The following is a 70,586-nucleotide window of genomic DNA, read 5'->3' as shown; positions in this document are numbered from 1 at the left end:
GTCGACGGGGAGAATTCCGGATCAGTCTGGGGAACGAATCTTCTCCCTCGCTGCAACGTTTATCGAGAGGCTTATTATTCCATCATCGGAAGATGTGACGAAACCTCCCTCCTTTAAAATGATCGAGCAGGACTATGATATATCCTCGGAGCGATCGTGGGTGTTCCGGCATAATACTTGTTGATTGAGTGTTTGATTCCAATACAGAAGGCTCCGTTGTGACGGAATGTCCCAACAATCGATGACAAGTTCGCGATCGAGAGGAAAACACGCCGGTCGTCGTCGGCGGCCATCAACCGGGTCAGAGTCGATGCTGTGAGGCCCCAGGAGTCGACAACGCGTCGGGAGTTGCATGAAGTTTTGCAGCGCTCAACTGAGGTTCGTGTGTGCTTTCATTAAATGCGAACACATACAGTTTATTTCGATCGTCCGTCGATTTTCCCTTGCGCGCCTCTGTTCGCAGCGGCCCGCCCGTGTGAGCTCTGTCGAGGTGACGAAGGCCAGGGGACGAACTTTTTCGGGGACCGCGTCGCGTTATGTTCTCGGAGTGACAAGTCATCGCTCACGCCGCGACTCGCAGAAGTGGAAAAAATTACCAGACCACGCGAATCTCGACCATTTTCGCCGAGTACAAACAGCGACGCCGACGTTCCACGAATCATCGACTGCGGTGCAGCGTCCTCGCACCCACGACACGAGATCCGGAGGGCCCCGGAAAAAACAGAAGTAAGTGATTCCGGGACGGAGGCCGTTTCCGCGAACCGCAATAATTATTAGATCTATAGAGAGGTATCTTGCATCAGCACGCGCTCGAGGGGGCACCGGCTATTTGATTGAGGGAGATGGATCTTGACCGACAAGGCGAGAAGTCGGACGGGCTCGTCACGAGTAATGGCGTGAGGTGGATCGCGCAGGCAGAGTGCGGACAGACCGGTCGTTCGGATCGCGGCACGACTGTCGAAAAGACCCATTAAGGAGGTAATTCTGTCCAAATATTTATTACCCATAGGCCGTGGATACATCCGTTGTATCGCACGCCTATACTCCCCTCTCTCGATGGCTATTTATTGAGCCATTTAGCGCCTATGCATTCTTCTACGGAACCCTTCCGCCTGGACCCGGCAGCAGCCACCTACTAAATTCTCCCCTTATATCGATCGTGTGTAGGTAATACACTCACAAAGGCTTCCATTCATCAGGACTCCCGGAGCGACAATCTTAGCCGATTTCGTCTACCGTCGCCACGTGCCTGAGCAAGTGTGTCGGAGAGAGAATTTCCCGCCGCAACCCGAATGGAACGCTATCAAGCGCTCGGACGACATTTCAAATATTTCAGCTCTCGCCTGGGGACCCCGGATGTTCGTCTGCGACGAGATTTGATTCGAAGGAGAAAAATCTGGCGAAAACGTATTTCCCTAAGTCCTCGTGCACTAGCGATAGCTCTCATCGATGCAGGTTAATCCCGAATTCCGGGCAGGCCCGAACGATGCGTGACCTCGAGAAATGTGCTCTGTCGCGTCCTTCGCTGTCATCCACGAGCTCAGAAAGCTAGTCGTCGAAGGCGACGAGAGGGAAGCGCGAAAGAACTAACGGAACCATTCCTGACTTGCGTTCCTGTCGCCGCGCAAGCGGAGTTAACCAAATTAGGGACAATTGATTTCCCATACGGCGCGAGCTGAGATTGAAGCTCAAGGCGGTATTCATCTGTTTGCGCATAGTGCTTCGCAGTCCAGCCGTCGCAGAAGACGCGAAGAAGAAGAATATGTATGTCTGGCAGTCTCGCCGCGAGAAGAGCCCGAGTTTTTCCTTGCTATTGAGTGGTGGTAACTTGATCGATGCTCATCGGTCCTGTTCTTCCGCTTCCCTCTCGTCCGGTCCTGTTCCTGTCTGCACGTCCCGTTCTCGCTCCCGCGGTCATCGTCGATGGCTCGATACCTTGTTTCAATGACCAGCTTCGACGACTTGTGATTTTGCGGGGGCCGTATCTTCTTGTCGACTTCGAGCCCTTCGAAAATTGAGCTTATCGGTACGGTTGATGTTCCCTCCCAGCTGATCTGATCAGAGCTCAAATCATTCGGAGTCCCAGCGATCGACAGAGCGGGAACGGCATTGGACTCAGCAAGCGGGTTTGCAGCTTGGCGGTTACTTTGCGGCGGCGGCGGCGGTGCTGGTGGTGATCGCGGTTGGATTCGCGAGATCTTTGCGGTCTTCTCTACCCTCTCTGATTCCTTATCTGACTTCGGGAGTTGGCTGCTCGGAGCGAGCTGAAACTAATTCGCTTTCGGCCTAGCTCGGTATTCATGCGCTTGCGATGTCTGCTTCCGCTGGCTGGCTGTTGAATATTATGATACATACATACATAAGTTCCCTCAGTCAGTCGGCCGTTGTTCGTCGGACCGTCTGCTTCGCTATCAGCAGTGGATTCATCAAATTCGTAATCAGAAGCAAAACATCGCGCCCAGCGCATACAAGCCGCGCTGGCACAAGCGACATGTGAATACACAGAGCGAGAAAAAACAAATGCGGAAACAAATTGAGTAATTAAGGGGGAAGTCGGCATGAGCCAAGGCCAGGAAGCGGAAGAATGCTCGACTAGGGCTTTCGAAAGGTCGAAGCGATCGACGGAGCCCTCGAGTGATCAAAAATAACGTCCGAAGGACCCGAGAACCTCCATGCCCACAGCCCAAGGACTCCGTTTTTTACAGGTCCTAAATCAGTCATTTCATCATTACCGAGCCAGACTCGCCGCGGACTCAAAAAATATCCCACTTTCCCCACTTCCCCCACTTTCCCACTCAGTCCCCTGCATTATTTGCCTATTCGATTGTCCGAGTGTCGGGAGATTACACCTGGTGCAGGTTACGGGGATTGAGGAACAAGGATTCGGTGAGCCCCCCGTGCTCCACTCCGAGTCGAAGGCGACTCGGATCGCTGTTACAGGTTCTGCTGCCGAACTTTGTGTCCCGCTGGAAATGGCCGAATAGAGACGATTAATCGGGGGCCTAATGTTACGCGGAGGGAGTGCCGTCGGAACAGCCCCTGACTGCAGATTGTGAGAGCGGCGAAGTGAGCTGGCTGAAAAGCCGGGCGAAAGTCCACCAGCCGACTGTTAATGGAAGTATAAATTTGACACGCCTCCCTCTCGCTTGTTAGTTTTCCGTTTACGTCGTCATCGTTCGACAAATGTAGGCGTGGCTCGAGTAGGTAACTCTTAGTTAAACGTCGTCTAAGGTCGTAATCAGAGTCCTCCGGGACTGAGAGAGAAGCGAAATTTTCTTCAGGGAGCCACCGCGGTCAGGCGGAATGTCCTAATGACGGCGGGTCATTCCTCTCCCCGGTTCCTCTTCAGGACTCTGGTTATTGCTTCCCGTCTCCGACTCGTTTTTCTTGCCATTCTGCTTCTTTCAGTCGATTGCTCGGTCTGGACCCTGCCACCGTCTTCTGTCCAGGAGGTGCCTCTCAGGATGGGCGGTGGCGGCTCGGCCGATGGCGGTGTCGAAGCCGGCAGTTGAGAGCGAGGAACGAGTGAGGCAGAAGACCGAAAAGAACTCTGAAGTAGATCGGCAGAGGACCGGGCGAGTGTAATGGTGCAGAAGACCGTATTTTTGGCCGTTTCGTCTTCTGGACTTCTGCTGAACTCATCGATCTGGTACCATTCTATGTTTCAGTCAGTCCCGCCAGCTGCTGCTGAGTTGCGGTAAAAAACGGAAATCGTACGAAATTTTCACCAGTCGCGAGCGCCGCGAGCAACCGCATGCTCACGCGGAACGCGAGGCCCAAACAGGCCAAACGTGTTCAGTCGGGATAAGCACATCATCTCGTCGACGCTTCGGTGTCGTCGACGTGTCCGAGCTCGTTCCGCTGATGACTGGGTACAACGAATGGCCATTTCGTAACCCTGTTTCTCTCACATATTTTTGCGAAGCAATATCCTGCTACATCTGTTCGCTGTATCTTCCGCGCCCTCCGCGTCCTCCTTCCACGTTTTGCGGCACTGGAGGACGTCAAGTGCCACCTTGCCGTTGTCTATTACTCCAATCTCTGCGCTCGGCGACACTTTATGGTCTTGTGCGGGACACACCTCCTCTTGCTGCTCCTCCCGCCTGACGGGGTGAAATTTGGTAAACAATTTGGTCAGAATGCCTAGAGGCTCGCTCGACCGTCCTCGGGTTCCACCCGGAAGAAAATCATCGGAATAATTTCCCCTTTCCTTTGCGCCGGCGCCGGGAACGATGACTGGAGATCGATTCCTATCCGAGACCTTTCTACTGGTATCCGCATTCGACTTTTCACGATGCACGTCAACGTCCCCTCGTGTTCGCTCTCTACGGGCGTCTGGTCAGTCCTCGGCCATTTCCCGACCCTGATTCAGGGAATCCCGGCTGCGGCAGACACGCAAGGGACGAATCCTGTGGCGAGTCCATTCTTCTTGACACGTCGACGTCGGACTCCAGCTCCGCTCGTGGGGTTTGCGCTCGAGAGGGTGGCTAAGCGGCTGACAAGGAGGATTGAAAGTCAGCTCTCGTTGGCTGCGTAGCTGGAGTGAGAAAAGAATGAGTGCCTTGAAATATCAAAGGCTATGAGAGTTTCCCGTCGTCTCTCCGCACGCCGAGAGCACACGAGCTGAGGCACTGCATTTATCCGTTTAATTACTTTGGAACAAGGACCGGCGAGACAAGAAGATCGAGGAGATTCATGTCGCCTTTCACAAATTCCTCGTCCACGTTGCCGGCGCGATGGCGAGCGCGGGCTCGGCCGCGGATGACTTCGGTGGACCCGGAGCTGTTTTGGTGGCTGCTGCTGAGTGGGAAACGAACGTGAGGAGCTGCATACTTTTGCCCATTCAGCAAGCGGGGCATTTTGCGAAATTCTTTGTCCTTCCCCGCGCCTGGCGCTCTCCGCCCAGGCGCGCAAACGAGCATCCCCACTCTGACAAACAGGCCCGAACTCAAACTTTGCAAATGGCTGATGGTTCGTTCGCTTTAACTCCTTCGTTTATCCCCCGGAATGGATCGCTCCGAAAGCGCAGGGACTCCCATTGCGAGATCCGTGGAGCTTTTTCTTCAGGGACACTTGGAGTGACCACACAGTGATGGGGGCTCGGGACGGGAATGCGCTCCGGCGACTTAGGTTGAATCTGAGTTTCGAAACCCGAGCAACCGCCGCGACGCCGAGCCCGAGCTCGAAGGACGGCCGGAAGAGGACTCTAATGTTCGACCATCCTCGGCTCCTCCCAGGAGTGATATAATTCGAATTTTGAACAGGATGAGTCGATTCATGGCCTTAGTCTGTATATCTATGTATTCTTTGATTCGGAGCATGAAACTCGAATCGCGCATTGGAATGTCCGGAAAGGCTCCGTGCCTCCACACGCAAAGCGCGCTGGGGTGCCATCAGTCCGCCCGAATCCGCCAAGAGCACCCCGTATACGGACGCAAAGAAGCTCGCCAACACTCATTTCATCGAAACGTACGTCGCCCGAAATAGAAGTAATGGCAGCTGCTTCGGGAATGCTTTGGCGGGGCAAGAAACGCACGGCCTTCGCGGAACGGGGCTCCCAATGTTGGGAGAAGCGAACTGGGGAAACACATTGGCAGGGCGACAGTGTCGTTCTACCGTCAAAACGTAAATTTCCACTTGAGCAGAGGCGCTCAAAGCTTTCGAGGGTAGCTGGAGTGGGTCGGGAGGAAGGGGCCGACCGAAAACTGAAGCAGTCGGGTACCGTAGGACCCAGACGACTCCCTCGACACCGGCTGAGCTCTCAAAGGATTTGATAAGTTTAGACATCACATTTCAGAGATCCGAGCAACGAGAGGTAACTGCTTCCACTTTCGGTTGGTGGACTCGTATTCCTCTGGATGTATCGAGACGATAGAATTTCGAACGACTTCATGAAGCGCCGTCGTGAATTTCCGATGGGAAAACGACCCTCCGATGGTTGCGTTCGTCCCGTCGTGTATCCTCCTCGTGCGGAGACAGGTTCGCTCGGGGAAAAATGCTAATGACTCCGGCGAGTCGAACAGACACGAATTGAAACAAAAACGGCTTCAATTTGAAAATGAGAATTATTGCTTCGCTGGCCGGTCAGCAGATAAAAATCGATGTCGACCTCAAGTGGAAGACGCAAATTCGGCGGCCGCTGCCGGAATCCATAAATCAAAGTGGACATTTGATCCTGAGTCTGCTCTCGAAGCAACGAACGAACGACCGGACGGACGGAATGTTCATCTAAAGCAGATCCAATGACGCGGAATTTCAGATGAATCCTCCGCCCTACCCTCCTCAGTCTCCGCGCTGCAGGGCCGACGTCAACATCGTCGTCGTTCCGGTCAATTTTTACCGATCCGGCGTTCTCCGCTGTTATTTGGAGGTCAAAAAATCCAGAAGCAAAGCTGACCGAAATCAATCGTCTCCAACATGTTGGCGTTCGGTGATAAATTCCCTCTCTCCACATCCCTTGTCGGCAAGCCTTGACATTTGAAGGATCGTTGCGCGACTTCTATTCTACTCCTCCCAGATCCCGCTTCTGGTTCTTCTGACCGGAATTTCCCCGAGGAAACTCGGGAAATTCTCGAATCTGCAAACTTTGCGAGAGAAATGAAGCAGTTGGAGAATTTCGCCGGAAAAGAACAAATTACTCGGACGGGTATTTTCATCCGGTCCTGAGGGAGCCGGAATTCCTCTTCCCCGAGACGGAACGAGGGATATTTTTCATTTGCTCCCGTCGAGCCTTTCGGCCTGGGTCTAGCAGCGGTTAGTCGGGATGAGCCGCGAGTCGTCGAGGCTGCCTGAAATTCTGTATTAAAAGTTGTAGTTGGTGTGAGCTGGGAGCGGCACATAATAAACACGACGTGGGCGGTAAATACTTAACGACTTTAACGAGTCACTGGGATAGTTCTGGCTTTCCGCGGACATTTTTTCCTCCTTCGGTTGCCGGGATGCCCTCGTTCTCACACTGCCCTCTTTGGCACGCGCCCGAGGGCCAGTTTTTGCTCACCGCGTCAAGGGGGAAACCGCGTGCGATCCATAGAATTTATTCCCTCCGCGCTATCTGCAATCCACGGCTCTGACAGAGGAACCAGAGGAAGAACACACGTTTCGGAAGCGCGTCAAACGAAGAAGAGGGGACGCTGACCGAGACGGCAGGTGACGGAATCGCTGTATTTCAGAGGCTCCGCGTAAGCTGTTGCAGCGTAGAACGATGAACTGGCCCACAGCTTTCGCGCTGAGGACGCCATTAAGACGAATCCTTGGAGCAAATCCAGGCTTTTCTTATCTCACAGCGCTCGTAGCTTGTGTCGTTCCAGCCCTTCATGAGGGCATCGCGATTATCACACTGTTCCTAGATGTTCCTGTGTCGGTTCTGCGTCTCGTCGTGAGGTGTGAAAGTAGTGTTGTTTCGCCTTAAGGCTGAGCCGGGCCTAGGTGACTGACAGGATTTCTTTGTGCCGAGTCAAGTCTGCGAACGAGTCTTAGTTCCCTCGCCGAACCAGACAAGTTGACGGAATGTCCACTTTGCAGGTTTTCCGAGCGGAGGACGAGAGCCACACAGATAGGAGTGCAACTCATCGGAACAAAGGGACTGATTTCCGAAAGATAAAAGGAAAGTCCGGAGATGGGTTCCCCGCCACAATCGCGGATGTAATGGACAAGAGAAAAACGTTCCTTATGGAAAGTTTCCCTCGGAGACCTCGAGGAATCGAGCGACTGCTTCAAACGAGCCGAGAAACGACTGAGGGACAGCCGGAGGGACGCGGAATGCAGAAAAGAGCCCGGACGCCTGTATCTACAATATTCGACACGGTATCATGAAGCGTCAGATTCAGATCGTTGACCGTTTTTCCCCCGGAAGCTTCTGCCTGGAAGTGCAGCATCGATGACAACATCGAGGCACTCCGTGTATTCGCCGTCGAATCACTCCGGAGAGAAGCGCGTCTCCCACGTTTAGGATGGTGCTGTCCGGAGCAGGAACAACTCAGAATGGATGCGGAGCCGAGGGGACGTCTCCAGTGGAGAATTAACCTGAAATAAAAACGTTCGCCTCTCCAGTTGACACGAGCCCCATAGGCTCAAGGTCGAGACACTCATTAGCTCCCGGGGACGCACGAATCCACCGGACTTTGGCATTCGCTTTGCGTCGGTGTTCCATTGAACGGGAGAAAACCCAAGGGATCGTCACCGATTTAACTGGAAATCGGAGTGCGCTCGAGAAGTTTAAACAGACTACGCACTTGTTGTGTTTACGCTCCTAGCGAGGGCCCCAGCTGAACATCGCCCACGTAGGCACTTGGCCGAGGACTATCCACGACGAGAAGGAGGAAACGGGGGGAACCTAGGGAGCGGCACGGGTTAGACGAACGCACAGAAATGGCTCTGACCTCCGAAAATTGTACACTGACGTCCAGCTGCTCGATGGTCGCCGGACCTTCGATTGAACACACAGTAGGCCAGTCTGGCCGCTGGACTAGACGGTTAGTCAAGGGTCAATCTGCCGGACTGCAGTCGCGGTTGTTAGCGGTGGCTTACGTGCAAGAACACGCAGGATGCCTGCTCTTAATCACCGCTCGGCGGTGTCCCACGCTCTGTCGTAATACGCTCCTCAGAGAACCGTCATCGTTATTCCCATCGATTGCTCGTCGACTCATTAGTCCACTTATATTCGTCGGGCTATGTTGAAAAATCACTCCGAAAAGACGAGCAATGTTGTCCTGCTTATCGTCATCGGTTGCTCCTCGTGGGAGTCGGGGAGACGAATGCTAAATCCCCGAAGTCATCTGATTCGATGAACGCAGGGTCCTGTCGATCCAAGGTCCGATGAGTTCGAGTACCACCGAGGCAGACTCTTCGACCATCAGCCGGCCGGCGGAGGCTCGGACGAAAATCCGCCGCGTCTCGACTTCGTATTCCGAAGAATACAATGCGCGCGATGCACCTACGCACGTTCCCTCGTCGCACGTGCAGTATATGTACGCGCACGTGGATCACCCCAATCTTTCTACCCGCATACATTCGCCTGGTATGCTTCCGATCCGTAACCGCATTCGCTCCGAATTGGCGTGACTCCTCCAACGGAAATTTTGACCCGGGGCTTTTCGGAATATCATGCTAGAGCTGAGGTAGACACAAGAAGGATGTCACGCTGACATTTTGAGTTTCGAATCTCAGATAACGCTCCGCGAGCCCTCTGCGTGATTCGCCTCCTGACGTACTTCAGTGAAGTCAGTCACAGCCTTCGACCTCCTCCGCGGAATTCCGTCTAGGATTCGTTTTCCTCGGGGCAAAGTTCCATCTCCTTATCTTACTCTCGATTGTCAACAGAACATCCGCTGCCCGTTCCTCGAGGGATCATCGACTCGACCGAAACCGATGGCTGTATCTCATTCCTGAAATTCTATCGAGCTTGCGACACTTTGGGCTAGACCACCACCAGCAGCAGGCAGCGAGACTTGGTATCGGAATCGCCCCGGTTTACGCAGCGTAGTGGTATTGCGTCAAATCGCGAAACAATCGAGTCTGAGACCTGGAGTGTTCAGTATGCATAAAATCTCGTAGAAGTTAGGACTCGGCAGGAAGTCCATGACACGCCCCTCGGAAGCTGAATGGAAGATCGATTCGGTCCCGCTCGTGATTCTTTTTTAGTGAGGCCTGAAACTCATTCCGGGCGTAGAAAGAGGCTCACATCTACGGGCTCCCGGCTCATGGTGGGGGTGGGTATATAGGGCGCTCAGTCAGAAAAAGGAGCGAATGCGGATCTCTCTTGTAATTCCTAAAGGCGCGGACAAATCCCCCCAAGTTCATCATTCAGCACAATGTCTAACCGCAGGCGGGGAGAGGAGGGGCATCTCGGAAGGCAGCACAAATGGCAGATATACGAGACACGTCGTGACCCTTGACACGTAGGGTCGAGAATTACGTGCACTGAGAAAAGGGGGGGGTCGTGTGACGGTGGGAAATCATGTCTGTGACTATCTGACTTGTTGTGAGATGTCGCTTGATTTCCACCCCCCGAGTCTCACGGCTTCTCTTTGTGGGGAGGGGGGGGGAGGGATATCAGCGAAGCTTGATGTCAATGTCAACAATGTTTGAACCTCGACGTCGCGCATCATATTTTATTCGACTGCGAAACACATGCTCTGAGATCTCTGAAGATGCTCTCAATCTGTGTTTGTAGCAAATCATTCGTCTATTCGGAAGCATCATCATTGAGAGGATGATAAATTACCCTTGTGTTTCCACGGTGTTTTGGATCCGGTGAATAGAATCGCTCGCATGCGCACGTGACCGCTTCCTGTGGCTGCTCCTTCTGCGAAATCACTCACCCAGCAGCACTACAAACGCAGAGACACAAGTTGTTTCCCGGCAGACGACTCACGAGTCGTTTTCATCTCCTTGCACTTCACCTCATCCCTCTGAGCGGTCCTCGATCGTTCCCCTCCTTTCCACAACAACGCTAGCATCAAAGACGACATCAACAATATCTATTCACGCCACATTGATTTTGTATCTCACAGACAAATTTGCTTCTTGTTCAGCGAGCCGCGCTCCCGCATGAGTCGCCCGAGAACGAATCTCGGGACCAGGCTACCCTGTTCGAGTCTGACGCTGGTCCTTGCCAGTTTCTATAGCCACGTTCCCTATTTCAACGTTTTTGCGGCTATACGGCTTATTTGCATTCGACACGGAGTCGTTGGTCGCGTGAATTTATCACGACATTACCCGCGCGCCGAGATTCGGTTCCCCGATGATTACTTACCGATTCCGCCGTATACCCGTACGGTCTCGTACGAGCGGCGACGAGCCCTCTGCGCATACGGACGGAGGGCCGAACGGCGACCTCGGCGATAGGCAATGTGCAACCGACTGTGGAATCTGCCGAATTCAGTGGGAGCAAACCAACCACCGCAGAACAGAGCTGTCAGCGATTCGACTCCGTTATTGGAGAAAAGAGGCATTTTTGCGTGGGCGTCTGTGCGACCCGAAAACCTCCCTCTGCTCCCATCCTCGCTCAGTCAGCCAGTCAGTCAGTCAGTCAGTCAGTCGGTCGGTCGGTCGGCCCGCCGGCCGGTCGGCCGGACTAACGAATGGACGGACACCAAAAGCGACTGGCTGTCTGAGTGACAGACGTACGGACACAAATCTGATAACGAAGCACGACGTTCGAATTGCAATATGAGTGGAGACCCTCAGATTCAGAGCGTCCGGTGCACCCGGAGGATATTATTTGAGCAAGTTCCCCGAACAGGAACGATAGGACCTCTCCGCGCGGGCCCTGACGAACGACTTGCAAGGCTTCGCACAGGAGAGACTCGCTTGCAGTTGGAGTCGATATCGGTTTCTAATAGCCTTGAGGAAGATCAACGCCGCCCTGCCCGCCGGCTGAACTGTTGGCCAGACGCGAAGTAGGGGTGGAGTCAAGACAAGCATCTAAATTTGTTACTACTTCGATTAACGATGCTTCATTCGACGTTTCGCGAAACATGAACGGACCCGGGGGTCTGATTGTAAGTGAGGATCCGACGCTCCTCCGCTCTCTGATTCGATGTTTGCGGGCGAGTCGATCATTCCCATCGTAGTCTTGCACTTATTATCACTCATATCGGCTTCTGTTATACATCCCATTCTTTGATCGCGATCGGAGATCTGTCTGCTGGTGTCCTACATCCGACGGATTTCGTGGGGATTTCTGGTTTTGAGGTGGATCAATCCGCGAGGTTAATTATTGAGGTCGAAGTCGGTTTCGGTGAGCTGATCTCTGGCAGCTCGTTCAATGAAGTTGATCAGACCTCTGGGCTCTGACTGGGGACTGGGAATGTTTCCGAGTTCACAGCTCGAACATGGCACTGCTGATTTTTACATTTTCCTTCAGATTCCGTGTGCTGCGGACCATGCCGATACCATCCAGAGTCGATGGTCCACTGTTATGCATCCGTTTCACTTTTCAAATCAATATTGTCGTCCTCACCGTCAACCAATTGCTCATCTAGATCATCGAGCCGAAGCAGCACTGATGACGGGATTGCCGATTTCTCAACTTTAGAGCTGGATATGTCGAGTTGGGCCAAATCCATCTTTCGGATTATCCCCTCAGATCTCATGCTTGTGCAGAATACATCATAATTAGGTATCTCGTACAACACGCGGACGATCCATCTGTCCATCGACGCATTCGCTCCAACTCTTCCCGGTTCCTAGTATTCAGGGTATTTCAGCTTTTTAGTGAGAATGTTCTATCGGCTGAAGACGATGCAGACACGTCAAGAAGCCGTGATTATAAGGAAAACATTTGAGGCTTGAGACATCGAAGTCGCGAATGAGACTTCATCGGGGTGCCTCGTCGGTCGGTGACCAGTGATTAGGCTGGATGATGTCGGTATAGATCGAAATAATATATATATATTATTTCCCGATCGGCCTCGATGGGAACCCCGAGAACTACTTCTCATTGCTCGAACACCCCGCTGATATTTCCATCGCGAAATCGGGAGGAGACCACCGTGGGGAACAACAAGCGTGGATAACGTAGAAAATGAGTGGTGATCGTATTGATCGTTCTATCTCTTTTTCTCTTTCCCGGCAAAAAAATCGCTGCGGTGTGCAAATAGTCGCGATTTCCTCGGCACGCGACGCAGTCAGCTCAATCGTTCGTTCGCTCACTCATTCGGAAAAGTGAAAATTGCGCTACACATTCGTTACGAGCCAGTCTCGGCCTCAATTGAGAGGACAGGTTTCGCTTCATTTGGAAACAGTTCACCAACTTTTGCCGGGAGCTGAAGGTTTCAAAACCAACGAGCCAGTAGAGTGAGTAGGCAATGTTCTCTGTGCGGTAGAGAATGTCAGAGGGAGGTCCCGACCGGGGTTCGGAGCGGGCTTCGGCGTTCTGGGGAAGGGGTAGGTTGCTTGACAATGAGCTCCTATTTGCTGTAATCAGGACGACAGAACGTCGTTGCCGACAACGATGTCAACGACACAGTACTCATTTGAAAGACTCAACTTTCGTTTGCCATTGTCTACGGAAAATCCTCTCAGGCTCCGAAAAAAGCGGAGGGGTGGAACTGGCCTCTTGTTGTCTCACAGTCCGCATGATGAAATCGAACGTCGCCTCGGTCGGCTCACGGACCCTATCTTCGGTTTATTCCCAATCGGATCTCTCGGTCGGAGTTTGAGTTCCTGGAGGAGGAGTACCGAGTGATTCAGTGAGAGAATGAGGAGGGAGGTTCTTGCAGGATACACTAACCCGCTGAACCCGGGGGAGCAGATATTAGAGATAGAGATGAGAGGTGTGCCGCCTCCTTCTCCTCCTCCTGACTCAGAGAGCTATTAGTCGAGTTTTCGGCTACTCGATAATGATCCCTTCGTGCGACCGATCCAGAAGGGGTTTAGCCTTCCGTCCTGTCGTTCCATCTTGCCCGTCAAAGACAAGTCCGTCATCGACATCGAGCTCGAAGCCGATCAGCGACGGAGCAATGCTCCCACGAATTTCCGAGGGAAATCCATGTGTCAAGCAGCAGCTAATCAGGATGACTTGGCTGAGGGAAGAAAAAATCGTCTCTCACGTCCACGGAGGGCGAAGAAAAACTCGAAAGTACAAGGAGCATCAGTTCCGATGTATACCCTCGGTCTCCGCGCCTCCAAAAAACTTATTCGGAATCGCAGAACGTGGAATCAAAAAATATTCAAAAACGAGAACGACCTCCAGTTTACTCGCAACTCGCTTCCACGGTTCGACAAAGACAAGAACGCGTCAGGCAAAACACACATTTTGGCTCGCCGACGTAGTTGTTGTTGTTACACGACCCCATCGTTATGAATGCTTTTTCAACGGCTTCTAATGTTGTCGTGTACGACTTTTACGGGGGCAAGGCTCACACTTTGACGTAATGAATGTCCGGAGCAGCGATTATAAACGTCGAGTCTATCCTCAACGAGATGGAACTTCTGTCCATTCCCACAACGCACGACGAATACACCGCCTGAAGTTCCCTCGTTCTCCACGGCTGGAACAACGCGTCGTGTGAACAACGTGCGTGGGGTTTCACGGAACATTAAGGAAAATGAGTCCCGTCTCGGACCGAGAGGAAGTCGAAGACTCCCCAAACTACGAACTCCGTCAGGGATCCCTCTCACGATGGGATAGCGTTGATATTAGCGAATCTAGACGGATGCTCATTTGAATTAAAAGCTTCTGACATGTTCTGTTCCTAACTCTCATGCGTGCATCCCGACGAGCCTCTTGTGTTTGTCAGAAGCCTGAGGATAACAGGCGAGTCGATCACGACCCAGGGGAGGTCGCAGAAACCCCCTTCCCCCGCTCCCAGGGGCTATCTGTTGTATTTCTGTAACGCCACCGTCGGCATCCATCGCCCTCGCGTCCTGCCGCCCCTCGGGGTGCGATATCGGACGTGATGAGGCTTGTGATGAGAGTTTGAACGACCAGAGTGCTGCATGGCAATGACCCGCTTCATAAATGCGCCCAACCACCTCCCCCGCCCACCCAAACGTCTGCCGCAAGGACGAATCCGAATGCCGCGCGCTGCTTGAATTTGTCAAATGTTCGCGAACAGTGAGGCCGTCGAGCATATCTTCGGCGCCATCTCCATGCTTTGGCGGGCATTAAGGGCAATTACAACGTGCTAAGCCATAGGCGCAGCGATCCCTGAGACAACAGACTCCGGTCCGGGCCGACGGGGAGGGCTGGGGGGACGTTCGAGGGGACGCGTCCCCGGTCGTGAGAGCGGACGGATAGACGAGTCAACGGGTTGTAGCATCGTACAGACAACAAGATACAACGCCACGACAAGCTAGGCCGACGATACAGATGAGAGGTGATTCATAGAAGAACGCTTCGGCTGAGCTCAGCCCAACTGAGCTCAACCCAAGTGGGCCGGGCAGGCTTGGCTAGCTGTTGTGTATCCTACGTGCTGCCATCAAACGGCAAGCTCATGCTAGTGCTACTGTCTCCCGGCTCGTCCTCCAAGTCGTCGTCGTCGACGACGCCGCCGCCGCTGTCGCCGCCGCCGCTGTCGCCGCCGCAATTAGGCTGGACCTTCTGCCGACGTCGCCGCTTTACTGCCCATAAACCAAGGTTGCATGAAGGTCATTCGATATGACCGCCCTCACCGAATATAGCGCCTCAATCCGCGAATGTCAGCGAACCCTATGGATCGCGCCATCGTATCGAAGACAGACCGACCAGGGCACGGAATGCGTAGCGTCTCTACAAATTCATCTCTCGCATGCCACAATTGCATCGTCCGGATAAAAATGGATTATATGTAGAACTCGAGGAGATGCCGTTCGGCGTCGGTCTGCGGCCTGATTTGCGGTGGGCTGATCTCCAACTGGGTTAGGCCGATGATGAGGGAATTCATTGCTCGAACCCGATCCTTCGTCATCCGTCGTCGCTTTCCGATGCTCAACTCGACCGATCTGCATCGATTCCATGATCCGTCACATCAGAGTACGTCTGCCATGCATTGCGTACGCAACGGTTGGTAGCTCCAAGCAGACGCACGAGGCCAGCTCGGACTGATCGATGCAGCGCATGCAAAGGTCGTCCCTATCCGTGGTGGAACTCGTGAATTTTTCGGATTCACACCTTCATCGGATCCACCCCCCGGGTCTGGGCTCGCGAAGGACTCATCGAAAGCAGGGGTTTGGATGACGGCGAGCCTTCCAGAGTCTCACGCGATCGAAGCCCATCTCTGGAGCGCATCGAGGGTCTCTCATACGTCAACACATCACGCTGGGACAACGAGATCATAGGAATCGAATTCCTCGAGGAATACTCGGACAGAACCATCCGCGCTGAGGCGGGGGGAAACGCGCCAATCGATGCACGCACAGAGCTAGATGGATGCTTTCTCGGAGAACTTTCAATGAGACTTACGACGAGCTTCTGAGGGGCAGGCGCGACGGCTAGCGCTTACGCCCGCAAGCGCTTTGTCCCGATCAAGCCCCGGGCAGCTGACGTCGGGAAGGCAGAACCGTGGTAACGAAGTGACTTAAAAGGATTACGAATGAGGTGATGACTGGGAAGGCCGCGGGAAGTTTCAATGAGGCCTCATCCTGAGTCTGTCCTCAGTCAGCTCCTGCTCCAATCGAGATCCGCCGGTCCTCTATCTCTCTCCTTAATTGCTCCGCTTTACGGGATTTTCCCGCAGTGCCGGGAGTGCGAGGAACTCATCGGTTCCGTCAATGAGTCATAAATATTCTGCGGGCGCACATAGAGAGAACGCCGCATTCCTGTCCAGTCTGTCAACGGTTTCGAGGACAAAAACATGAATCGAGAACAACGTAGTCCGCTAGGCTTTCCGAGAGAATATTCGTCCTGTTTACATTCACGGATGAATTTTGAAAAGGCGAATGTTAGAGTCCGGTGGCTATCCGGATCTGCTCGCCCAACGGTCTATCCTCGATGAGTTGATCGAGGCCGAGGCTTGGCGCCGTCCGAATCGGAAACTCATCTGAAACTCTCATGAGATGTCCGTCTCAGCTCATTGAGTTTTGACCGGAAGGACAATTCCAGCCTTCAGTCAAAGGATGGACTCGATCGCGGCGGCAGGGAGGCCCAATCCGCCGGCGCCGATGCGACAATCGAAAGAGAAGACGAAGCGGGGTATAAGTGCTTTCGGATGGACTAATCCAAGTGATCAAGCCAAATGTTTCTTCCTTCTTCAATTCCGAAATTCTCTAAAACAACTACATGGCCTGATCGAGTCGAGGATCGCATTCGTGTTCCTGATCACATCGCTGCACTCCTGAGCGCTGATGAAGCGCTTTGAAGTTGAAATGACTGCTCCCCCGGTTCTTATCGACGATTTGCTCCCGAGCTAGAGTTCGCGCGGGGCGAGATAAACACGCCACGGACCCATCCTACACGATGTGCCACCGCGGAAACGGTGTCGAAAATCGGGTGACTTCATTTTCTGTGATTCATTCATCCTCGTCACGGACGGCTTTTGGCATCGGATTGGGTCGACGTCTCTCGGAGAAATAATGTTGATATTTCTGCCGCGATCGTCGGAGCAGAAAGATTGGAGCGGAATCGAGGGCAGAAACATTCACCAAACGTTTTCGCAAGAGATATATATTCGCGACTCGTGGAATCATGTATCGGAACTCCAGCATTGATGGATGACAGAGATTCCCCGGCAGCGTCTGCCCCTCCCGAGACCGGGAAGAATTCAAGCGGAGTCCGTGAGGGGAGTCGAAACCTGCTTGCTCGAGGAATGAATCATTTTTCACAGCATCGTCCTCTCTGTCGACCCGTCAGTTATCCTCTGCCACGTCCTTGAACGTCTCGATCGGCCTCAGAGAAGGATGTCGATACCAGAAAGGCTTGATTGCCGAGGAAGATCGCCTCCGACATGGATAGAGCTGCTCTCCCCGGAATCTGATCATGAGGGGGGAATGTCTGGCTTTACCAGTTGAAATCTCCCCACTTCTACCCCAGGAGCGAGGGTCTCGAAGAGAACTTCAACTGCGTTTTGGCATATTTCGAGACAGAGTGTGCGCCGGGTTCGTCGATTGTTATCAAGAGATGACCGGCTAAATTCAGTTCCGGGCGATCAGCAACTGTTATCCAGCTGGCATTTCTATCGGAATAGAACCCGTCTTCCCCCCAAAGTTCGACAGCTACATAAACATTTCAATTCTGTCCCGTCACCCGTTACTACTTCCCCATGAATTTTCCTTCGTCGGGGGAGCTATGACGTAGAGCCACGTCGGGAGACCGCTCTGGGAGCTCGAGTGTATCCGTGGGAAATCTAGGACGCTTGAAACTTCGTAACCAGAGCTGCCCTCACGATGGGATGAATAGAAATCGGATTGCTTCTGGAACGCGGAAAAAGAATCGATTCTCGTTTATTGGAGATCATCGGATACATACATACAGCATACCGCTAGAACGATCGAGTGGCGCGCAATTCTGACTGGGACTTGCCGTGACATTCCGCTCCGGTTAGATAAGGGATCCACTTCGAAGGTCTGGGATCCTAATCAAATAGGATTGCTGTACGAGCGGTGATTCCGATGGGTCTGAGAGCAAGCATTGACGTTTATGACTCAGAGATTATCAAGTATTCGAGGGCTCCTGAGGGCCTTCCATGTACTGAGGGTCAAGATGCTCCGCTGACTCTCGAGTTTCCCCCGTGCCCACTGTGTCGAGTTCTCCGTAGGTCATTCCTGCTTGATTTCCCGGCGTCGGATTCCTTGAAGTGACGAGGTATCGATCCTGAGCTCCTATCCCTGCTGCAGCCAATTGTTTTTGTCATTGCTATGTTTCCTTCCGGGTCTCGAATATTCCGACAGGGAGCAAAGCTCATTGCCGTACTTCCCAACGGAAAAAAGTTGGCGAACATGGATGGGACCTAATATTTGACACGCCAGCATGCCGAACGCTCCCTGAATTTCGTCGATACCTGAACCCCTCGGAGCAGCCGGGAATATTTCGGCGAACCCCTCTTTCCCATTCACGCCCTCGTTCCTGAATCGTTCTCACCGTAACTCCAGCGAAACCAAGCGATCGCTGCTAGAGCCGCCATAACCCTCAAGCTCCTTCGGTGGCGCCTTCGTTCCGTTCGATTTCGCAATGCCATCAACGAGAATGAGCAGAATTCCGTGTTCGAGAATCCCCTCGACGAAAATGGCTCCAACACACGTTTGAAGAGCATCTACACGAATAATAGCGAGCCATTGTACGAGGAGCTCGTTTGGCTTCTTTTTAGGATAGCCTGGAACAGTGGCGGAGCCGATGCTGCCATCAGACTTTTCGCGCAACTCATTTTCACCTGCATCGTTCCCTCCTCTGCCTTTCGAGAGAATTTCGTGGACCCTTATTCGCCTCGGTCCTCCGCCGAGTCTGGGAGCACGTGAGAGAACATGTCGACTAATAATTTGACTGTGTTTCCTCATTGGAACTTCACTCGTGTCGCCAGCCATCGGGTTAGCACTCGAAGTTGCAGGGTGAGTCTCCTCGGAGAAGTCGGTACTTTTCGAGCCCGAGATCCGAGGGCATTCATGGCGATAAGTGATACTTGACGGATACGATCCAGAGATCCGGTCTGTGAGAACATGGCTCAGATATGTGTTGCGTGCTTCCCTCCTTCCTCAAATCGCTCTTAAATTCCCACGAATCGTGTGATAGAGATCAAGATCATTCCCATGGAGCATCAATCGCGGAAGTATCTCATGGGATAGGTATTTCGAGAGTACGTCAAAACCTCAACTTTGCGATGATGTCTCACCGACTCCCTGATGGTCTCTCTCGGCCGGAAGTTAAACACCGTTGGCAGCCCCGATCGATTGAATTGCCTGGTTCTAGCGCGTGATCCCTTCGAGTTCTGATGGCGGGAGCGCTACAAATGTGTTCGATTCTTCCTCATAGAAGCTTGCTCGGTTTTCAGATCTGTCCATGACAGATTCCCCCAAAATTAATCGCCTGAACTGTTTGGGAGCAACCGAGTTGCAAACATACGATAAGTGCTCGACAGCGTCGACAGATTCAGCTCATGAGGATCACGAGCTTGAGATTCTCACACAATTTGGAACGGTTCGGTCCTGATTCACATCTGAGTGAGAGAGAGAAAGCGTCTGACTTGGATCTCTAATCGGAGAGGCTCGCGAACCTCAGAGCTTGGTCGAATGCAAGCATCAAGTTCATTGAATCCGCTTCCGATCTACGCTCCGGTGTTCTTGATTTGTTTTCGGATTGTTTCCGATTCGTTGATGGGCTTGGGCTAAAGGTAATCCGTCCAGCCCGCCACAACCTGGTGTGGCTCTCCCCTTCTGATAATTGGGCTACAGCTGAGCCATATGACTTTCGGATATTCCAGAGAAAATCTGGGCTCTGTATCGATCATATTCCTGCAGCACGAGGGCCTTTTTACGGAAACGAAAAAAATAACCAGCAGGGTTAACTTTACGAGGGTGGCGGGGCTTGTACACATTCGGGGAAGTACGGTATGCTTACTAGAAGACATGTATTTCCCACGAAAAAGAGAATATGAAGGATCGGCCGAAGTTTCAGAGGCTCCACGCGTGACATTTCAACTGGAAGCGATCAGGTGAGGCAGCCGTCTATTCGAGAGCTTCTGAAACGCTCATTTCGTGCATCACTCGCCAGCGAGTTCGTACGTGGTTACGTGATTGTCATCGTGTCATCGGCCTTTGACTCATCATTCCGCCATAATGAGCTGTGAATCGCACCTAACGCCCGCTCAGCTGTCCCCGGCTTTCTTGCCCGGGTCGACTTTCGTTGATGCGTTTTATGAGCCGCGACCATCAGCGCTATGACCCACGTCCGAAACGTATATTGCGGACTAATCACGATCACGTGCCTCCGTCCGTATTATTCGTTTAAGTTGAACGACTCTAGGGTTCGAAGCCCCGGTGGGTCTGGCCTGAACTCAACGTTCATAACGTTGAATGCGTGTTGATTCCACAGGACGGCCCGGCGTTTGCCTCAAGAGATTGTGTGTTTTACCCAAAATTATTCTGTTCACGCTCCGGTGACCTTCAGAGAACGAATACTTCATATACATACATCCGAGTTCAGATGCACCGTTCATTCCACGCTCCGCTTTTAGCTGAGTTGGGCTGGATGATCCGACGGAACCATCTCCTGAGTTGAGTCCCGTTCCATGGAATTGCCGAAAAGCATGCGTCGCGACGTGGTGTGTTCTACCCACGCAGAATTCAGACTACATCCTTCCGCTCTGCAGCACGTCAGACATACATAGGCACCAACATCCAGACTGGAATCGAGGAATCGATGCGAGTGAAATCTGTCGTCGATAGAGCTCTCATCACGCTAACACTTTCAGTTAGCGCCTCGAGCGACGTATAGAAAGATCGTCGTCGCGTTTCTCGCTGTTCTGGCGAACTTTTCCACCGCGTTCGTTCATTCCCTCATCCCGTTCATTTCCTCATTGACGTGGCGAATCATTATTCGTGCGCCTTCAATTCATCAATGTCGCCGAGTAGCGCTTCTGACCGCAGATCTCCTCCAGCTTGGTGATATGACCGAGGAGTACACCGGTAACGTCGACGCATTAACCGATAAGCTTCCGTCGGCGATTCTTCAGGAGAAACATTCCACAGCCATATCTGCGCGGAAACTTCTACGCCGCCGCCGGGCGTTCCAGTGTCGCCTCCGTCGAACGCTGACGGCGGAATGCATGAACCCGTAATAAATTCTTCCCTTGAATTGTTCACTGCCATGGGGAGACTCATGTGAGGTTTTTGAATGCTCCACGGTTTGGAGCAGAACAGCCGGAGCATCTTGACCAGGTCCACGAGCGTGGACGTGGACGTCCCCCAAGGAATTCTTGTCTCTGAAGCAAGGGTGGTCACCGTGGAAAATTTTCGAAATTATCTCTCTTTCTCGATAAAGTAATCCAATCGCGGACGGAGAAAAGTTGACAAAAGTCTTCGTGAGCTCAGGCTTTTCCCTGATTTTTTTCGCCCGCAGCCGAGATTGGAATGCAGCTCTTAATCGCAATATGCTATTCGCGGCACCAGTACGCCGTCTGTCAGGAGCTCGCCGGGGTATGTGCTCTCCTGGTGTTTGCTGCCGGAACCCTCCAAAGAGACCGAGTGTGAGTTGAAATAGTGGGAACACAAGTTACGGTTCCCCAGAGGTAGCCAGTCATTCGTTCTCTTTATATCGAGGGGGCAAATGTGGACGATTCGTGGAGGGTAGGCTCCTCATTCAGGAGCTTCTCCATTCAGCGGCACGCCTCATGTTGTGTTTGCCCACCGCTGGTTGACAACCATCTCACTGTCGCGGAGAAACCCAGCCTTCACGTGCGCAAGACGTATGTATACTATTCGTTTCGACTGGACGCGAGAATTCAGTCGAGGTTTTGATTTTCCCCGCTCGAGCGTGACGGGGAAATTTCCAGGAAACATACGAATTTTCAGAAATCGGTCCCGTCGAGAGACAGAAGCGTTCCCCTCGCGATCGAGGGTCGTTCTCGCCACCGTTGAGAGGGGATTGCCGCGAATGCCGTCGATGCCGACTGATAATGTTCATTTTACCCAGAATCGCCTTTACGGATTCAGGGAGCGGCGGCGTCGAAAAGTTTATTGAAATTCCAAAGGTCATCATGACAGCGATCTTCCTTCCGTCTGCCTCACACGTGCCAGTCATCCGAACGTGGGGCAATTTCGTGCTATTGCTAACTATCGATAATCCATCCGGAACCCTAAGCTAGATCGGGTTTTTACCAGTCATCCGCGGAATTCCGTTCACAGAAACCGCGTGCTACGCGGTGCGGCGCGGCACGTATGATCCGGGCGAATCCGTCAGCGGCTTTCATGTTTCAATTAATAGCGAGGACGGAGACAAGCGGCATGAAGACGCGGGAAGGAACTCAGAATATTTAGCTGCTCGATTTATTACCGATTCACTGATGTCACAGATTATAATCGATTATGAGCGATACGATCATTCTCGAGTGTCGTAAACGATTGAGTCATAGTTCGAAATTCATTAAAAGACGATTACGTATCGTCGTGGTTTCCCTGAGAATATATTCTTCGACTATCAAGGCGATCAATGCGAACATGTCTGAACTTCTCCCCAAGAGTCCGTGTTCGCTTCCTGAGAGACCGACTCCCGAGTTTAATTCATTACTTACGGACACCGGAGTGTCTCGAGTCCCATCCGTCGCCTCTAGAGGATCCGTGATTGGGAAAGACTCCTCTCTCGAATCTTCACTGCAGTGCGGCTACTCCGAGGCGGACTCCGCTCCGCTTTCTGGAATAGTGGTCAACTCGAAGCAATTTAGAAGTGCTCTCAATGTTTCCGTCGAATCGTCTCTAAGCCTTTTCGAATCCCAAGGATTTAGTACTCTGCCGTCAAGCTCCGGGAAGCCTTATAACGCTCTTGTAATGAGGAAACTCTCGAATGTTTGAGACGACGGATGAAATACGTACGTACATACGGAATCGTTCCGATCGATCGAGTGTGTCGACGTGCAGCTGTGGGGATTTCAAAATAGCTGCTTTGAGACTCTGTAGAAATTCCGAGAATCGAACATTCCAGGTCGATGAGGAGTTGCGAGCCACGTCACCTCTTTTCCTCGGCTCGAAGGTGGAGTTTGACTTGTTCGCTCCTCACACGTAAGCCCGCGGTTTACTGGAAACCTGTATCCTTCTTCTCGGAGAATCCCTGCAATACGTCTCTCGAAATCGCACCGTTCGCGGGATTCCATCTCTCCGTAATTTACGCGGGGGACACTGTATCCGGACGAGATTCTCATCCGAAGCCGTTCCCAACACAATCAAATCTATAGCAGAAATCCTCGGGAGAGCTCACTCCAGGCTAGAATCGCAGACAATTGAGAGACAATTGAACTGGATTCTTTCTTTCGCTTGGATTTCCCTTCTATTCTCCTTTTGTGCTCGAAAAGTCCGAGAGCCACGAGGGAATCACGGCCGCCAGGTTCGAGCGAGCGACGAGGAAAATGCGGACCAGCCCCGAGGAAAAGCCTCGCCCGAACGAGATCGCTGTGGACTGCGCAGAGCATTAGCTGGAAGTAAGTTCGCCGGCCAGGGACATTTGTTTAGGTCACTGCACTTTTTACAATTGACCACACCGAGCGATCGCAGGCAAACAGAACGCACACCGGAACGAGCGAGCGAGCTCCTAGGGGGGCTCGAACGCTAGAAACAAGAGTACAAAGAGGCAGGCACCGTGCTGCGAACGAACAAGCCATTGTCATTAGCCCGGAAAAAGAGGGAATGTAAACTTTGTACGTTCGATATTTGCTCTAGTTGTTGCCACGACCGTGATTGTTGTTGTTGTCGTCGGCGTCGCCGGCGCTGTTGTTGTTCGGAGGTTCTCTTGTTTTACGTCATTCATTGCCCAGATGCGGCTCGCTCTGCCAAATCCACTGCCGGCGGCTGTCGGGGCAACGCACACTGCGGCGGTCGGTGGTTAGCGTTTGTCGTTCAGACAAATCAGTCGTAGACACGGTTGACGTACATTCGGATTCGCGTATCTCATTTGACCCTGGTATTTACTCGCGCGTAGATCTTCGGAACACAAACTCCTGGTATACTGTGCGGCTCCGATCCAATTACGGTGGACGCTTTCCTCTCTGTAAACATCGGCGACACCTCTCCGACCGACTTCAGTGCGCTCGTGTCCATTCCAGGACCCGCAAAACCGGTTTCGGTGATGAAACTGCGTCCGCCTTGAGTTTTCCTCAGAAGCGGTTGCGATTCTCGTCCGTCGTCCTCTCTGTAGGTTCCTGTTCCTAGTCACGAGTCGCAGCTTAATTCCACCCACTGACTACCATGTTCTCCCTTCTCAGAAGGAAAACGAACAAAACTCTCCCGATTGGATGAATTGGGACATCCACGAGGGTGCCGAGATTCCCCCGACCGGCCAGATGCCTGTCGGAATCGTTTCCATCCCGACCGGGCGGGCGTTTCCGCCATGGGCGGCTAGTCATCTCACGAACAGAACGGATCAAGGCTCTTCAAGGCCAAGGCCGAGCAATATTTAGAAACTATATTGGAAAAAGGTCCCGCCGGTCACTCCGATCGGCTTGTAGTGAAGAGGCGAGTCGGTCATATGACGCAGACGTATCCTTCCGCTCATTTAGCTTCCGGTCCGACATCGAGACGACACAGCGGACGAGAATAGAGCTCCCGAACCCGTGGATCGAATAGATGAAATTCCGATCCAGAATACTCGCCAGTCACCTCCAGCCAGGAGATTCGAGTCCCGCGATTCAATCGTCGCGGATCAAAGGTGATCATGAAATCAGCGACGTGCGTTAGAGCGAGCTGAAAAAAACAGAACAAAGAGTTCAAATCCGATAGAACACTGTTTTCTCAAGTCAGATCAAGCTAGTTGGTATTCTGACGAGCTGTCGGCTAAACGATGCAGCGCAGTTGCACTTGCCCACATTTTTCCGAACTCACGTATTGAGCGAAAGGGCGGACCAATCTGGAGATAAGAGAACGATCTTGTACCTCGTCGCCAGAGTTACAGTCATCATTTGCTGCTACTGCTCTGTTAGAAAAAATCATTGAGCTCCGAGGAGTGCACGAACAGCTGTAAGCAGCTCATTGGCGCAGATTTTGTTCGATTCGTTTCGAGGGGAGCTTCGTGTTTGGACGATGGTTTTCGTGGTGAGTTTCGACTTCGAGTTTGCCTTCGTGCGGGCGAGTTGACGAGCTAAGCGAAGGATGCAGTCACCCTTCGAGCAGAGGTGCGTGAGAGGGACACCCTCGAAATTGGAGGGTTCGTACTCGACCTTCTGCTCTTCGTGGATGCCACTCAGCAGGAGCCCAGCGGTCAGCCGAGGGACGAAACCTTTGAAAAAGGCCAAGACCGCCTAAACATAGCCCTTGTGCATTATTCGCGTGTGCGTTTTCGGGGGCTCCTCTTGAACGCTGAGTGTACATACAGAATCGCAGTGATGATTACCAGGGCCTTGTGTCGAAACACCTCTCGAGGAACAACTGGTCAACACGAATAGTGCCCCTTCATGTAATAGAGGACGAGCATATGGCCGAGATCCTGTGTTATCGCTGTCAATCTTTCTCCATGCCTGACACTCATGTATCTATTCGAAATCTCGACAGATTGTCAGATAGTCAGATTGTCTCCTCAAGATTCCGTTCATTTCAGAGCGTAAGAAGATTCTTGCTCGTTGGACTATGCGTTTACCGTGTCGGGGCGCTACTGGACTTCTCCTTCGGATCTGTGAGTTCGCTTCGGTGACAGTAATCGATGACTGAACGAATATTACGTACTCGACCCTGGAGTTATCCATTCCGAAGGAGTCTTTTCATAAGGGACGTCGAATGCTTCTTTCGGTATGGGGGAATTTTCCCTGAATCCAAGCATCGATGTCTCCGGGAGAATAGAGCCCCGTATTTCGAATCGGAACCGCCACCGCGGACCTCCCTAACAAAGAGAAAACGAGCGAGAGGGATTCTGGAAGGAGAAAACCCCAAGTGAACGAAGAGTGAATGCGGAGAAGTTCCTGCTATCTTTGCCACAAGCCCCAACCTCCTCGCGCTGTCCGCTCGGCAGATGAGAGCAAACTTTGTATTGTTTGCTGAGATGCTTGTTGACTCAGGAGAGCTCCTCACAACCGTACAGTGTCTTTAGAAGTCTGTAACGCGCAATGATTCTCGATAAGAATCCCACTCACTTACTTCACTCCGAACTTATATACTTGTCCGATGACGTCAGAACTCGGGACGTTCAATAAATGAAGAAAATACTTCTCTCCTGACAGGAAGCAGGTCGCGGATCTGAGTTCTGACATATTGCTGTCTGAAGCTGCTTCGATGTGACAACGGATCTGTTTTTAAATTCTGCGTTCACTTTCAGCCGTCCCTGCTTCACCCCGTCGTTCAGAGTGCAGCGTACGTTCCCGCGCTTAGTCATTACCAGACCCACATCCGGCACGGACCCACCTTCCGCCAGATTGGAGCTACTCGACCCGACTGGTTCGACCCCACGATTCCAGCGTTTCAAACGACCCTTTACGCGCCCGCACTCCAACACGCCGCCCATTTCGGACCGCTGGACTCCGGACTCGCCCGGAGCTTTCGCCAGGATATTCCGTTGGTGAACACGCTCCTCACTCCTACCGTGGCTTCTGTGGTCGGCGGGCCAGCGTCGGAGATCCATCCCGCAATTCGGAACGCTCTTCCGTACACCCCGGCTGTCATACATGCTCCGTCGGTGGTGGAGTTGGGACACGAATCAGATCATCTAGTTTCCATCACAGGCGATTCCGGAGTTTCTTCAGTTATATCGACGAGACACCTAAGCTCGCTGATTCCGGCGTCCTTCTATGGACATAGTTACGGTGGCGCCGCGCTTTACGACGTCCGGAAAAAGTCCTGAGCGCTGCGTGATTGATGTGAAGAACGCCCTCGATTCGAAAAGCTCAAAAAACGCCCGCATTTGCTCGTCCGTCTGAAGTCCGATTCGTTCGTCGCTCGCTCTGAAGCTGCTTGAGGAGTACAGATTTGCCTGCGGAGTGGAAACTGGGGAAACGGGAAGAAGTCAGGCAGAACAAGCGCAAATGATAATTTATTTTCCTGCTCCAATAAATCTGTACCTGTGTCGGCTGGCACGCGGAGGTATTTTTGGGGTTCAAAGTGTTTTCGGACACCCTAAGAGTAGAATTCCTCGAGATGCGACTCAATTTGTGGATGTCGCTGCTTATCGAGTTTCGAATCAGGCTGCGTGGCATCTGACAACTCTCTCGCGTGCGCCCCAATCCACCGCGCGAAGACTGATCGAGTTTGTGGTGGGAAAGTCTTCGCAACGACCCTAGACAACCGAACGAGGTCGCGACTCCTGCGCAAACCTTGGAAGATCTTCTACATATCTCGGATCGATTCCTTGCATGCGATCATGCCGCGAAAACCTCTTGTCGCCTCAATTCAAGCCCTCCCGGATTTCTCCCCTATCAGTAACACGTCAGCGGACTTATGATCGGAGGAGAGAGAGGTCATAGTGAATCACCTCTGATGAATTCTCATGAGCGCTGATGAACAGGATCGACGATTTTCCCCTGTATTTTCCACGGATCATTCTGGGCTCCGGTATCGAATTCATTGCAGGCTTCTGGGGCTGAATAGTTCAACAAGCGACGGATCGAACGGCTCAAACGACTGTCCGATTTGATCTCGAGTGATTCCCCGTGATCCGGGTTCCGCCTTTAGGTATCGACCACGGTTTCTGGATTGGGGATTTCTGATCAGTCGTTCAGATTAATCGTCGTCGCGACGATCAGCTGAGAATCTCACTGACATCGATGGGAGGATCCATCGGTAAATTCACTCTCATTCTTGTGAAAGACAATAATGTCGTTCCGGGAGCTCATCAGTCCTCCAGGACGTTTTTAGATTCCCGCAGAAAGCTCTCTCGTTGGATGAGTTTACGTCAGAGTCTCAGATGGGCCGAGAGCCAGCGGAGTCCGCATTGTTCCGGGTTGTGAAAGGTTCATTGCCTATTGATGCGTCCCATTCGATGAATTTCAATAGGCACGATGTCCACAGATTCAGCATCGCGTCAAGTAACGACGGCATTTCGGCGCTCGCGGAGCCCGTTCCGCGCTCGTCCCCTGACAACTACGCGGAATACCTCCGGCATCATTGTCACGTGGACTATGGTTTGTGAAGCAACATCGCATTGGTTCCGCTTATCGGGGACCGAGGATCCTCGAAGCCGATCCTGGAGAGGGAAGAACAAGAAACTTTCGAAAAGTGATGCTCCGGTCTTTGGAAGGTTGACGGCTTGAGGTCGAGATCCTCCGTCGATTCGGAACTATTTGAAGCGCAAATCATCATTCACCCCGACACAGATGGTCCGAATTTGAGCGCCGATGGCCTAACTGATGACAGAAAATTTTCTCGACTGCGGCCATGGCTCTTCCCCCGCTTCTTGGCTTTGTCCATCGCACAAAAGAGTTTTATAGCTCTGGAAACAATTTCGAGAAATATCGTTTCGCAGGAGGCTTTTCCCTCGAAAAACACCTCCAGTCCTCGAGGAAGCGAGTAGCGCGGGGAAGCGCGGGGAAACTTCCGGTCGCGGACGGAACATTCTTTGAAGAAATAATGTCCTCTAGCTTTTCACCGACGCCCTGTATCACGTAGAGGGAAAATCCCCTCTCATATGGGCTCCCTCTCCCGGTCGGCAGGCTCTTCAAGGTTGTCCGGAGCCTCGTTTCAGTTTCTACACAAAAATAATGGACTGAAAAAATAAGAGGCGACACCGACGCTATATGAAGCCAGCTGGAGCCAGAATACAATCGCTCATTGTTCCATTCCCGACCAAGATCCGAATTCTCGGATTTAACTGCTCACGGAAGCGTATGAGGAGCGAGTCAGAATCCAGCATCCCTGATTCGTAGGCTATGGAACTAGATAATCTTGTGCACTAAGTCTTGACCAGGACCGAGAAGGTAGGATCGAGAGGCAAACGTCTCTACATTCGGTCGGAGACCAATCACCTCTAACGAATATCGAACCATTAGTGAAAGACCTCCTCGCGAGTCAGATAGCTGTGAGAGAAACCCAACCGAGCGCCAAAACAGGCGGTCTTTTGAGAATCGGCCGCCGCTTTGAAAATCGAGCCGATTCGGCTACAGAGTCGTAAACTACGAAAAAGATTTCCGGAGGTGTCCAAGGTCCTTTCGTGCAAATAGATACAGAGTTACCGAGTGAAGGGAGAGCTCGGTTCTGCTTTCCAGGGCATCCAATCGAGAAAGAGTAGATCGGAATAGCAGCAAGCTGTCCACCTCAAACCACATACCTATACTATGTATCGTATGTACACTAGTCTCTCCCAGGCATCTCATTCCGCGCTCTGTGTACAGTGTCTATAACAATAGAAGATCTGACTCGAGAATACATTTCAACCTCGTACGCCCAATGCAAGTAATGGGGAATATAGAAGCCCCCCATCCGATGCGGTACCCGACCGCAATATTTTCGAGAATTGCTATGATGGCTGCCTAGTTTTGCTTATTCTTTGCTGCTTTTTCCGGTGACAATGGTGTTGTGCAATCCGAAATCAGTCCCAGGCATGAGTACCCGCTCAGGGGATCGATGGCCTTCAATCGCCGACTTGATCATCAAGATTCCTGCGGCGAGATGGTCGGAAGCTCGTCTCCTGCAGGAGATCCGCCCCGATACGAGCCTCTTTCGAAGGGGCGGGGGCACTCGAAAAAAAACCGGAAAGGAAATAGAAGACCGGGCGGATTGATGTTCAAATATCAACTCCTGAATTTCTATGAGCTAAGAGGATTGTCGCCCATTGATTATCCTAATCGTCGATGTTCCCGGCTGGGAGATGACGAACGAGTCTGAGGCGGAAGTTCCACTCCTTATGAGTCTAGGATCGTTAAAAGTCGAGCCTCCGAGTCCCGACACGAATATCGGTGCGTTTCTCGTCCGAGTGAGGAATAGACCAATGAGAGATCGCTTCATTGCTTCAGGAGAGAGATCAGATCCATTCCTGGCGAAATGAAATCAAGTAGATTGCGGGAGAGGGAGATGCCGGTGTTTTACTAGGAGGGGGCTCTGGTTTTACTGAAACGTCCCCACCCAGAGGACAGAGAGTGATTTCAGAGAGTACTCGGGTCGTAGAGATGAATTTATATTTCCAACACAGGGTCCGAGAGCTCGAAACTCGAGACTCACTGGAAAGACTACACCGACGTCGATTCTTCCGTTTTACCGAGCTGGAACGGCCGTCGAGAGAATAGATCCTGCTGGATCTTCGTCGTGATGAGGACTGCCCTTCGGAAGGACGGCTTAGTGAGTCATTCGGAGAGCAATCGTTTCTGTCTCGAACTCGCCCTGTCGGCGTCGCCTGATTGCTATAAGGTCAATCCCAGGCGCGTCCTCCGCGGCATAAAGTCGACTTTTCGCCGGCGGCACGCAATAGTTAGGTTGTGAGAGAGCAGCCGATAACTACTCTAAGGAGCATCGTCGCAGGTTTACAGATCTGTGATTAGGGACCCCTGTTCCAAGCGGGAGCGCTTTTTGTCCTCGGATTGATCAGAAAGCGGAGCTCTGATCCCGAGAAGTAAGAAATTCCTGCGCGAGCTCGACCCTGATCAGCTGTGCGAAGACGGGAAATAAATCAACCAAGGATGGCTTGGATAAGTTTACCGAGTACAGGCCCCGACAGTTGGTTGGGCATTCGGGTTGCTTTGAAGTGTATGTGCATCATGATGCTGCTGGCCGGTGAGTTTCCATCAGTTCGTGAAGTCGTGACGATGCAGGGCCGCGACCGATCCAAAAGGCACCCAACTTTCCAGCGAACATTCCTGCCGAAAAAAGTAGAGGGACGCGTTGTTTGCGGGGATTCGGGCCCATAGTCAGCGGGGTGGGACCATAGTTGTTCGAATCCCATTCACAACATGATTCGTCCTGATGAAAGAGACGTTCGGAAATCAGCCTTCGGACGCAGACCCGGAAGAAACTCGGTGTCATGATTTATGATCATCCTTTTCGCTTATGTGCCGTCGACTTGATACTTCCTTCTGATGACGTAACAAAAGAATCGAATATAGTGATTCATCATGGCATTCGAAGATATGGATCTCTCTATTACAGGCAGCGTTCGTGCGGCTGGTGTCTTGTACATAGGGATCATGGATCATTTCGGTGCCACTCGTGAAGAAGCTGCCTGGCCCATAGCGCTCACCGGGGCCATGCTCAGTCTTATCGGTAGGGAGCGACGACTTGCGCATATCATAAGAGAGCCTAGATCGTTCCGCGAATCGCATTCCGGATCGGAAAATTCACCTCATGGGTCTGAAGTAGCTTCAAAATCACTGATTATTTAACACTGTTCTCTTTCCAGGAATGGTGGTGGGTCCATTGGCGCAGGCCTGCTCGCCGAAGCCGGTGATTTTATTTGGATCTCTGTTGGTGTCCGTCGGATTGTTGGCTTCGGTTTTCGCACCGGATGTGAAATGGCTGACGTTCACCTTCGGTTTCGTCTTCGGCAGCGGCCTGGGGACAGTATATACGATAAATGTGATCTTTCTTCAGCAATATTTCGTCAACATGAGAGGACTAGCTCTCGGTTTGTTCTATACCGGATCGACGATCGCCGGTCTCATATTTCCGGTTTTATTGACATTTCTGCTGGAGGAATATGGCTTCCGAGGCGCAGTACTCATTCTGAGTGGATTACTGCTGCACATATTCGTCTTGTCTCTGACCCACAAGGAAGCACCGTGGCTAGAAACAGGATCAAGCGGCAAGGAATCAGTCATCAACAGAACAGCCTCGCTGGGAGCGGAGTCGATCGCCCAGGGGGGGAGGCGAATTGTTCCAGAGCGGCTCGGCTCGATCCCAGAGTCGGGAGAGGTTTTTGCCGAAGTTCGGGAACCGGCACGGAGAGCCCCAAGAAAATCACTCGGGAATGCGGTAGACTCGAGTGCCGCGAACAGAGAGCTAGAGCTCAATCCGCAAAAGCCACGGATCCCTTCATTGCCAGGAACAAGGTCTCGTCCAAAGTGCGTGACATCGACTCCACAGACGAGCCGTCCCCTCGGTGAAGCACCGAAGGTTGAGGTGAATCAAACGAATTCTCCGAGCCGAAAAGCGTCCCTGATATCGAGTCTGAATGTCTTGAAGATCCCTGAGTTTTTGGTGATCGTATTCAGTTTCACTCTGTTCATGTACGCCTACGACGCTTACGCGACCACGATAATCGACTTTATCGTTGACCAAGACATCCCGATGATCGAAGCGACGACAATCGTTCCCCTGTACTCTGCTACGGACATGGTCGCTCGACTCATTTTGCCGCAGCTCGGCGATCGGGGTTACGTCAACAAAATGCTCTTGCAGTGCTTCGCGTATGCTCTGCAGAGCGTCTGTTTCTTCCTGCTGCCTATGGCGGCAGCGACAGGAGAATTCTTTTGGATCGCGCTCGTCGCCATGATCCAGAGTACGGGGATCGGAACTTCTCTCGTCATGTATGGAGTTCTTATGGCAGAATTGGTCGGCCTCTCCCGGCTGCCAATGGCCTACGGCGTCAGTGGCCTAATCGTCGGCTCGTCGTATTTTACAAAGCCATTCTTCGTTGGTAAGTCGGCTCTCCTCTTTTCGTTGCAAAGCCGTTCTTGTCACCAATCGCCGACAAGTTTGATCCCGACGAAGTTCGTTCGCCCCTAGTTGAGAGCTTTTTTTTCGGAGAAACTTTCAAGAGATTCTCTTCTTCCCTCGAAGGTCTCTTCCGCGACGTTTTCGGGAACTACTCGATGATGTACAACGTGTGCGGCGTCTTGACAGCCGTTTCTAGTACCAGCTGGCTGATCACGTGGTATTTCCACCGAACTACAGATCGTGGTCGGAAACTCTCGGCGATCTCCAATAGAATTGATGAGCACATCAATACTGATCCCATGGAAATCGTCGAAGACTTTGCGAGTATGCGGCGGAGGTTCAGTACGGATAGCACGGCCGCATATATATAGGCAGCCATTGGAATTCGTCCGAAAAGTCGTCACACCCAATCATTTCATTCATTTGTGATGATCCGAGTCTGCCGGGTGTCGAGCCAGAACCCCCAATCTCGTATGGAGAAGTTTCCGGAAGACGCCGAACACTTGTATCAAAGCATGGTATGAAACAAAGCGATATTCTCCTCCGAGGCTCCTCCGAGGCCTCGACATTTCATCATACTGAGAATGATACTTTGAGGGTGCGTGAAAAAGTTTCCGCCCTCTCATCTCAATTACATATCTCTATGGAAGCAGGGCTATGGAACTCTCTCTCTACGGAACTTTTGCGGTCACCTCAGTTCCAGGTAGAGAGATCGACGTAGGTGGTGACGACGAGCACTGAGAGTTCCGACGTGGAGTAACGTATTGTATCAGCGGAAAACTGCCATCGCTGAGCGAAGTCTCCGACGCACATGCCAGCAAACCAATAAATGTCCGCGCGAATCATAAAGCGGGGAATTACAGGGGCGTTCAAGTGTTGTTTTTTCGTCGTTCACCGCGCACAGCACACGGTGTGCTCTCTGTTGACTGTTCATTCTCATGTAGACGGACGGGACGACCAGGATTGCAAGACAAGAATAATGCACGACCGGTACTTATCGGAGGAATATTGTTCGAGCATTGTACCGTGGAATGCCGCTCATCTATGTATGATGAAGAAATCCTCCCGCGGCTTGAGAGATTGAATCATTTTCCAGAATGCTTCTCCCTCCGAAGGAAGAAGTATGAGGACCGATATTAAGATAGCCCACTCTCAGCATCCGGGCTGGATTCCCCACGTAAGCCGCATGAATCATGCGGCATGATTCAATGAATTCTAGATTTCCGTGCTGGGGGAGCGACTAACCGACGCGGGAGGAACAGAACATCAATATATCCTAGAGCAGATAATATTGACTTCACGCGAAGAATACACGGAGATACACGGTCACATGTTTCCAAAGATACACGGAGAGTATCCAATGGGCAACTCCTCCTCTCCACCCATCTTGGAGTCGTCTGATTCGTGGTGAGTGATACCAGAGGACTGCAGGAGTCTGGAATCATAGGATAAATTCCTGAAATAACAAGTTTCTAGCCGATTCCCTGTGTTCATACATCACGAAAGAAGTATCCGCTCTTCAGAAACTGCATGCCGCATGATCGAGATGAAACGAAGACTCCCGACGGTCTCGATCGAGTCTGGCAACTAGTGATACATTTCGTATGCCGTCGCAATGTCCTCAAAAGGCAACCAAAAATGTTAGACCCAAATCATTCAGGAGAGAGTTGATGAATCCATCGCACGAGATAATGGGAAGTCGGGAATCGCCCGTTCCGCTGGGGGAAGTTCTCTCAAAGCTCCTACGTAAGTGTACATCGTAAGGTTCGGGGAGCGTCCGAATGGCTAAGCTCAAGGTGATCTTAGAGCGACCCGAGAGTCACCAACACAGCGTTGCGGGCTCGTAAGAGGCTCCTTCAACATTCTGTGGTGACGGAAAAGGAGGCCTCCAAAATGCAGAATTATCGTCAACGTGAAGCGGAAGGATGGTGTTCGAGAACCTCGGCAGCTTCCAGAGGGAAGAACTTAAAATACCCATGTGAGTCAGCCTCCGAAGATTCCTTCGTTCACGGAGGATGGCACCGATGATCTTGCCCGGAGGAGGGTACTCCCTACCAGGAGGGGAAGGAAACAGCGAGCGATCGAGCGCTCGACCGGGCAAGCGAGGGTAAGAGCGTCGAACACATCCGTGTTAGATCAAACTGATTGCGGCGAAATGACCATTCGGCGCCTCTCGACGTCATAGGGTCAAATTACCTCGAACGCCGCGCGACTAATCAGCCAGAGCACCATGGAAGGCGTCCGGCAATAGACGCACGCTGCAAAGAATCGACTTTCAGCTCCAGCTTTCGATCGGTCCGCTTCCCGTCGACCTCGATAATCGCCCGGATACTCAGCAAGCCTACGAATTTCCGTTCGCACGCTTCTCGTCAGGTGAAATTCATAGCGAGCTTAGCAAGACTCCCCGGCCAGTTCTTGTGTGAGGACACCGAGATGGAGTTCAAGTCGAATTTGAGAGGTTCCTTGATTCCGGAGTAAGCAACAGCTTCCAGAATACAGTGCTCATCGCCAATGGACGACTCTCTGCCCGCGGAGAGACGTTTCACGGACCTCCTTAGACGCCGCGATACTCGCCGGGCAAACTCAAGTTGGAGCCTTTCCCAACTGATTTCCGAAGTCGAATCCAAGAACCTGGAACCTGGAGCTCAAGGGAATGACTGACTCCGGTGGCTCTGTTCGATCTGAGAGAGCCGATCGTCGTGTCTGAATACTACGGCTCGCCAGGCAGTCGCCGAGGATCAAGCTTCACGAAGATGGATTCCTGTGGACGTTTTTCATTATGATGAGAGCCCCAACGGGAGAGAAGCCGTGAGCGAATCTCTAGACGAGCGCTCGTGAGTGAACGCTCCCGGAACGGACGACTGTATCTGTCTAAATTCGTCAAGTCACCTAGTTGCTGTAAAGTCATTCTTTAGTGCCTCCTCGCCGACATGATGTCGAGTTTCTCTCGGCGGCCCGCCAGACAGCCTCTCTGGAACATCTTCGAAGACAGTAGCTGGCTACTTTCGGTGATATTGTCGGACATGCTCTTGTAAGCTGGTGCTTCTCGATGAAAACTGTGGCTCCCTCGATCACCGGCGAAAGCGCTCGGACTCCCCTTCCGAAGGGCTACTCTGCTATCATTTGTGGTATTCGGAAGAAGCTCCAGAGTTCTCACAGAGGGATCCGGACCTGAAAATCTTCCCAACAGGATATCAGACATATTCGGGAGGAGGGAGACAAGAGCTCTAACCCCAGAATGGTTTGTGTCAAGCTTCCGAGTACGGGCCCTGACAGCTGGCAGGGCATCCGGGTTGCTTTGAAATGCATGAGCATCATGGCGCTGACTGCCGGTGAGTACCATCCGGGTTCCTGGAGTGGTGACAAGGGAGGCGAGATGCCGATCCGGAACCGAGTTCGCTGATTCATTTTGTACGGAACGCCTATTTTTTCCGGGGAAGGTCTCCGATGGTCACAATTCACAATATCGAACTCTCGCACATTCGACTGGTCTCAGGAACTCTGAAGCATCCCATGCATGGGCTCGCTTAGTTGTTCAGCGGAAAATGGAGGAAGTGATAGTGATTCAGGATCCTGAGGGAGGAAGCCCAGGGACCCCAATGGTCGAGATGAGTCGAGACTGAAATGGTTAAGATGAGTTGCATGATTCCAGGCAACATTCGGTCCTCCGGCGTTATGTATGTGGGAATCATGAATCACTTCGGGGTCACGCGTGAGGAAGCAGCGTGGCCCGTCTCGCTCGCAGGGGCCATGCTCAGTCTAATCGGTATGGATTATTAATTTCGGTATTGGAAATCGGAGAAACAAACGATTCCCCGAGTTTAACTCATATATTCGATGAATGACGAGGATATCACGCTCTTATTAGAACCAACTGGAAAGATTAAGGCTCCCACAATGAAACTTTTCAGGGACGGTTTCAGGGCCCTTGGCTCAGGCATTCTCGCCGAAACCGGTGATCCTCTGCGGCTCGTTGCTGATGTCCGTTGGATTGCTTGGGTCGGTTTTTGCGCCAAGCGTGACATGGCTGACGTTCACCTACGGAATCGTTTTCGGCAGCGGCATGGGCACGGTGTACACGATCAATGTCATTTTTCTTCAGCAGTACTTCGTGAAGATGAGAGGGCTTGCTCTCGGTCTGAACTACGCAGGCTCGACGACGGCCGGTTTCATCTTTCCGATCTTCATTACCTACCTGCTGGGAGAATATGGTTTCCAGGGCACAGTACTCATCCTCAGTGGGGTGATACTGCACGTTTTCGTCCTCTGCGCGACGCATAAAGAAGCGCCCTGGCTGAAGAGGGAATCCCATTGCGAGAAGAATGATACGTCATCCGGAATCGAGAAAGTCCAATCATCGGAACCTGGCGAGCAAACGGACGGAAATGGGAAGATTGTCCCACAAATGCTCGAAGAAATTCCGGAGTCGAAGGAGCTTCCCAACATCGTTAGAGAAATGCCGCAAGGAGTTCCAGAAGCTCAACCCGAAGCAACGGTCGGCTCGAATGTTTCCGCCGAGGACGCCGAACTCGAGTCGCAGCCCCCCGAGCATCCACAAGAAACGCGGAACCGTCCGACTTACGTGGCATCGGTCTCTGTTGCCGGCAGCGTCTGTGCAGAGATACCAGAGGTCGGCGAGGAGAAAGCGAAGCCTCAGGGTCGGATCGCGTCTCTAGTGTCGAGTCTGAGCGTATTGAAAATCCCGGGATTCCTTGTGGTGATATTCACGTTCTCCCTTTTTCTCTACGCCTACGACGCGTACTTTACGACGATAATCGACTTTATCGTAGATCAGGACATTCCATTGATCAAAGCGACGACGATCATACCTCTCTACTCAGCGACGGACATGGTCGCCCGACTTACCATACCGCAGCTTGGAGACCGTGGCTACATCAACAAAATGCTCTTGCAATGCCTCGCGTACGCTCTGCAAAGCGTCTGCTTCTTCACGATGCCGATGGCTGCCGCTACGGGGGAGTTCTTCTGGATCGCAGCTCTGGCCATGGTTCAGAGTATCGGAATTGGAACTTCGATCGTCATGTATGGAGTTCTCATGGTCGAGCTGGTCGGCGTCTCGAGGTTGCCGATGGCCTACGGTTTCGTGGGTCTTTTCGTGGGCTTGACATATTTCACGAAACCGTTTTTCGTTGGTAAGTATGTCGCCCGTTCTTTGCCCGCCGTTTTCGACATTTCCGGGACATGTCTGTCTCTGCCGAGCTAGAAAATCCATAGCTTGTTTCCCTGGAGCTCTTCTTGGAGGAATAATTTTCGGGATTAGATCGAAGGTCATGAACATGTAAAGTATGTTTATTCTCCCTCTGTCTTAGGTCACTTTCGAGACACGATTGGAGATTACTCGCTGATGTACATCGTCTGCGGCGTTCTGACAGCTGTCTCGAGCGCGAGCTGGCTTGTTACATGGTACTTCTATAGGAATACTCAGCGCGACCTGAAGCCCTCGAACGTCACTATTGAAGCCAATGAGCCAACGAAAATCGACGTGGATGCGGAGAGCGCCGAACGGAGATCTCGAACGGATAGCACTGTCGCCCATCTCTGAGCAGGCTCAATCAGTTCCTTTCCCTCAAGTCACAAGGATCGACGATTCCGTACTCGAAGTCCGTCTGACTCGGTAGAAAAAGTCGGTCCCTCCTAATAGGGGGGTCAGCTGGAGCTCATCCCGATCCTCTAATGTGTATTTTCCTTCGTGAATCCTTCCTGTGAATTTCCCTCAGCTCCGGTAGTGAAGATATAGGTTGCTGCCTGACTTACAAGTGACAGAGTTGAAATCAACGCGATGCTTGATGATTCCTGCAGGTCAGGTATTCTAGCCTAATCAGCGGGGGAATCAGAGAACCTGAATGCCAGCAGCCGAATAAAGTTTGCGGGTATCGATCGTGTAGGACTCGTCTGGGATTTTTTGTCGCCTATCTCCCAAATAAAATTCACACTGGGTCGGACACTCGCCCATGAAGTCGGCAAGCGCTTCTTCTCACAAGATCTACTCTCGCCTCTCGACGATGAGATGTAAAGAGCTCAGCCCTTTCGACTTGAATAAACTCCATAGCATCGCTCCCGAAATGAAATATTCCCTGTACGGTACCCCGGAGGTACGCAGAGCAACCGGGGTCGAGTCCGGTTTCAGAAACGTCCAACCGATTCAGATAGAAAGTCGAGGAGCCCTCAGCATGGGAGGACTTGGCTTAAATCATCCGATGACGTAAGTGGCTGCCTGAAATATCCAACACATGAAACATCAAATCGAGAATTCGGCCGAGGCGTATACACAACCAGTCCCGGGCATCATCGTACCATGATGGGACACAGAACGTGCGGCTATCATAGGTCAGCATTCAGCACGCGATTCTCGAATCTGCGGGTTCATCGCAATGACTACTAGATAAATCACAGATCACAATATCCACAGTTCTCGAAAATAGAAAACAATGACCTCAGGAATACAAGTTGAAGAATAATGAGTGCTCCTCGAGATAGCAGAGAGGATTATCAGGTCCGAGATCGACTGGGCCAGCCCGGAGGACGAACGGCAAACGTATCCCTTCCGGACTCATCAGGTTGTTGTAAAAAGAACTGTTCGCCGCAACACCTTCGCCATCGGGTCGAATTACAATCGGCGACGCGCGATTGCCCAGTCTCTCCAAAGAGAAGATCCACTGGCTACTGAGCACGTGAAAGCTCTCCGTCGATTAGGAGGTGCCAGGAAAAATTCAAGTTTCTGATTGCCGGCTTTAGCCCCTAAACCTTCGGGCACTGTCCCGGAGAGCATAGTCGTGACGATTTTTTCGACATTTTTCATTTTCCTGGGCTGTCGAGCTAGAAATCGCGAACCGCCCACGAGCGAGATCCGTCGGAAAAATGGGCTGGATCAATTTACCCAAAACCGGTCCCGACAGTTGGCAAGGAATCCGGGTGGCTGTGAAGTGCATGCTCATCATGGGAATGACAGCCGGTGAGTCACGCATGGTTTCCAAAGATGAATCGCGGATGTTTCGAGCGTGTCAGATCGTATCGTGACACTTTCGTTACATTTCTAGGCAACATTCGCTCGTCCGGCGTCGTGTATGTGGGAATCAGGAATCTTTTCGGACTCTCACGTGAGGAAGCCGCCTGGCCGGTTTCGCTCGCTGGAATGATGCTCAGTATGACGGGTAGGTGGTATTAGTCGATGCTCCTGAATATTATACCATCCACGGTGTCCTGACCGGAGGTCTCGTGATTCTCTCGGGACTTTGCCATCGGATTTAGAAGCCCCTCACAGCGAAAGCTTTCAGGAACGGTGTCTGGCCCGCTCGCCCAGGCATTCTCCCTGAAGCCGGTCATTGTGAGCGGCTCCCTGCTGGTTTTCATCGGTCTGTTCGCATCGGTGTTCGCACCCAACATTACGTGGCTCACCTTCACGTACGGCATCGTTTTCGGTGGCGGTCTGGGCACGATCTACACGACCAATGTAATTTACCTCCAGCAATACTTCGTCAAGATGCGGGCATTGGCTCTCGGCATGAATTACGCGGGCTCAGCGACGGCGGGCTTCGTGTTTCCAATGCTTTACGCTTACCTACTGGGAGAGTACGGCTTCCGGGGTACGGCACTCATCCTTAGCGCGCTCCTCCTGCATATCTTCGTCCTGTGTCTGACCCATCGAGAAGCACCGTGGTTGAAGATCAGATCATCCGCGTCTGAGAGAGACAGGAATGTCGAGGACCTCAGGCTCGAATCTACCCGTGCGACACATAGTACCTCCCATGAGGAAGAGAAGAACGCTCCAGAGGTGCTTCGAACCGTCTCGGACGGTCAGACATCGCTCGGGGAAACTCCAAATGACCAACCACCGCCTGCCACGACAGAGTCTGGGAATCGCGCAGAAAAGCCGAGTGAGACAAAGCGAGTGTCGCTAATGGAAAGTCTGGGCATTTTGAAAATTCCGGAGTTTCTCGTTATCGTTTTCAGCTTCTCTCTATTTTTCTATGCTTACGATGCGTTTTTCACGACTATCATCGACTTTATTGTCGATCAAGATGTTCCAATCGTGAAGGCCACCACCATCATACCTCTCTACTCGATCACAGACTTGGTGGCTCGGCTCACCATACCGCAGCTCGGGGACCGTGGCTACATCAACAAAATGCTACTACAAAGCCTAACGTACGCCCTGCAGAGTGTTTGCTTATTCGTGTTGCCGAAAGTGGCAACGACGGGAGAATTCACTTTGATCGCAGCTGTAGCCATGCTCCACACTGTCGGGATCGGAAGCTCGATTGTCATGTATGGAGTGCTAATGGCAGACGTAATCGGCATCCAAAGATTACCGATGGCGTACGGAATTGTTGGTCTTTTCGTTGGCTTGACTTATCTCACGAAGCCGTACTTCATCGGTGAGTGCCTCGAGAGCGCTACGTTCCGTTCCCCCCATGTGGAGTTTACGATAGGGAATTCCTTTCATATTTATGGGTCTTCTCCTAGGGGGAAAATATGTTCTATTTCCTCATGCATGTCTTTGGAATCCAGGAATAGATTCGGAGACTGACGCTTTTGCTCTCGGTCTACTCGAATCTGTCTCGTTCCCGATTCCCGCGTTCGGAATGACGCCCCGATCGATCGTGTCGACATAGTTTTAAAAACGTGATCCCATTCCTCGCAGGTTACTTCCGGGACACGATTGGAGACTATTCGCAGATGTACGTCGTGTGCGCCTGCTCATGCGCCGTTGCGAGTTTGAGTTGGTTGATCACATGGTACTTCCATCGAGTCACCAAACGAGGACGGATAGCCTCCAAGGTCCCCGACGGCAGGGTCGACGACAGCGTCCGAACAGATCAGGACTCGAACATCAAGGACGACGCAATGGAAGTCGGAGGACGGTTCCGAGCAGATAGTACCACAGTCCATCTGTAAACAATCACAAGTCAATTCTCACCAGAGAATCATCAAGCGAGCATCTGCGATCATTGGAGTCGCTGCGAACGAAAATCGATGGAGGCATAATGATCGTGAGGTTTTCGGGATAGGATCTCTGTCCTGTAGCACTCAGCATACTTCCGTCTGATGCATTTGAGCAGTTGTATCCCTCGCGTAGACATGCAGATGAACAGACGGAACAGCCGGGACTGGCGAAAACGAGAGAGACTGATTCAACAGTTCTGATGAAGATAATGATTGCCTTATGTTGGCGGTCCCACAGATCCTCAGGCCGTTTGCCTGCCACGGGCAGGATATTCTACGACGACGGGGAAAATCTGCTCCGAGCAGATTTTCGTGGAGTGCTCGCCGACATCCTAATCGAAAAGTCAATGATCGTGTAGGAATGTCTCAAGGAGGATATGTAAATACATATACGAGACGTAATGGAATGTGGGATATGCATAAACATGGGGTGCTCACGTTTCCTGTGAGCTCTTGGATGGGACGGGAGTCTTCCAAGATTGGTCAGCGTCGTTGGCCTGGGATAGTGTTATCGCTAATCAGATGTACATCGGGCCAAGCGAACCCCTACCCTCCCGGTTCCTCGGACTGATCGGAGTGAGCCCGAATTTTTCGAGGGCTCTAGCTCATCATTCGGAAGTCAATCTTCTCCCTCGGTCCAAAGCTAAATTGTCCGATCAATGCTGGCCGTGGAGTGCGACCGGTCGATGAAAGTTTTATGATGAAGCTTTTCCTGGGGTGATCTGTTCAAAACTCCATTTCCCGGAGGTTTTCCCCGGTCCTCGTTTCATTTGTCCCTTCATGCATTCTCTTCGGCCGAATGAGCGTTTTTCTGTTCGCTCCCACCGGAATCGCGTCTCGATCCGACGTCTCGGAAGTGCGTCCTGCTGCCACCGCAGAGGCTCAGACCGACCAGCCGCGCTCCACTCTACTGAAATAGGAGACCCTCGTAGCCGAGCTTCAATTTTTCCAGCGGCCTCCTCATTCCTCCCTCGCCCTTGACGAGAGACTCGTGTTGTGTATTGAACAAACACGCAACGAGCACGAGTAACATTTTGTTGCGGCGCTCCGGCCGCAATGGCGGAAAGAAGAATAGCAAACGTTTCGAGAAAACTTCTGCAGCATGCGGTGTGTCGGATCTGAGTACCGAGATGAGAGGATGAGCGCGATAGAAAGCACGAATTTCGGGCTCAAATCGGGCAATGACCGAGTCACTCGAAGGACGCGAGGATCAGGATAATCCTGATTCGCCCCGGTGGCACCCGTGCATTGCGGCCACCAAGGAACTCATTGCGTGGGAAGAATCAGGGCAGAGGCAGAAGGAACAGGATAGAGTCAGGAAAAACAATGATGACAATGAAACCGGATGAGATGACGAAACCGATATCTTCAATCTATGGGTCAGTCCACGACCTGCTACCAGCCACCGCGAATCTCGAGGCCAATTGAATATGGGAGAATCAATCACTCAGAAGATCCGGTTCCCTTCGTTGAGGCCAAGGTCAGCGATACGAGAAGATAATCCGTCCTCCATCTTGAGAGTCCGATAGATCCGATAGAAGTCCGGAAAAAGGATGAGTATAGCTTGATGGATGGATCGATCGATCGATCGATTGACCGCACTGTTGCGTTTGCCCGTTTTGCTGTCGAGCAGATGATCGAATCTTGACCTTTTAGGTCGCTGAATGGGTCATGATCGAAGACGAGACTCTCGAAGAGTTTCCGGATGCGGGTAAGCGGGCACATCGGAATGACGGAGAGCGGGGCTGAGAATGATAATTTGAGAACAATATTTCCAGGACCGATGTGATACGACATTACGACTCCATGCACGGGTCGCGAGCGCTGAGCGCATTTTTTTTGGGATCTCTAGATGGCAAGATGCATGGGGTTGTGACCTTCTCTGGGGGTCGTCCGCTGCTTCGGATCGTGTTCTTACCTCTACTAGAGCCTCCCGAGCAGAACGAGTATTTCATCATTGTTGTTGGAGGAGACCCGGGAGAAGTGTATCATAGGGTGAAACGAGCCGTTGCGGAAGACGTTAGGAACAAGCTCCGGAAGGAGGGACGTCGACATGAGGAAAAGTAGGAATAGATCTGAGGGAATTGATAGAAAGATCGTCACGGCTCCGTTCGAAGTCTCTCGAACCCCTCCCCGACCCCTCTGACCGCCTTCGGTCGTCGCCGCTACCGCTGGAGAGCGCGATCATCACTGGAGCCTTTTGTTTCGACGCCAGTGCAACGTGTCTTCCGTCTTTCGGTCTCCACGTCTGTCTATGCCGTTTCCTCTTAGGAAGCAGGAAGGAGACGAAGACGAAACGATGAAAAATAGATTCGAAGATGATCTCGAAGAGAGACTTTTTCTCACTTCTCTAAGGCCGAGTCCGACTACGTCAGTCGGTGACGAACCCGATCGTTTGCTCCCCTCGGAGTTTTCCAGTATCGTCTGGAAGCTTTCCGATCGCCGCTTTGCAATTCTGAAGGCACCGGCCTTCAAGACAGTCGGATCTGTTCAGCACTCCCCTGGAAGTCCACCGACGGGTCTATCCGAGGTTTCCTGGGTGTAGGTAGCCAGGTAATATCCAAGATGTCGGAATTTTATGAGAGCGAAGTGCAAACAAAACTCCAGGCCGATAGCCGCTGCTCATGATTTTTCTGATAGCGTATCGATGACGAGCGACGAGCGATTAGTGCCTCGCAGACTTTCAGCTCCTGTCGGAGGAAATTCAAACAAGAACCAACATGCCGGGAGTGTTCGTTGTCAGAGACATAGAGTTTGTGTGGAGCTCGGAATGTCGCTTTCGTGGCTGCGTCTCACTCCAGTCTGAACCAAGCGTGAGTTTCCTTGTTCTCCGGGAGCAGAGCGCGTCTTGTTTGTGGTACTTCTTAAGAGGTTTTTCGAATACTGGATCCTGGGAAAACATTCGAGGAAGTAGGATATTGGCCGCGTAGACGAGGGAACGACGCCGACGTCGTCGATAACGCATCTGGGAAGACACTGTTGAGGATGAAGCCAGCCGAGGAAACGGTGTCAACACGCGTTCGAACAGGACTGTGCTCTTCCATGGTAGGTTGCGGCTCGACGAGTTCTTCGTGTCCTCATGCGTACGAGGAATTGCACACGAGAATATTCGCGTCGGATTCGGAGGAGCGGTATCCGAGCGCCGCGCCGCCACTCGGAACCTCAAGCGACATTGCCCAAATTCAAACGGACTGGGAGATTATCCGGAGTATCATAGGATATTCGGACTCCTCAGGGAAGGCAGGTTCTAGGTCCGAAGTCTTTATGCTGAAGCTCTTCGATCTTTCTCTTCCACCAGTCCTCCAGAATGCACATGCTCTCCGCCTACTCGTTCGAATCGTTGGCTTCCACTTTCTGAAAGCCTCTATCCCATCTCGGCTGCTGAATTCTCGCCGTCTCTTTCTCAGTTCTTGTTCCCGTTCTCCTTGATTCCTCATTCGATTTCCATCGGTCTTCTTCTCCATCGATTCTCCTCGTCCGGTCCGTTCATGTAGCTTCATAGATGTTTTTAACACGCTCTCCCCACGGACTTCGCTCCAGGACCTTCAACATGGCTCTTGAGAAAGTTCAACCGTTTCGCATTCCTTTTAAGCCTTTCTCTCTCGCCATTATGAGGACTTCTCCCCCCCCCCTCCGATATCCTTAGTCTAATCCCGGGGATTCGGGGATGCAGGGGGTACTCCCTGCATATGCTTCGCTGTCGCTTGAAATTCTTATCACCGAGTCCTGGCTGAAAGTACGAGGACTGTCACACTGTAGCGACAATTGCTGCCCTTATAATTCTCCTCACGGTTCTCGTAAGACGGGCACGTCGGACCTCCTCCTCCCCCCTTCTCGACCCTGGGCTTTTCCTTCGACGCAGTGGCCGACTTCCGCTCGAGAGTGAGTAATTCGAGCTCTTGAAGTATTTCTCCCTTCCCCAGCGTCTGGAGAAGAATGATCGTATGCGAAATCATAAGGCACCGTCTTCTCCCAAAGAAAGCGGGATAAATCTTCCGACCTGTTTTTCCACTCGCTGTGATTTACAGCGACTTTTATCTCGAGCAATAAAAACTGGCCGCGTCACGTTGAGCCGGTTCTACCGCTTTCTTTTCAAGAGCGAGTGTTTGCTCACAACGTACTGCGGGCTAATCTTTCGGTTAGGGAGGGGGCTCAATTGTATCTCAATTGTGAGATCAATTGTATTTCGGATGGGCAAGGATCAGTCGAATAATTCCTCTCGGGCTTGCCTGTTCTCTCTCATGTGCTCATTGTGGAATTTTCTCACTCGGGCAGAACTCTTCGGAGCCGCCCAGATGTGTCAAAAAATACTTGGCTCGAGATTTCAGGAGAGAATACACCGAATTTCCGAGAAGAAGCCCCGCGCCGCTTCTTGACACAATCACCTGACTTTCGTTCTTCTATTGCTGGATGCGTCTGAATGACGGGAGAACCGGAACCGGCGCCGAGAGTGGGGCCAATATCGATTGTGCAAAGAATTCGGGGAACAACTACAATTCCACGGACGGCCTCTCGGATCGTGACGCGAGAAGAGTTGAGCGAGAAAAGCCGAACTGAGTGGAGTCGATTCAGACTGACAGACAGACAGCCTGCCAGGCAGTTGGTGGACCGGTCGGCTTTCCAGACGGGCGGCTACGGCGAACGCCTGGCATAATAGACTCATTCGAGTAGAAAGCTCCGTTCGAAGCCATAGAACAACATTGGTCATTAGAGCGGACTGTTGGAAGGGGTATCACCGAGAAAAAGCGGCGCGTAGTCAGGCTCTCCCAGTAGTCGCTCTGACAGCCATTCGAACGAGAAGCGGAGCTCGGACAAGAGAAGCATTGCCGAATCGCGCGACCGAGCCATGTCTCCTCTGAAGCTTACACCGGATCCGTGGCAGCCGGGAGCGGCTTTGTCGAGTAGATTAGTCCATTGGCGAGCTTGATGATCGGATACGAGACATTCATCAGTCTCCGTCGCAAAAAGAAGCAAAATATGAGTGAACGATTCGGTCATCGGCTTTATTCCTCCACACTCCATGTCGGTGGTTGATCTGCGGGTGGGGCGAGCACTGGTCTTCCCCTGTGCGGGAGAGTTTCTTCGAAGTGTTCGGCTCCAAGTGGCTCACGAGTCGATCGATGCAACGGTGATCCACTGTGTACGTCTCCTGAAGCAACTTCATTCTGGTGATCGACGCCAAACCATTCTCCAGACGCTTTCGGTCCCCCGGGCGTCCCGCCGCTCCTCGAGCGTCCGGACTCCAGGATGAAGCTTTGACCCTCCCGTCTCCAAAGTTCGCCCGGTGAGTCTCTCTAATCCTCCCGCACCTGGCCGCTAACACTTTTAATTTCTCCGATAACTCGCGAGCATCGCTCCCTTCGCTCGAAGATCTGAGACAGAGTTGTCGCTTACGTCGTGCGGCGGCTCGTCGGAAACTCCCAGACTTGCCGGAGTGCAGCTCACCAACCCTTACGGTGAAATGTCAATTCCCGCGTGCAAGTTGACATCTTGATGGGCATTCGCTCGAGCAGGTATCTTGCGGCGAGGATCCGGACGCTCTTATCCGCTCCAGCTCATGGCGTCCCCTCAGCGAAACTCTTATGATCAGCGAGAAGTCCCGGTACAGCGATGCGGGAGAACGGCGAGGGAATCAATCTGTCGATTGATTGAACAGAGGTTTGAACATTGTGCACAATCGGGTGAATTCCGATCAGCTCAAGCTCCGCATTGAAGCAGCTCCGCTCGCCCCTGCAGCGAGATCTCGCCGAATCTCCACCCGCACGAACATGTGTGCCGAGCCACGTTCTGGAGCGAGTTCACTCCAGGGACGTAAGTCCTCAATCAGCTACGCTACTTGAAAGCCTCGAGAATCGGTCTCCTGCCGAGAACGGGCCGTTCAGCTCTCCGTCCCCCCCGAGACTCGTCAAATATGTTCGACGGAGATTCATTGAGCCAGCTAAAACGAATGCTTGCGAATAGTCGGCTTTGTTTACAGTTTGGTCATGCGTATGAATTATCTTGTTGCGAAATTCCTGATCTCATTCAGGAGAGGGCGCGCTCAGATGGTGGTTGCTGGTGTGATTGTATGTACATAGCTGGCTGAGGAGGGAGCCCTAGCGTGACGTCATGGGAGTTCTTCAATAAAACGTGGCATGCTTGGATGCATATAAATCAAGGCTTGTGCAACAGATGTGCCGATATTAGAGAGACACCGAAGTACAATGTGGTATGCGGACTTCGCCTCCGTTCGAGCTTCGCGGCCGTCGGAGCTCTCCGAAAGAAAGGGACCGGAGAGCTTTATTCCCTTTTGTTCGGTACAGTCGTGGACGAGCGTGGGCTGCTTCGAACCGTAATGTTCTCGTAAATACAACACAGTCGCAGATATTCCTTTCAGGGATTCATGGAGGGGAGCATAAACCAGAGGAATCGGCGAATGCGATCGCTCTCCGCAGGAACGATTCCTCTCGATGTTCGATGGAAGGGATTCTCCGCTCAGCAAGGATGGAATATTGCGTTCAACGCTCGGAATTTCGAGCTCGGAGGACGCTCATCGAGAATCGCTCTGTGATGCGTGGATTTGGGACCGGATTGAGAGACGTATTCGATATAAGCCGTCCCCGTGGCTTGACAGATGTGGTCGCTTGGTTGGTTATAATGGGGATGAATCGACGCTCATCGTTGGGTGGATATTCCAGAATTATGGACCAGGCCTAGGATTTGTGTCCCTGCGTCCTGGGACGCGCTCAGCCGTGAAAACGACGTGATGTTGAATCTGACACAAGCTCCCAGTGGTTCAATCGAGTGCTCTGAACATTCACAAACATCATCTTTACGTATTATGTCTTCTCGTTCGCTATTCCAAGTCCCACTCCATGCCGTAGCCTGGAAATCACGGTCGCAGTTCTGATCACGAGAGTGCCCGCTGTCTTATTCGGGGCAGCAACCTGCTGTATCACGCCGAAGACATTTTCCTTCGTAACGAGTTCCACGGATTTTTCAGTTCTCTCGGTCAGCAGAAGTCTACGGAAGTCCTGTTCCTGATCCGCCGCTGGATGTCTCACCTTTTCCGTGGGTATTTTCCAGGCTCTGAGCGTTTCATATCCCCGACTGTTTCCTATTCCTAAATTGAAGGTCACCTGCTTTCGGCTGGGGTTGACCCTGCGAATCTCCACCCTCTTCTCCATCAAGCGCTCATTTGCTCATTTCCCATGATAATTGCCCCCGATCCCATCAGGTCCTCGGTGAGCTGGAAAGGGAACTGACGGAAAAAACATCGTGTTCCTACAGTTGGAAAGGACCGAAACTTGATTTTATTCCGTCGAGCCTTTGGAATATTTATGCTTCATGGCTCAATCGCAGGTTTTCAATAGATTTCGGGAACAGTCGGAATGGCCGGAAGGAGGCTCGATTGTTGTCCAACCTCAACTTCCGTCCAAGGATCATCGATAGATAGAGCGCAGGACAGAACTCATTGAAAACATTGACGGAGAGACGTCCGGAGCAGAGAGCAGGAGGATTAGAAGTTTTACGGTCGAGAGCTTCTTTCGTGATTCGGCTGTCTGCCTCTGGAGGAGAAAAGTGTCAGGATGGGATTGGAATTCCGCTGGAATCGCCCCAATGTGCCCGATGTGACCTCCCTGTGCGAAGATCACTTCCTGCTTTCCATTATAGCGCGGCGCTTCCTTGAGATGACCTCTGCCGAGAACCATGAAGTATAAGAGAATTTCACATCTGATATAATCGGAAGCCTGATATCGGAAAGAGGAAATTTCAAGGATGAAATTAAAGCAGAAGTACCTAATCAAGGAAAAGTGTTACGACTCATGCATTAGGCTGGGATAGAGATGACTCATCGATTATTTCCTCACTTTCGCAATCGAGGTTTATTTACAGGACCTTCATAAATAATTTCTACTCATTCCGGATGTTCCTGAGACGGTCGCTTCTGAGTTGGCGGCGTGTCCGGACATATCTGAGCTTGTCTTCTCGTCGAGAAATTATTCTTAATTCTCTCGCTTAGTTTCCATACCCCTTCTCGTTCTCCCCAGCGTTCTATCAATAGGGAGGCTCGTCACCTGCTCCCTGTCCGAGTCTAGCCTCGAGAGTCAGAGTAGTACAAAACAGAAACGACTGAAACACAATTTTCGCTTATTATCCTCCGCCCCATCCAATCAAGCATTCATTGGTTACACGATCTATCCAAGTCAGTTTCATTCGTTCATCCAATCACCCGATGAATCATATCCAGTCTCTCCACGATTGTATCAATCCCTCTGACCATCCACTCGTGATTCCAGAAATTTATTTACAGATTTGCGAGCCCATCCCCTACCAGGTGAACAAAAGTGACCTGAGCTCGGTAGACGAACACACAGGCAGGAAGCCAGAAAGGTAGACGACTCGAGGAAGTGATCGAGCTCACGATTAATCGCTCGACTGTCTACCCGACCGCCCGAACCACCGAAATTCATGTATGGATTATATGTACAAGGAAAAAGAGGTGCTATTCCTTGCAGTCGCCATAAAAATGCAAAAATCACATCTCCCAGCTCTCGTCGGAACCTCAAAGCATTGGAACCTCCGCCAGCTGCGCAGCTGGGAGCGTAGGACGAAACTAGCAACTGCATTCGCACCGTTAGCACCAACTTCTCTTTCAGACGTCGTGGTTGCCGTATTTTGTTTCCGCCTGTAGATTCAATTTTCTACAGAGGGAAGCATCCAGATCCAGTGCTACGCAGGGAATCAGTCGAATTCGCCCGGATATGATTTCCTCGCTCATGGTAATGGAGGAATAACGAAGCAACTTTCTGCTCCGCCAGCATCACAACAGTCGACGGGATTGCAGCCCGAGCGCATCTCCAGGAGGGAAATAAACCGAACATGAGTTGAAAACACAGGAAATAGATTTGATTCGGAACAACGAATCGGACGAGAACTTTGGATCGAATCGAGCGTTGAATCCGTGGAGTTCCCATGAGGGAGTTTGAAAAAAACTGAAGTCGCAAACCCTTGACGCGAGCATCCCGATCTGTAATTATTGAAATCCGAGTTTCGGAAGTCAGTAAAACGCTCCGCTGATCCACGTCGCCCAACGCCGCTCTCCTGACCTTGGAGCTCAACGATTGGGAGCGTACGCTTCCCCAACGTCGGATACGTGCGTCGCCGGCGAGTCGACCGACTTTTCACGGTCGAAAACATGCGCGAAACTCTCAGTCGGAACGAGAACTCCGAACCCACGACGTCCGAAAGCCTACGGAGTTATTGAAGCACTTCATTTCTGATCGTTCTGGTCTGGGATTACTTTCTCAGAGGTCGGCTCCCATCACTGTCTCTGCATCTGTTGCTGCATCTGTACAAAGGAATAGAGAGAGTTGTTCAGAGATCGACCACCACCACGGCTTCGTTATCAGCACGGAGACTCCAATGAGTCCCAAGCGCCACCAATCAATCTCGTCCATCGTTTTCGCCGTCGATAGGTCTACGTAGAAAGAGGTCTGCGAGAAACAAATGTTATGTACAGAAACGACTTCCGGCGAAACTGCCAACGAGTGGGAATAGTCCGTTTTCTCATGCCTATCTGTACATTTGATGCTGTCAGGTCAACGAGACGCTCCCAAAACCGATAACGCACCGTACTGTCCGCAGATAGAAGGGTTAGTCTCGAGATTACTTTGAATTGGATCCGATGCCATTTATTTGACGTCATCACTCACTGAAAAATCACGATTGATTGAATCCAGTTTCCCCTCCTTAAGATATGAACGTGTCGATTCGGCACTGAGTGCGTGATTCGGGATGGGAGCGTCGCATCGATCAAATTCAGCGATATTTGAATTTGAGCTCTCAGTTATTGAATATACCCCATTATGGATCAAATCGTCCTTGGCTGCCTGTCCCGGTGAATCACAGAGGCAGCGATCCATCAAAAGCGTAATTTCTCCGTGCTTGAAACGAGCGACTCGGGCGATTGAGGGACAAACCATTTGCTTCCGGATGCCACCACGAGCTTAGAATGCGGTCAACCACGGAATGAATCCGCATCTCTTGACGCTTCTCGTGAGGAAGGACTGGGAAATTCGCAAGGCCGTCACGAGGGAAATTCGTTTTCCATGTCAGCTCCCCCCGAGAGAGGAATCGGAGAGGCGCTCGTTTCCGGCAAGAGAAAATGCAATGCAGATCAGAAGATTCGATCGGAACTCGACTTATCAATTTGATTGAGAGGAGAGAAGAAGTTAGCCGAACCTCGGACGATTTGATCTACCTAGGCCCAACACAAGCTTTTCTGTGAGCGTCCTCGCGAAAGCAGTCGGAGACTTTCTCTCAGTCTCGCCAATCCACGAAAAGTTGTTCTTGTTCCCTGCGTCATCCTCTTCAACTTTCGGGAGCTCCACGAAGAAGAATACAGCGGCGGCTCCAGCGGAAGCGACGGCTCCGCCGAATAAAAACTCGACCGTTTCTGTCGCTGGTGCTGCCTCTGCCACCGCAAGAAGGAGCTCCGGTCGGCGGTCGAAAGACCATCTCCTTCCCAGTTCGCCATCGTTGCTCCCTGATGATGGAGCTACGGCGAACCGTGATTACCGGGGACGGGTACAAAACGGGAAGTGGGTGGCGGTTGTGGATGCTCGTTGGGTGAAGGAAGCACCCTTCTTGCGCGAACGCTACCGATAGAGCTTCCGCCGTCTCCTTTGCCTCGACGGTGGCTCCGAACCCAGAGAGCCGTAGCTTTCCGATTCCATCCACAGTTCAATCTCAAGATTCGTCGCCGGCTCGCTATTCTTTTCCCAGCGGTCGATGCTGGATCTTGTCGCTCGCGAAGCTCTGGACGTCAGGAGAACGCACCTTGCTCTGCTGCCTTCGCGAGTTTTGCGCCGTTGGATGTGAAGTTATTGTTCAAAATTCTTATCGTCAAGCACTTTTCTCCCTCCAATATTCACAAATCTACAACAATCTTCTTCATGTTTCATCATGTCGTCGATATCACCCAGCTCAGAATGTTCGCAAGTCACTACTGAGCTCTCGTTCGAACATACACTGCCCCGTTTCCTAATTTCCTCGAAGTGACTCGCGATCGCATCCTCGAGCCGAGACGATTGATCATGAGTCCGAAGATACATCCTCTTAATGTAAAAAATAACACAGCTAAGTATCTCTCTGTCTCTCCGATTCTTATGCCCAACCTCCGTGCTCTGACCCGATTGGCTACCGATCAGCCTCCCGTATGATCAGCTGGTTGATTGACCTCACAGAAGCATTATATCGTATATCGAGGAGGAAATTCTCCGCAGAAAATTGAATCGGATAATCGATGCGATCGAAGTATACGCTGGTGAACCCTCCAGTCATCGCGTGGATAAAGATTGAATTTCCTGATGGAACAAATCACCGATCTGGTCAGTCTCTTATGCTAATCACCACGGCTCTAATTATTCTCGGAAGGATTTTTCGGATTCCGATCAATTCCTAGTTATTCAATCGATGAATGAATCAATCAATCATAATGCTGACTGACAATGAGTCATCGGCGAATTGGCTGTCGACGCAATTGCCGCATGAATCGGTAGCAGGCGGGAGTCACGAGGGCTGGTTGTAGTGGTTTCTGTTGATGTTGGTGTAACGATGTTGTGCCAATCTGCCAACTGGACGTCAGGCAAGCATCTCATACCTAAAGCGCTTTCGGCTTATGTCATACAATGTCGGCCTCGTGGTAGGACTGGTACAGTGATGGCGTACACGATGATGACGCGCCTAGAGGATTTAGGCTGAGGTGTCCGAGGGTGGGCGATGGATTGCACGAAAGCGAGTCTCCTCGGAGCGACGGTGCAACCAGAGAGCCGCTCGGACATGTCATCATCATGGCCGAATTCGGGCCCTGCTTCCTGGGCCGACCACCACAAAGGCGACAGAGAACGGGTTACCTGCAAAGGATCGAATCGTCAAGCACCATCATCGAGCAACCCCCGGCAGTTTTGGAGAATTATTCTCCTTGAATCCATCTCCCGAAGCGGATAACACAGGGCCGTCCGAGGGAGGAATCCGGGGAAGTGCCGAATGTAATGCTGTGAGGGTCGCGAACACTTCTCACCTGTGACGTTTCACTATCAAGTAGCTAATGAAGAGAAACACGATAATGGTCCAGTTGGAGCAACCCACGTTCGGTGGGCACACTGAACTCAGACCGGGACTCGCGTCGTGCTGCATAGCCGCCGGTTTTTCCCCTGGAAAAAAACACGAAAAATTACCGTTTAAGTATGCATCAAGCTTTGCCGCCATGGTTGTTTGCAACACGGCCGGCGTCGACATCAACGACTGCAGCACCGCCAACGATGATCACTACGTCGAGCTTTCAGTGCACGTAATGCTCTGCGCGGAAACAAGCATGCCGACACACCGGCCGCAAGATAAGTTCCGTCTAGTTCGCTTCTGCCGGTCTCTAGGATCTAAAAAACATTACATCTCGACGGCAGCGCTCCAATTTACGGAGGAACAACACAGGGACTGCACGTGGCGAGCTGCTAACGATGAATCGGTGCGTCGTCACTGTGGATGATGGACGTTCTGTAGGCTCCGCGGAGTGTCATCTCCACTTCGCAATCTACAAACCCGGAGCTTCATTAGGTATATGGAAATCATTGAGTGGATGAAGTTCATCTCATCCCTCTGCGTTCTCCCGACCTATGAGTCGATCGGATTCGATATCTGTTCGGGGTATTTCTCCGGGAACGAATACGAATGCTATCCAGGATCCGAGAGCTCGGGTGTTTTCCCGAGCGCGGGGGAAGGAACCATGCGGAAGATGGAATCATGAGCCGTTGAACGAGGCTGCAACTCCCTTGATCGAAGTCGCAAGATCAGCCTGGACATAAGATCTCTCCTTTCGTGTGGCGAGGATCCCATGCATAACGAAGAATCATCGTCATCATGGCCATCAGTCATGTTCTCAGCGTTATCAGCAGCATCGCTGATGCGTGAGATCCAATGACACGTTAAAAGATACGCGTCATACAGTGGGGGAGCAGTCGCGTAAGAAGCGGCTCGCCTCCCCATATCTCCTTCACGACCCTCTCCATCTTTCGATTCCTCCCCCAGTCACCGAGAAATAAGGCTTTTCCACAGCTCATCAAAGGCGTCCTTGGAGAGGATTCTTTTTCTCTGCTCCGAATGTCTAGCTGGAAGATTCGGCACCCGTGGAACGATTGTGCCGCCAAACCAACTCAGACGTTCGTCGGATTCGGCACCACCAACGGGAGCGGCGGAGAGGGACCATTCATCTAAAACATGATCGATTTCCGAAGCGATCCCGTGTTCGTCCCTCTTTTCCCTCCAGGTCCTTCTATTTTCTCCCTTCGGTATAGTCCCCTCTGGCTGCCCTCCCTTTCACAGCGTACATGTTCTCCCGCTTGTTCTCCCCTTCTTGATCAGAGTATCTACTGGATGGCTGTCTGACTGGATGGTGAGTCGGATGGCGTAGCGGCTCGATGGTTGCCGGCACAATGGTCCGTGAAATATATAATATTGGGAGGAAAAAGACACACGCCGCACACGAGAGTGCGAGCCTAACAACGATCGACGCTCGAAACGATCGACGATCGAAGGGACGGCAGCCGCACCGAAGGAGGACAGGCAAAGCATAGGAGGAACCGGTCAGATCCTGAAGTGGAAGCCTGCTCCCAGCACGGCCCGGAGACATCGGAGAGCGTATCGTTCGGACACCGTCGAGGAGAAACCGCCGATTCTGAAGTGTCTCCTTTCCCAGCGATTTCAGCACCTCCTCCACTGCGGATCTCATTCTGCGGGAACATTTTAAAGTCACAGCGTACGGCTTAGGCTGAAGGTCATCGGGAGTGGCTCTCTGGAGATGTTGAGGCCAAGCCGACGACCGTGGAGGTCGCTCCAGCGTCCTCAACATCCATAAGCTACTAAGAGGGAAGTTTTCACTCTATCTGGAGTGTCCGACGTGCTGAGTTCACGACTGAATTCTACTCAATCAGTTGCTCGCAGCGGCGTTTCGTCTCCCACCGCTGAGGTCGGTGCCTCCACAGAGTAGCCGTGAGGGCGCGCGAAATTTTGAAGAAATCCTCTGATGCTCCGGTTTTCCTCAGCTCCCGTCACTTCCCCGAAAATTTGAGACCTCTCACTGCTCCATGGAACAGCCAATCGGTGTAATGTTTCAGGAGGTCCGGTGATGCCGTTCGCTCGTGATGCGGGGATCGCACCATTGTGATCCTGACTGAGTGACTGACCGACTCCATGACCAGAGGTGCGGATACGCTGACGGTCTCCCACGCCATATCCTATCGCTTGTTTACTTCTTCTTCGGCTCCTTCTGGCAACGAAGGTGAATGACACGAGTGTAGGGCTAGCGGGTGTCTGCGGTCCCACAGCGTCCGCTTGGTAAGACAAACACCCGCGAGATGGATACGTGGTATGCGGTCAGTTGGAACAATGAGCAAGCGGCACCGTCCGGCCGACGTACATACGTCAGCCACGCAATGTCGAAACGGGTAAGGCAGCCGGCCTACTCGCTAGCAGCCAACAAGGGGTTTACCAAACGTTGTAACGATCCTACGGATGGATCTAACCGATCACCTAACGCATATTGCTTAACGGATCGCTGCGTGCTCGGCCTTCTGCTCACCCGCTCCGTCGCTCGGTTGGTTTGTAGGTGGTCGCTCGCCCGCTCGTTCGTTCGTCCGTTCGCTGACTCGCTCGCCGGTCCGCTCTTCCGTTGGCAAGCTTTGCCTTTGCCAACTTGTCCACCTACCGCCCGGACGGTCAGCCGACTCTGCCCGAATGTAGGAAGTGCGTCGTTGCGTCAGGCAGACGCAAAGATCGCCTCTAAGCTTGTCGCCGTCCATGGCTTTCTGCCAACACCGAGCGGGCGAGAAAGTGACCAATAAGTCAACTGTCGAAGCTGAGCTAGTGTAGGTACAGTGTTTTAAAATTCGGGGAGTCAAGAGGTGCCACCCGATGAATCGAGAACACCATCGTATTCCGATGGGCACGGCACGATCCGGAAAGGAGCGTTAAGATTCTCGACCATCCCGAGACCGTGTACCATTCGCGAGGCGGGAAAAGTGGAAGAAAAATAATGGAAGTGGTGCGGGACCCTCTCGCGTTCCTCTCCCTGTATAAACAGCGGACGACTGGACTTCAGAAGAGTGCTGCCAAGAGGAGCAGACGGTTGCGAGGAGTAGGAGCTCGAGCGCGGGATTGGGATATTGTAATCCTGAGGCTCCTTGTTTCTATGGCCTCGAGGGCTTTCCAAACCTCCACGAGATGGGATGAGTTCTCTTGATCTTCACGGCTGCCTACTCGCAACGGTCGTCTACTTGGTGGTAGCGGTCTGCCGGCAAGCTCAGGCGATGGCAAGACAACGATGACGTCGTTGCGACCTACAACAACAAGGGCAGCTCGACGACGACGGCGGCGGTGGCGACCAGAGGGGAAAAACGACAAAGACGAAGGAGACGGGAGGGTTCCTTCCACCAATCCACTGACAACATGTGCCCGGATAGGAAACAGATATTGCACTGTCATCACTCCCGGAATGCCTCCTCGCTTGACACCCGGAGGCCGCCGTCCTCACGCGTCTTAACCCTCCCCGAGTCGCTGGCCACCTCCCCATCGTCTGCCCCGTTCCGATTGCTCACCCCAGGCTCCCTCGCTCTCAGACGTCTGTCTTCCAGCGAACGTATGTTTCTTTACATACGGGCGTCCCTCAGTCATGCGTTACCAACTGCTGCCCCGCCGTCGTGCCCGGCGCTTCCACCAATGGAGCCATCTGTGCTCCCACCTCGGAGTGTCACAGCGATCCTGTTCTCGCACTTCCATGATCACGTCACTGACAGCCGCCTCAAGTTGGCACCACACGCGAGAATTACCTCGCCATGGATACTATGCGTCATTTTGTTCTGTATCACTTCCACGTGTCCTCGCTCATTCCGCCCGTACACCATCCGCAACTGTCTCCCGAAGGCCGCTCATGGCTCCCGGGATGCTTCAGTTTCTCCAATTCGACTCATCCATCGACTGTCTTCTCCCAATAAGTCGGCGGCGGCGGCGGCGGCGGCCTTCACACGTCCGATGCTCCAATCATCCACAGGCCGGATGAAGGACAGTCCTCGCCCAAGTCGGACTTCGATTTCGTCTCGGTCCCACCAACTCAGGAGCTTGTCAGCAACATAGGAACGTTTCCCGAATCCTTGATGATAGAAATTCCGCCATCGACCGAGGTCCGTGGTTTATTAAATAAAATAAACTCGGTCGGTCGTTTCTAGTTCTCACATGGAAGCGGACGGAAGCCTCGACTTATCGGGGAAATATCTTGATTGCCGTGTTTACCGCCGGCGTGACTTGCACCAGACGGAGAAGAGTAGGGAACCTCGGCTTTCGAAGCCGCGTCATCTTGCTAAATAGCAAACGCAAACAGATATGTTCGTGCTGCAGGCCCTCCTGGCGGGCAAGTAAGCAAGCAAGCGGACGCACGGGCTATCAATGACCACTAGACGGTCCGGCTGGCCGGCAAGCCAACGCTTTTTCTCTTCACCCAGCTCGCTCCCGCGTTCTCTTCTCGCTTTTCCATGGCTTCTTCTGCCTCAATGGCTTTATCCTCCCCTTTCTCGCTCGCTCACTTGTCCCAATGCTCGGTGAGCCTTCCTTTTCCTTGGCTTGCCCGCTCCGGTCAATGTCTCCTAGGAGCCCGGAGTCCCCTGAGTGCTGAATTTTGTATGCTTGCTTGTGTACCCGGACAATATTCTTCCCTTCATTTTCGCAAACAACCCTCCACTACCGGACGTTTTTTTCGCTACTCAGCATCGCAGCGGTCGCAACATGAAGATCCTTCAGAAATGCCAGCGAGCAACTGAAACGGATCCGGCAACCGCAACCATGCGTCATTGGGTCACGCGACCGGAATCTAGAAGAGAATGAAAGACTATATCGAGTGCGGGGATCCTTCTCGCGACCTCCATTAGATCCTCACGCGAGTTTCCGCGCCCGATGCCGAGATGTTCCAAGGAGGAGATCTAAAAACGAGTCCAGAGAGTCGGACGTTCCCGGGGAAAATGTCGCGGGGAATCATTCCCCGCGGATTCTCCCTCGCGAGGAATTCCGCAGGAAAATCTCCCCCGCGGAACATTTGGCGCGAAAAACTCCTCCGCGGAGCATTTCGCGGGGAAGTCTCCTCCGCGAGACATTTCGCGGGAAACTCTTCCCCGCGGACCAGCAGATCGGTACGAGAACCGCGCTCGACCAGGGCGACTCTCCAAAGCGTGCACTGACCTAGACCTAGACAATCCACTCACCGGCTACGACGTGAACCGATATACTGACTGGCTCGGCGTTGGCCGGACCACACGTATAGTTGCCCGAATCGATGACCAGCGCTCGCCGAATATACAGCCGACTGACCGTGGTGTCGGCGCTGGTTTTCTGTAGCGTTGTGTCGCCTTTCTGGGGCATGTAGTTGATCATTTTTTCGTTGTGGTACCAAAACACGAACGCAGGCGCTTCGGCGCTCTCGCTAATGGTGCACGTCAGATTGATTGCGCTGCCTGTTCGGATGAACATCTCGGGCCCTCCCTCGATGCGGGCCTTGGCCACTGAAAGGAAAAAGTTCCCCCGTTAAAGTTTTCCGGAATGGTCGTCGTCGTTCTTACCCCGCTGCTGCTCGTCGACGCCGTCTTGAGATGAACTCGTATTGATTTTAAGGCTTAGCGTCGACTCTTTTTGTACGTGGAAAGTCAAGAGCTCGGCAAACAGCGGACGTCGGCCGACGGTCTTACGTTTCTCCGGCAGCTCCTGCAAGGGCCGTCGCTACCGCCGCGACTTGAACTGCCAGCGCTCGAGTAGAGTTCGTGAGCCATGGGAACAAAAGACTTTTGAGGTACGACGACGGCGACTCCATCGGAGGTCGGTAAATAGTGAAAGCTCTCAAGTCATGCTTCGGAGCTCCTGTTCTTCGTTGAGGATTCCTTTGGACAAGTTCCAGGTCTCCCGATCGATTCGCGCAAGTTCTCCCAGACGGAGAGACTTTTCCCGGATGTCCGAATCGGGAATTTCGCTGTCACGGCACCGGCGTTGCATTGCAGTCGCCCGACGGTCTCGCAGGTGCAATTTCATGGAGAGTGTCGCTCCCGGGGAGTCCTAAATTACGGGAGTCCGATGTCCGGAAAACTATTCAGCAAAGAATGGTTCTGATACATCAATTTGCGAAGATGATCCGGAGTCCGAGTCGGATCTTGGAGCCCAAAGGGAACACATCACGAATCGGTAATGGATCATTTTTGAACATCTGAATCTGCCGCCCAGGAGCCGTATTAAATAAAAAGAGACGCAGACGTGTTGTCCCTCGAGAAGCCGTCACGCTCGTCGTCCTGTCATCACGTGACCGTCGTTGACATGACGCCCGTGCGTCTCGTTACGACGAGGTCCAGGATCACCCAGGGAAGCAGGAAACACGCGAAGAGGAAACAGACCGCCATAAAAATTTGGACGGTTCGATGTTTATGTATTCGAGGCGGCTCGATAGCGATTGTAGTTCCCCTGACGCCGGTTTTGAAATAAAATCCCGACCGGCGAGTGTACGGACCTGTAGTACGTATTCGTCCCATTGGGGACCCACGGACCCGGGCTCGGACGCTCAAGTCCACGGCAGATTCCCGCGACGTACAAGTCAGTCTTCGGCACTTCGGCCAAGCGAGCCAGAAGAAAGATCCCCTCTCAAAAGCTCGCATTGGATCGTTGTACCAGGCCTATCTCGTGCCTCGTGAGTGGAATGGAGCCCGCGTTGTATCCAGATGTTGCTTTATAGCAAAACGAGCATGAATAGGGGACGGTGTTGTTTCGTGAATCTTTATTCATGGATTGCACTCGACCGAAATGTTCTCCACTCCGTGAGACATTCAGAGCGCAGAGGGAGCCGTGGTTTTCAGACCAGGCATCGAATAGGCATTGTAATCCGCTGTTCGACGGACCATTGCGGTGAACCGATCCCTTGGTGTTGGATGGGACCGGTCCTAGGGAAACTACGAGTCGACCTTGGAATTTAGGTTCATACTCGATGTTCGCGTCTCGATTTGATTTCCGATCCGAAGCGATATAGCTGCGAGAATCGGGAAGAGTAGTTTCGATAAGGCGCAGAGAATTCGAATTCCTTTCCGGGACGATATCGATGGGAGTATTCTGACTCCTCGTCGAGGCGATCTCTGTCACAGACTGCCATTCGAATATTTTGCCTATTCCTCTGATCTTGCGTAAGATTTGGATTTTCGAGCTCTCATGGCTGACTGTGTTGGCTGTTCGGTTCCGGCAGAAGCGGCAAAGGCTCTTAGTTCATTTGCGACATTCTCATGGCGGAGAGGGAAATTTTTGAAAGAACATAGTTGATCGGTACTCACCTAGGACGGTTAAATTGACAAAATAGGAAATCTTCGGGTCCGAAGATACTTGGCACTCGTATACGCCGGCGTCGCTTGTTTGCACGTACTTTATCTGGAGCGCCCAGTCGTGATTATCTACGTGCATCGTTTGGAAGCGGTCGTCGGCGGTGAAAGTGTCCATGCCCACCGTCAAAACGTGTCCATCTTTCCGCCGGATCCACAGTACCTGCAACCGAAGTAATAATGGAAATTATGGTCATGACAACGGGAAAAATACCGAGAGAGCTCCCACCCCGGCTGATGATGATGGTCGTCACGGCGCCGCCAACGAGAACAATAACGAGCGGGGAGACTGGGAGAGATCGAGCGGCGTTCATCAAACAGTGACGGCGAACGATTGCGATGGAATCGCTCGCTCGTGAGTCCCAGTCTCTGTCTCCAGTTTATCTCCGTTTTTTCCTACGTCCGTGTACGTCTTCTTCAGGCGGTCGGTTGGTCGGTCCGTCTGTCCGTGCGTCTGTGGGCCTATATGTTCACCTTATGTACGTCCCGAACTGTACGCTGTCTTTGGCGGCACCCCCACTGTCTGCGCGCTGTGCCGTCGGGCCGCTGCACGTCACTTGATAAATATACGTCCATACGTACGTTAGTGGCGCGCTTTCTGCGGCGAGTTTGTTTATTTCTGTCGTTGCCGCAAATGTACGCCTTTCATTCCATGTTCCTCGCTTTCGCTTGCTCAGCTGCCTGACTCGCTCGCGTCATTGGCTTCCTCGAACGACTGCGTGAATCGCCATGCCTCGCCAATTCACAATTGCTGCTGCCATCGCCGCGCTGCCTTGATAGGTCGATCGTGTGATTTCCAACGACATCACTGGCTTGTGACCAAAACAGTTATCCTTGTCCGACAATAGAGGGTGGAGAGAGCGGCAGGCGCCATTCCTCCCGTTCTCGACGTCCCCCATCCCCTTGCTAATCCTTTGTTGAACTTCCCCCTCCGATCGCTATATCTTGTTCAGTCAGTGTACGGGGAAAAAAACAACACCAGCCGATTTCACGGCGGTTTGTTTCCTGAATGGCATAACGATCAAACAACCCCGATCCGTGTCCGCTCTGAGCGACGGTGTTTGATGACGCTCCCACGGACGGCACGTAAAAGGTTTGAAATGTCGTCGCCGAGCTGCCTTGTGATTCATCGTTAGACACGACGCGGTCAGATGATCTCTTGCAATACTCTTGGCCTTGACCGGGGCAGCTTATCTGCGCAGATTCGATCATGCCCCGGCTCCCGAATCAGCAAGAAAGCAACGTTTTTCGGCGTCAGTATTGTTTGGGGAACATGCCAATCGAATTGTTGCGCAGACAATACCGCTCCGAGGCAGGAGCCCGCCCAAACATAGGTGGCACGACCTTGGCATACTGACGACTTCATCACATTCCGAGCGAAGGATGTTCTACGACGACGCGTGCCCATTCCGGCGTGCTCCTTCCGCCGAGGCGTATTTTCATCCTCTTTCAATTTTCCCGACGGGGTATTCAGCGATGGATCGAAAATGAAGTAGACCGTGAAAGACAGATATGAGCACGACATTTCAGAATGCGGATACTTTCGCCGGGACGATACTCGGGAAGCCTGGGCAAACACATGAAATACAAATACAAGCTCGAAGACTGTGTGCATGATCACACAGAAAGACATTCAGATGATCAAAGAGACGCCTAAGGAGTAAACATACGGCTTTATCTGAATGGTTATGTCCTTAGCTGCGGAAACGCCAACGGCACGGGGGTTGGGGGTCGCGGGAGAATGCATAAATTACGTGGAGTACTCGCTTTTGCCACTGAGTGCCCTACGAACACAATCGGGAAAAGAGCGACGATATATCGCCGCGAGAGGACCAGCGAATCTCTTCTGAGTGCTAGTTTCCTGTCACGACCAGGCTCAGTGCTGACTGGCAATTTCTACCGTCGCGTCGTCAGTTTCCTCTTTTTCCTACAGCACGTAAAAACTCACGTCGTTCGTCTTAGCCGATGGCGACCCGCAGTTCGCAGCCATATTTTCGTCTCCCGCTTACCGCTTCCGCTCTGGATTCGTCGCCATATCCGCTTGGCCTCAGCGGTTTCAGTTTCAGGACTCGAAGCTCCTCGAATCCTAAAATTGACCCTGGCGTCTCTCTTCGAGCACGACCGTTTGAGTGAGGGGCCTATCCGAAGGGACGGACAACGGGAGTCCCTCTCGACTTCGGCTCGTTCTCGTCACTCAATTTCCGTCTCTATCTTGAGCTTTTCTCACACGAATAAGTTCATCCGGACGTCGGCCGTATGTGTTGACAGCGAGAAGCCGAACCCGTCTGCACGGAAATCCTCTCGCTCGGACAGCAATGTGGAACAGAACGGAACTATCGAATTAGTATTAGCCGACTGGAATTCTCGCGCTTTGGCCACGATTATCAGAGCAAGCTCATGTTGCCACGCACGCCGACGCGCGACGTACGATTGGATACGCGAAGAGACACGCAGATGATCAAGTCCCGGATGTCAGCCAGGGAGCCTTCCGAAACTTTCTCCATGCGTCCCGAGCTGTTCTCGGTCTCTTCTTCGTATCCCTGAGTCATATTTAATCATTCCGATCGTACAACATTATTTAGACTCGAGCCAAAGACAACACAAAGGAACTCGGTGAGCGCGAGAAGGACAGAGAAGGATTGCTGTATGTAGAGGTTCAGAGGATATCGATGTGTCCGGTTGACACAAAGAAGGAAAAATGGCGTCGCGAGCGGTTAGAGATTTGTTCAGAAAATCTGTCTGTTGACACTTGTTGCCAAATCCGACGCCGGCATCATGTATCACGGGGAGTATCAGCGTCAAATGCGACGTCGCGTCGGTCTGAGTTCAGTGACGGAAGCAGACATCCTCTAAACAAGGTCGCTATTGCAGTCTATAGCAAACTAGTCCGTTGTCGTTCGCCAGCACGTTCACATCGAATTCTCGGGCGTCTCCTGCGCGAGGAGCGAAGACGCGAATACTAATATCTCGTATTCGCTGCTTCCGGAGCATTAGCCCGATAAGAGTAAGATGCCCGGCCCGACGGAATCTTCTCGCCTCTTGCCGGACGACGTTCCTGCGCCAGACAACACCATGTTTACCCAACACGCATTGACGTCGGATCTCGACAGCACCCATGCGGGGCGACGACATCAGCCCAAAGCAGCTCCGGAGTCGATATACGGGGACTCTTCGTCTGCGCCTATTCGGCCTAGAGCCGTCGCTGTCGGCGCGTTTCGTACGCCGGAAACTGGACGATGCCCGGCGTGAGAAAAAAGATTGCTATCGTAAAATTAAACAATATTCTCGCCCAACACCATGGCGATGCTTGAATGAATGACATTCAAGTTTGGACATCCGGAGGTCAGGGGTGACAACGATAGAAGATAATCTGATATTCCGAAGAAAATTATCGAATCACGTCCTATCGAGTTTGGGGAGCTCCCGTAGAAGGAAGCATGATTCCCAGTTTACCAAGTTAGACATTTGGACGACATTATTCAGCGTCCCCATCAATCAATCGATCACGATAACCATGGTTAGATTCCCCCCGCATTCGGGAGGGGCTCCGTCTATCCATTGCGAGGACAGAGCTTTCGAGTCGTGGTCCTCTTACGGGGTAGAGGAAAATAGTTCCCGTCTGACCACCGCCGGCGTCGCATCGTCGTCCCGAGAATCAGCTCATCCTCAGGTGACTCGGGGGAACGATTGAGTAGGAGAGACATGTTTCAATGTTGAGCACTCTTTCAGCTCTCTTCGAGATGCAGAAATCCTCTTGACAGCTCAGGATCTCCTTGCTCGAAGGCGGCGCGCGGCCTCACCCGCCAACCCACGTTCTGGTCAACGTAGGAGGCTTTTTTTCCTCAAGCATTGGCTCCTTGTTGCTTCGCAGGAAGCTTCCCAGCTCTCCCTTCATACTCTCCACGGTTCCCTTGACGGGCTCGTATCTTTCGCATCGTGACCTCAGACGCTGAACAGGAGATTGGGCTAGCGAGCCGGAGAGGAAGAGAACCCGATCTGCACGCGGAGTGACGTGAATCAGTTCACTGTTGTCCTCCTGTGGTTTGCTGTCGGTGCTTCCTCTCGGGGTTGCAACGCCGAGGATGGCGGGTCGGCACCGGATGTGATGGACCGATGAGCCGATTGGCGTCGTCTGCTCAAGGACGAATTCATGCCGATGTTCCGCCGGAAGCAGCTGCACATCCTCTGGAAAGATGTGGTGACACTTATGATAATAACAAAACCAACCGGTCTCCGGATGGCTGTCTTCCTGTGTCCCGTTCACTGTTCCGCTAACAACGAGGCAGCCGGGACAAGCAGACGGGCACTGAGGCAACGGCCGTCAGATGCGCAATCAGGCGAACCGGCAGGACGCCAGAACGGTTTTCAGGCAACCGGGCAAACAAGCAGCTGCCAGGATAGCAACCTGCAAACGGCAGGGGGGCGGGCCGGCGGGCGGGCGGTGGGCAGACAGGAAGGAGAACAACCCTTATGTTGAAGTGTAATTCCACTAATGGATCCAATACGTCTTGCGAGCATATGAACAGCAAACAAACGGACGAACGGGCGAAAGCGGGGACGAAGGAGAAACGCGGGGAGGCACGGACGGGCGGTCGGTCGGTCGAAGAGAAGAAAGGACGAACGACTGAATGAATGGCTTCCAAGGTGTCCAACCCACACCGGCCGATGACAATTAGATTAGTTGTCTCCCCGTGTAGTGGACTTTCGACGAGCGTTCGTTTTCTCTCCTTCTCGCCGTCCCATAACTCCTGAGCTCGCTCGCTCGTCCCCCTCCCATTCTACTGTCCCATCGTCGCTCCTTGGCGGCTGGACACAGAGGGTCTCGACGCTGCCGGATATGGAGACGAAAGTTGTTCGTTCGCGCGTTTTTCCCTAAGGCGAGTTCGCTCTGTGGGTGACAATTTTCAATTTTTAGAAGTGGGTCTCGTCATCTACCAGGGTCCTTTTACGATATTGGGTCGTGTTGTTCCATCCGTCCTCACGTCGTCGTTCTGCTGCGCAAGACCGACGGTCGACGCCAGTTATCTCTTAGTCTCCATCTTAGCGGATTCAAAGTTTCGTTTGTCCGACTCGGTGATTCCTCGCTGCGCTCGGTAGATCATCGAGGAAGACAAGCGGAACAGCATGGCGAGTCACCCATTGGACGCAAAGTTCGAGCGAGTCTCGGTCTCAAACTTGAGTTTCCAGGAAATGCGTCCTGTTGGACTCCTGCCAGAGGGGGGTCGACGGGTTGAATGGCCGCGTCACGCAACTTCTGTAAACTCTTTGGGTCCGCGCTAGAGATCGCTTCCCAACAGGAAAATTTTTGACGGAACAGATGCACGGCCAAGTCCCATCGTGGAATCCCTCGGGAAAATCACCTCAGAGACTTTCCCAGGCAGAACGAATCCCATGAGCGAAAGGGAATACCAACCGAGCGAAAAAATACGGGCAGAAGACTGCTCTGTGACGGACACCGCAAGGCAAGTCCACGGCTCCCATTACCCTCTCCCAACGCAGGACTGACAAGTGGCCCGAATCCGCATGACAGTGCAACATCACAGGGCCTTGGAATATTCCGGGAAACCCAGGAGTTCTTCGAGTCCAGCTCGATCGAATGCAATATCATCCAGGTGACTGCGAGTCCTGATATTGCCTTTGTGAGCGAGGCTTCCGTGTCGGATCACGTGTTTGTTTGTCTGTGTCCGTGTGCGTAATCGCTAATAAGTACGGTTTCCCACCGACACGCAAACAAAAGAAGCAAATTACTGAGCAAGACAAGTGGATAAACGACTTGCGCATTTTTCCTCTTTATCGCCGGATGACCGCATTCGATATGGAGCAAGCGGCTCCTTCCCTGAAGAACCTTGTACGCTCAAGGACTTTCCAGTGGGTTGGAAATACGCTGAACAAATATTTCATCGCCGCATCTTAAATCCCGTGATTTGTTACGTTCGTTTCTTTCTCTGGCGGAAGCGAGGTGAGAGAGGAAAAGGAATCCCACAGCTCCGTACTCGCGGTCCATCCGAGTTGCGGTGAATCCCCAAGCGACGTCTCATGGCAGAATCATTCAAATGACCCTTTCAATCCGCAGGAATTCTCTCGTCGCCGTAATTATCCCTTCCCAGCTCCGGAGCCATCTTGAGCGTTTTTTCTGTGTCCGGCACACTCGTGACCTTCAGAAAAAGCTCGAGGCGAAACCTTATCGAGACTTTCCTAGTTCCCACAAAAGCATACTTTATAGAGCGTCCTCTTCTCTCTCCCTCCTTCCGCACCAGAGTAAAGACCCGCGCGACGACAATGGCAGGTGCTCGCAGTGGAAATTCGAGTCTATCGACAGACTCTGAATACAGGATGTGAGCATCGCGGCGCCGGCGTCGTCCTGATGAATTGATTCTTCGAGGGAGGATTCGGGTTAAAACGGGAGCATCATTTGCCGGCAGAGAGAGAGAGAGGAGCTGCTCTCCTCACATGAACTCCTGGGTTTATGTTATGGAGCGTTGTTCGGTTTTAAGGCGAGCAGCGATTCCCAACGTTGAGTGAGACCGGCGATGGCGGTAAATGGGAAGAAAAGGCGGGCGGAGAAGAATACCGACAACGAGAGGGAGGACGTTTGTCGAGCGAGAGCCATGACGGCCAAGGCCATTTGAGATGGGGTCGTTGCGGGAGGAGGGGAGAAGCTGCTCCCAGTCAGCGACAGCCGCACTGAACATGGAGGGGACTAATTTCAGCAACGTCGTCACCCTCGGCTGCTGTCGGAGTGACGATGCGGCCCTTGCGAGAAAAGAGAACAACCATTCCCGGAATGAATTGCTTCTATACGCATTCTTCCCCTTGCGACGGTCCTGAAGCCTGCCGCAGAAGCTCGCCCCAGCGCAAGCACCGCAAGGGATCGCGGGCTCCCTCTCTCTGCCCATGTCTTCGTTTTGCGTGGCTTCTGCACGCAAACCCCAAATTGCACTCGTTGTCGGCGACGTTCTTAGCTCTTCTTATTTTGTTGTTTCGTATCTTCTCTTTCTATTCGCCGCCGCCTGTGTCCTTATTCCTCTCTCCGGCTCCCTCGCGCGATCGCATCTTATTTCGTGGCTCTGCTCCCAGCCGGCAGGACCCAGCCGCCATGCATTCCGAATCAGCGACGAAGGCCGTGAAGCCCAATTCTCCTTCCCCCGACCGACGTCCCTTTGCAAGTTGCAAATTGCGCATCTCTTTTCGCGTTCGTCGTTCACGGCTACCATTGCCGCCGCCGCCGCTGCTGCTGCTCCTAACACCGCGAGCGAGGCCGCCGCCGTCGTCGTCGTCGTTTTCTGCGTCCTCTTGTGCTAATTTGCCTCCTGCTACTTCTCGTTCGTGTGCTCCAGCCCCCCATTCGTGCCATGCAACCTATAATCCAGGCTAGGTTTCATTTGCTTTCCCTCCACGTGTTCGCTGGCGCAACCATTGTACATTTGGAAACTGATTCTTCGGCGAACAGAGACGAGCCTCCGGGAAACTCGGATCGTTTTAGGAGATCCGTACAATTGCCGAACCGGAGCGTTCTGAACGACGCAGGCAATAGCTCAAGGGATCAGCCGAGGGAACGTGCCTCATCGCAACGATCGAACTATCTTCGGTCACACGAAGGTCACATTTCTATCCGGAATGCATCTCTATGACTCAAATGGGACGAGGAGTCGCTTGGCATGTCCGAAGAATCTCAGCTCCTGACAACTGCACTTAGAAACTGAATTTAGTTTCTTCGCCCCTCTCCCATCCGCTAACGGAGCACTCGGAGCGGGAGAACATCGCGAAGGAAGCGCAACATCGCGAAGTGCAGATGGACAAGGGAAGACCCCACAAGACCGACCGGAAGAGCGGACGGAACGTTGATTCTGAACATTCGGCTCGAAGTTCTCATAATATCCCCAGGGTCAGAAGGGCCTTCCCACGTCATGTATTCATGGATACCGCGAGACGGGGAATTCCTCTCATACGGGTCGGATGAAGGCTCCGCGCAGAGCATCTAGGGCCAAGGCGAGAAACAGAGAGAGGATGCGTAGACGGACGCTGCTTCTCTCCCAAGGAGTTTTCGTTTGTGGTGATATCCAGCGAGATATCTATGAACGCAAAACAACAATTAGCGGAATAATACATATTATTCATTTTCTAAATAGGTGATCCTGATCCTCCCGAAAAAGAGAACCGTTTTTTTCTCCCTGGCAGACGGAGATTCGTCTCAAAAACACTACAGGGTCCCACCTGCAGCTTCTTTTTTTCTTCGAGCAGATCACACGACTGGTTCGGTAGAGCGTGTCCTCTTACCCAGTGGCGGGGCTCTCTCCTTCCCAGAGAACGATATGCCCGGTACCGGTGATTAATGCAAGGACGAAAACTCGGTACGTGCAAGCGAGCCAGACGCGGGAGGAAAAACCATAAGTAATTTCTCTTTCGATATCTCTATCTCGTTCCCTCCGGTGTATCGCAGTTTCTATTTGGTCGCCGCTGCCGTCGCCAAAACTTATGGCCGTCATCTGGCTTGCGGCTGGAGATATGCAGTTGTATATGTTTGCGCGGCGATCGAATCGATTATGATTTCGCTTTGTACGGTCGTGCTCCGCGAATGGACTACCGATGCGGATTCTGCTGCTTCGCGAAGGCCATGGGGAACGCTCGTGGAATAGATTCGCTCGCGAGAATGCTCGCCCGCCTGCCCACCCGTTCGGATGCGGCCTCAGCCATTTCCATGCGAACGACCGGTCGCCCCGCTTGCATCCGAGCTCGGCGGATCCTTTCCCGATCGGATCCGATTACAAGCAAGCTCTGTAATTCTGCATCATAACAGTGTCTGGTCAGTTTCGCTCCCATTGAGCGGCGCTCGGACACCGCCTCGTTAATACGGGACCAAGCGCTCCTCGGAACGCTCCGAGCCAAAGATCTCGACAGGAAGTCGTTATTCCGTCGCATAAGGGCATCGGATGGCCATGCGGACCCATTCACCGCAAGCATGGTCTCCGGCCTCTGAATGCTTATCCGCCTCGGCGGCTCTCTCGATTGTGAAGTGATTCCGAATTCGGAAACCGATGGCCGGACGTTCTCAAACCGCGAGAACGAACTCCTGGAAGCGGGTGATGACGACTTATTGAATTGGAACGAGGGAACATCTGTCCCTGATGACCACGTCGCGTCGTCGCTGGGCCTCGGGCTACGAACACCATCCGACATCCAAATATATTGTTTTTAATACTTGGCATCCCGACGCTTTGTCTCGAGTCGCAGCGGTGGAATTGAACTCGCGCGGGGCATGGATTTGAACTGCGACCGACCGACCGACCGGATGAACGAGCAAACCGCTTCTAATGCTCGAGGAGCAACTCGAGCGTCAAGCCGAGAAGTAAGCAATTCAAGGAAAGGGCGCCTCCCAACTACCAGTGGCTGGGCTCGGACGGAGGGTGGATGACTCGAGACGCTTGATGAGGCTACCGTAATCAATGTTGTGCTGAATTGAGAACGGAATTGCAATTTCGCCGTTGCACCACTGTAATTAGAAGCAATTATCTCTAGTACGTTCCTAAAATTTCGACGGGAGAAGCAGCGGCCGGCGTCTGGGACTGCGAAGGGAGATCGGCT

General features: G+C 52.4%; 4 protein-coding genes across 4 annotated transcripts in view; 3 read left to right on the top strand and 1 right to left on the bottom strand.

Moving 5' to 3' along the window:
- The first annotated feature begins 24,996 nt into the window (after positions 1–24,996).
- LOC100908553 (uncharacterized) lies at positions 24,997–26,881 on the top strand. Its single transcript, XM_003742527.1, has 3 exons — positions 24,997–25,146; positions 25,649–25,723; positions 26,360–26,881. Exons 1-3 carry the CDS (start codon positions 25,135–25,137, stop codon positions 26,879–26,881), a joined length of 609 nt encoding a protein of 202 aa, XP_003742575.1. The 5' UTR covers positions 24,997–25,134.
- A 4,210-nt stretch (positions 26,882–31,091) lies between these two features.
- Positions 31,092–32,987, top strand: LOC100908409 (monocarboxylate transporter 13-like). Its single transcript, XM_029111233.1, has 5 exons — positions 31,092–31,224; positions 31,361–31,742; positions 31,886–32,021; positions 32,143–32,596; positions 32,740–32,987. The coding sequence occupies exons 1-5, from the start codon at positions 31,092–31,094 to the stop codon at positions 32,985–32,987; spliced, it is 1,353 nt and encodes a 450-aa protein (XP_028967066.1).
- Positions 32,988–35,529: 2,542 nt separating this feature from the next.
- Positions 35,530–41,567, top strand: LOC100908125 (uncharacterized). The gene is made up of 7 exons (XM_018639215.2): positions 35,530–35,948; positions 36,269–36,382; positions 36,528–37,769; positions 39,458–39,589; positions 39,675–39,788; positions 39,912–41,012; positions 41,279–41,567. Exons 1-7 carry the CDS (start codon positions 35,855–35,857, stop codon positions 41,530–41,532), a joined length of 3,051 nt encoding a protein of 1,016 aa, XP_018494731.2. The 5' UTR covers positions 35,530–35,854; the 3' UTR covers positions 41,533–41,567.
- Positions 41,568–53,640: 12,073 nt separating this feature from the next.
- The window catches only part of LOC100907985 (uncharacterized), an 18,107-nt gene continuing 1,161 nt past the window's right edge, over positions 53,641–70,586 (bottom strand). The window contains exons 3-5 of the mRNA XM_029111232.1: positions 60,960–61,167; positions 58,866–59,162; positions 53,641–53,777 (exon numbers count right to left, since the gene is read on the bottom strand). Of these exons, the coding sequence (XP_028967065.1) occupies positions 53,641–53,777; positions 58,866–59,162; positions 60,960–61,167 (642 nt within the window). The remainder of the gene's footprint in view (positions 53,778–58,865; positions 59,163–60,959; positions 61,168–70,586) is intronic.

Source organism: Galendromus occidentalis, unplaced genomic scaffold, assembly GCF_000255335.2.
Source record: "Galendromus occidentalis unplaced genomic scaffold, Mocc_1.1 scf7180000077419, whole genome shotgun sequence".
Classification (NCBI taxonomy): Eukaryota; Metazoa; Arthropoda; class Arachnida; order Mesostigmata; family Phytoseiidae; genus Galendromus; species Galendromus occidentalis.
This window is presented reverse-complemented; position numbering and strand designations above follow the sequence as displayed.

Excerpts from the sequence above, each read along its gene's own strand:
- LOC100908553 (XM_003742527.1), top strand. Across the intron at positions 25,724-26,359 it reads TGGACTTCTCCTTCGGATCT|CCGTCCCTGCTTCACCCCGT; the intron begins GTGAGTTCGCTT and ends GTTCACTTTCAG.
- LOC100908409 (XM_029111233.1), top strand. The coding sequence starts at position 31,092 with ATGGATCTCTCTATTACAGGCAGCGTTCGTGCGGCTGGTGTCTTGTAC. Across the intron at positions 31,743-31,885 it reads ACCCACAAGGAAGCACCGTG|TTCGGGAACCGGCACGGAGA; the intron begins GCTAGAAACAGG and ends TTTTTGCCGAAG. Across the intron at positions 32,022-32,142 it reads GGAACAAGGTCTCGTCCAAA|ATCCCTGAGTTTTTGGTGAT; the intron begins GTGCGTGACATC and ends AATGTCTTGAAG.
- LOC100908125 (XM_018639215.2), top strand. The coding sequence starts at position 35,855 with ATGGTTTGTGTCAAGCTTCCGAGTACGGGCCCTGACAGCTGGCAGGGC. Across the intron at positions 36,383-36,527 it reads GGCCATGCTCAGTCTAATCG|GGACGGTTTCAGGGCCCTTG; the intron begins GTATGGATTATT and ends GAAACTTTTCAG. Across the intron at positions 41,013-41,278 it reads CACGAAGCCGTACTTCATCG|GTTACTTCCGGGACACGATT; the intron begins GTGAGTGCCTCG and ends CATTCCTCGCAG.